Source organism: Rhea pennata, chromosome 3, assembly GCF_028389875.1.
Source record: "Rhea pennata isolate bPtePen1 chromosome 3, bPtePen1.pri, whole genome shotgun sequence".
NCBI classification, from domain to species: Eukaryota; Metazoa; Chordata; class Aves; order Rheiformes; family Rheidae; genus Rhea; species Rhea pennata.
In genome coordinates this window covers 81,725,681-81,797,769 of record NC_084665.1, presented here as the reverse complement: position 1 = coordinate 81,797,769, position 72,089 = coordinate 81,725,681, and positions in this window count along the sequence as shown.

Below are 72,089 nucleotides of genomic sequence, written 5' to 3'. Positions count from 1 at the left end.
ACAGGCTGTTAAAACACAAAATATAATAAGACTCTGCAGCTGAATCACAGAACTCAAACTACTGAAGTTGTTTTTGCGGACATCACTTGTACACTCTCTTTAATCGAGACAACTGATCTTGTGTCTTATGAACTTTCTTTTAAAAATATTTCAGTACCAAGAAGTGAAAAAATCCTCTAATCCTAAAAATATGACTTGGTTTGTTTGGTTAGAAGTCATAACAATTCTCAAGAAAAGCAAGTTAAATTTGATTTTAGAAAAATACACTATTTGCTTATCAGTTATAAGCATTGTTTTGACTCATGAATCACAAGAGAAGAGTCATTTTATTTCCACTAGGAAACTGCAGACTTTCAGGATATGTTATTATCCCTCCTGTTTTCTTAAATGGAAAGAAAAGGTGGTTCCTTCTTGGAATCACCAGCCATACAAAGAAAAATCAGTTGCTGTACCTGCAATAGAATGCAGTGACAAATGACAACAATCATACTGGTATTCAGTATCAACAACAAATAACTAAACATGAATGAATGAATCTGACAGAAGACCTTTAAGAAGTTGCCAAACTCTATTTGGATAAACTGAATGTTTGCAACACACCGAATGATTTCATCAGTCTTAATTGTAACTGGCTGGGTGAAAGGCTCACAAGCTCTAAAAGTAATGAAGAATGTGTCAAATGTTTAAACATGAACAATTAACTTCTGCCCAAATATTTATTGTTTGTAAATAATAAGAAACTGGAGAAAATGATGGTAACTGCAAGATAAAGTCTATTGTTAATACATACCAAAGTGATTTTCCTACACAGCAAGTTTGAGTAATTCTATTCTTATAAATTCTACCATTATATTTATTATTGAGTTTCCCCTAGTGTAGAAACATAAGATAGACTTTTTATTTTAAATAGAAAAAGAATTGTTCAAAAATGACAAGCTCATATAAGATATACTGTATTTACTGACATATAAACAATGTATTTGATGAAATCTTGATTCCTCAGTGTAAAATAGGAGTCTTCCTTGTGATCTTTAATGTAGTAATACAGAGCTGAATAATGCAACTATTGCGCTGAAGAAATAATTTAATAGAAGACAAATATGTTCAAAACTGCATGAGCAAAATGTAAATTCATCAGTATTTCCGCACTGTCCTTCAGGAAGCCAGAGTAAACCTAAAGTATGCAAATGACAGACATACAGCTATTAGCTATAGAAGCAACCCCAGGAAGGAACACATATACACGTAAAGGTGAAGATGCCTAAAAATGTATTATGATTTGATGTGGCACCACCATTAAGTTTCTATCAAGTTGAATTTCTGGGTTTCAATGGCCATATTATTCACATTCACTAATTTTAATTTTAATGTTTAAGACAAGACAGCTGAATAGAATGAAATCAGTAAGGTTTAGTTCATGATGAATACTGAAGAACAAACTGAAATTCCTTAAAGGGAGAGAACCAACTGTAAGTTGTTTCATAGAAGAAAAAATGCTTCAGGAATGAAAAGGAGTCTCTGTTAGCTAACTATTAGAAAACTGAGTGGTCAAAACTTAGGTCATAAACCCAAGCTGGAGGCCAGGATAACAGGGCGCACTTTGAATTTCAGGGAAAACAATAGTCTTTATGAGGAGTATTCCCAGAAATATTGTGGATTATTCTTTATAATTGTGAGGAGAGCTCTTCCAATGAAATTAGAAGATCATCCTCTGTACTGGATGGTAGAGTTCATTACTCTATAGATCGGAAAATCAAGGACTGAAGCAAGCTCTAATTTTATTATTGTCTTTATTTAAAGATGGATACTTTTTCATCATCTAAAATAAATGTATTTTACATAAGAAAAATTCCATCTTGCTAAATAGACTTGGTTATAAGCAATACTTTTGAATAGAAAAAAATGTCAGTCTTCAATGACATTTGTGATTGTTAAATTCAAGGCACAGTCACACTAATCTTGAGACTGATACTCCAGAGGAAAACAGTAATCCAGGAAGAGTCTGATGATGATATTTATATCTTACAAGTATTAAATCCACTCCTGTGAAGATGGTCAACATGAGTTCCATGAAACACCAGGAGAGGGGCATGATAGCCCCCAGTCAAGTGAGAAAATGGTGGCCTGGGTTGGGAAGCAAAAGATGCAGAGCGATGAGGACAGAACAGACCAAACGGTTTGGTAATCAGCCAAATCGGGCTTCAAGGCCTGAGTGCACCTTGAGCATATGCACACAAACAAGGATGTTGCAAGAGGAAAGCATAATGAGGGAAGCTCTTACACCTTTTCTGGGAGATCAGCAAAACTGGGTGCCTTTCTGAAGTGCCTGTACACAAACATAAACAGCATAGGGAACAAATATACGGAGTTAGAGGTATGTGTGTAGTTGCAGGGCTAGCCTCGTGCATCTCATTGTGATCACAGAGATATGGTGGGAGAGCTCACACAACAGGAGTGCTGTGATGGATAGATAAAGCTCTTTGGGAAGGACAGGCTCAGTCAGCAAGGAAGGTGGAGTTGCCCTGTATGTGAGAAAAGCAGCAAGGATGCACAGAGCTCTGCCTAGAAATGAGTCATGAGCCAGCTGACAGCTTATAGGTCAGGATTAGTAGGCAAACTAACATAGGGGACATTCTCATGGGTATCTGCTACAAACCACTTGATCAGCAAGAAATAGATGATGTCTTCTTCAGACAACAGGAAGAAACCTGAAATTCACAGTACTTGGTCCTCCTGGGGGACTTTAACAGCCCCAGTGCTTGCTGGAGGACAACACAGTAGGGCACAAGCAATCCAAGAGATCTCTGGAGTGCAGTGATTGAGGAGCTCATGAGGGGAGGTGCTCTGCCAGACCTCATATTTACAAACAAAGAACTAGTTGGGAATATGAAGCTCAGGATTAGCCCTGGCCACAATGACAATGAGATGGCAGAGTTCAGGATCCAAACAAACACCAGGACCACACCCTTCAACTTCAGGAAAGCTGACTTTGGCCTCTCCAGGGATCTACTTGGAAAAATCCCATGGGATAGGGTCCTAGAGATAAGAAGGGTCTAGGAAAGTTGTTTGAATTTCAAGGATCACCTCCTCCAAGCTCAAGAATGATCCATCCTGACAAGCAGGCAACCAGCATGGTTGGAGGCCTGAATAGGTGAATAAGGAGCTCCTAACAAAATTCAGTCATTAAAAGCAAGTGTCCAAGAGGTGGAAGCAGGTACAGTCGATGCAGGAAGACTATAAAGACACTATCTGAAAATGCAGGGATGAGATTAGGAAAATCAAAGTCCATCTGGACTGAATTTGGCCAGGGATGTGAAAGGCAACATGAAGAGCTTCTATAGATATATCAGCAACAAAGAAAGATTAGGAAAAATGCAGACTTGCTGACGAATGGGGCAGGGTACTTGAGTGGCAAAGAACATGGAAAAGGCCAATGAACTCAATGACTTCTTTGCCTCAATCTTTACAGGTAAGAGTTGCCTTTAAGAATCCCAAGTCTCTGAGACCAGTGGGAATGTCTGGAGCAAGCAAGACTGAGCTTTAGCGTAGGAGGATCATGTTAGGGAACACTGAAATGATATGGACATACACCAGTTCATGGAACCTGATGGGATTCACCCATGAGTGTTGAGGAGAGCTAGTTGTCATTGGCAGCCAGCTCTCGATAATCTTTGAAAGGTCATGAAAATCAGGAGAGGAGGGCTGGAGTTCCTGAGGACTGGAAAGGGGCAAATGCCACTCCTATCTTTAAGAAGGACAAGAAGCGAGATCTGTGGAACTACAGATCTGTCAACCTCATCTCAATCCCTGGGAAGGTGATGGAACAAATCCTCCTTGAAACAGGCAGAAACATTTCCAAACATATGAAGATTAAGAAGGTGACTGGGAGTAGTCAGCACAGTTACGAAGAGCCAACCTGATAGCCTCCTACAATAAAACAGCTAGCGTGGTGGATGAGAGAACAGTGGATGCTGTTTACCTTGACTCTAGCAAGCCTTTCAACGGTGTATCCCATAATATCTTCATAGACAAGCTAATGAACTATGGGCTAGATAAGCAGACAGTGAGGTGAACTGAAAATTGGCCAAACAGCTGATCTAAAAGGGTTGTGATCAGCACCATGACATCCAGCTGGAGGCCAGTCACCAGTGGTGTGCTCCAAAAGTTGATACTGGGGTCAGTACTGTTTAATCTCACAGTACTTTTTAACCTCTTAATTAAGGACCTGAATGATGGGACCAAGTGCACCCTCAGCAACTTACAGATGCTACAGAATTGGGAGCAGTGACTGACAGACCAGATATCTGTGCTGCCATTCAGAAGGACCTCAGTAGGTGGGAGAAATGGGCTGACAGGAACCTCATGAAGTTCCAGAAAGGAGAGTGCCAAATCCCGCACCTATGGAAGAATAACTCCAAGCAGCAGTACAGGTTTGGAGCTGTTTATAAATATATGGGAGAATGTAAAGAAGATGGAGCCAGATCCTTCTCAGGAGTACAGGACATGAGGCAATGGCACAAAGTGAAATTTAGAAAATTCCCTTTTAACCTTATTTATTGTGAGATTTATTGTGAGTGTGGTTAAACACTGGAACAGGTTGCCCAGAGAAGTTGCAGAGAATATCTCCCTGGAGATACTGAAAACCCAGCTGGACATGGCCCTGAGGACCATGCTGTAGCTGATTCTGCTTTGAACAGGAGGTTGGATAAAATGATTACAGGGGTCCCTTCCAATCTCAGCTATCCTGTGATTCTGTGAAACATTAAGCTTTCTGAAGTCGAGTTTAAGCACAACTCATGTTGTACAGGATAACACTGGCTCCCTGTAGAAAAGTAAATTTCACTCTTCAGTGTTCACACATGCACATGAACCTGCAGGTTAATGCTATTATTGTTATATCTTTATATGCCAATTAGGGATTCAAAAATCCTTCATATTTGAGGATGGTGTGCTGTAGATATTTATACAGCCACACACTAATATGTATTTATTTCACTGCAATACAGAAAATACAGTTAAAATCTTGCAAAAAAGTGTCTTATGCTTTCAATATTCAGCCATTTTTATTAAGTTCAACATCATGTCTTAATTTTATTTATTTATTTTTAAATAGAGAATATTAGTCTTAGCCCTGAAAATATTACGTGAAAGAACAAAATATTTCTACTGGCAGATATGGTGAAAATTAAACTTTAGTTTAAGTATTCAAAGACAGGAAATAGTAATGCATTAAAATAACCAAAGCATATGGTAATGATCAATATAAAGAGCAAATTATAAAATAATACTAATAACTGCATAGAATAAATGCACACAGTGAGCATATATCTCTAGAGTACTCTTAAATGTCTGATCACAATGAATTATGAATATTTCCCAGTTTTGTTCTTTTACCTGTGGAAGACTGATCACCGACCTGCTTAGCCCATACTGAATGCATTTGTCCAAGGACAATCTAATCACAGAAAATACAGAGGCAGCAAGTGTTATATCCCAACCCTAATCAAGGCTAAAGGGGAAAGGCCACAATTTCTACCATATTTGAGAAAATTAAAGTACTTATCAGCCCTCTGCAGGAGAGGGCTCTGATGGCCCTGCATTTGAAAGAGAATAATCATGTGGTTCTCAGTTCTTCTGGTTTAGACTATGATCATTTTTAAATACGAAAGTAAAAGGCTACAAGCAAACATAAGAGTGCATACTAGAAGTAAGGCATATTAAGTAAACTATTCAAGATGTACTTAGGAGTAAAGATTTGTAGACTATATTCATCTACTGCACAGAATAGCAAACCAAACACAGGCATTGCAGATTAAGCTGTGATTTGCTATTATGAGTTATTTGCTAAAAACAGATAGACAGACATGCAAGATTAAAATGATGCTGAGAAGCCTTTTACTGCTGATCATAACGGCTAAGACTTTCCCATGTGTGTCCTGTGAAATACTTGAAGCTCCCCAATTAAAAAGGGGCTGTAATCACCCGATTGCAAACTCTAAAAAAAAAAAAAAAAAAAAAAAAAAAAAAAAAAAAAAAGAAGAAGAAGAAAGAAAAAGGCAGCAAGGACAGCTTTAAAACAACCTTTTCTTCTTCAGATTCTTACATGATTGGGAACTACATTACTCTCTCAGGATGCCAAAAGTCATGTACTGAGATATCCCAATATATCAGTTTTGCTCCCCTGTTATGTCTTACTGAAATACGCATCTGGTGCATGAATGCACATCATCATAGCTGTTTAAAATCAAATGTGCACAAACTCTTTTCAGTTGTCCCATGTGACAGGACAAGAGGCAATGGGCAGAAATTGAAGCACAAGAAGTTCTGCCTGAACGTGAGGGGGAATTTCTTCACTGTGAGAGTGACGGAGCACTGGCACAGGTTGCCCAGAGAGGTTGTGGAGTCTCCTCTGGAGATCTTCAAGGCCTGCCTGGATGCAACCCTGTCTAACATGCTCTAGGTGGCCCTGCTGAGCAGGGATGTTGGACTAGATGATCTCCAGAGGTCCCTTCCAACCTTTCTGATTCCATGATTCTATGATCCTAACTATACCTTGTCGTTCCTTTAATTGGCATATTGTTACCAACATTATTAATACTACCAATTCAAAATATTCCAGTGCTATGACAGAAGCCCTATAAAATGCTGCAATACTGTAAAAACTTATTTTGGTGTTACTATAATTTGCCTTCTGCATTCAGATAATAAGAGAGTGAAGTATGTGAAACTGTCTGCTTTATTGAATACTACTTTAGCTTCCTTTCTAAAGTTATAGGCTATTCTGAATTAGGAATGGTATCTTTACCAAATGAAGTAAAACTGCATGGCAATGAATTCAGGATTTCTTGAACCTGAAAGTGAAAAAGCAAGAAGAAGCATATATGGCTCAGTGACTTGGGCATTTGCCTAGGAATTAAGAGACCTGCATTCCAGTCCATCTCCAAAGTCTACTTATTTTATTTGTATTAGGCTGTCATCAGAATGATATGTAATTGCCTTCGGAAGGGGAATTGGAGCTAATTTTCCCCACTTAAGTCAGTATCCTGAACATTGTGCTCAAGGAAAAATAACATTTGTGTCTATTGAGGAGCTCCCAGGTATAACCATGGGCTATGTGCTCTCTATAGGAGACTGAAGTGGAAAATGATGAAAATCCAGTCAGGATTAGCATAAAATGAGTGCTAAACCACTTAGTTCTGTCAAGAATGAGGCGGTTTGGACATCCATAGGAGGAACGTTGCATACTCCTGAGGTGTTTTACCAGAGACATGTCCAGTGTGTCTGGGCCTTGCACTCTTTTGAAGTGAAAGAAGAAATTTTTTAAACTCAACCTGTCCCACACTAATCTGAATCTCAGAATAAGACATGTAAATAATCAGTTCGTACTGTGAGATCGAGAGCCTCTAACCCCTGTTCATAAAATCCAAAAGATATTTCAGCACATTGGAGACTGAAATGGCTTCAGGATCTCTTTAAGAGTGTATCCGTACTACCTGATACTTGATGGGAATGGTCCGTGTTGCAACTTTTGTATCTGTACCGCCTGCTATTTGGTGAGAATAGTCGAGTGCTGTAACTTTTTAGTGCCTAGAACAATACCGCTGTGTTAAGCGGGATACAAACAAGTGACTAACAAGGTCATGGAAATCTGTGAGAAAGAACAGCGGTTGGTCACATATAGATTCTGTGGCTGGAAGCCACAGAATCACCACGAGAAGCAGTCAACATGAAGATCAGAAGCTGAAGAGTAGTGAAATAGCGACCCCCAAAGTCAATGTGGCCCCCGAAATAAGTCTGCATGCATGCGCAGTATCATAGCCCGGTTATGCAGCTGGGGCGGAGTTGGGCTAGACTCCCCGCACTTGCTGGCCCTATGTGCCGGGACTCCCGCCTACCTCAAGAAATCATAAATGCCGGAGTTTTCCGAAGGAGGAGGAGGCTGCTGCACAACAGAGGACCACGTTGCCTCCTCAGGGACGCCCAAAAAGATTGTGCCTGCCAACTCTCCCTCTCGCCATGCAGATGATCGGGACAAGCATTGGAGTGGTCCTTCTCGAGATTACCATCGGGTCGGTCTGTTTGTAAGTATCTGCTAATAAACTGCTTGCTACTGAAGAGTGTTTGTGCGTGGGTGTGTGAGTTTGTGCTGGCTGCCCAAACTGGATGTTTGTCCCCCGGGAATCTAACTAGAACAAAGAGGACCTCACTAATAGCATTTAAGCAATAGCATTCACATTACTTAAAAAAACAAAAACAACAAAAAAAAAAACCACTTATAGGAATTCAAAGGAGTGTCAGAAGAAAAAGAGGTCTTTTTTTCTCCTAATAAGATTGCTTTTTCCAATATTTGTTTTTTAAGAAGTTTGAATGTTAGTTCTTAATATTTCTCAGAAATCTTAGATATTTTAAGGGACAGAGAAAATACATTCTGAAAACCATTCTGAAGTAGAATCTAGTTCAATAAATATTTTCTTCTAGTTTCTTAGTACTATATCTGCAGTTACAGATAACCTTGGAGTTGTCCATCCTCCTTCCCCAGATTATGCCAGTTTTAAGATATATCGTAAAGCTTAACTTCCTAACTGTTTCAAAATATAGATATTTTACAAAGAAGTAGGCTTTAAAATAGAAAACGATTTTTCAATCTGATTTTAAACACCAATTATTCTGAAATTTTTAATAAACACTAATGAAAATTGAACAATTTAATAAAGCACTGCAGTAATTTAAAGTGGTAGTTAAACCTATACTGACAGCAACAAGAAAAGGAAAGACATTTTCTCTGTTGTCATGATTACAGTTATAATGGAAGATATAATGGTTAATTTAATATAATGTTTAAAAACACAGCAGTTGTTCAGATCCTACTAATCTTTGCTTCTATTTAAATAAAAACATATACCGATGTATAAAACAGCTTGGCTAGTTTAACAAAAAGATGACTGAAGAGGACATGATTACTCCGCATCAGTATGTTAAAGAGAATCACAGGGAAAGTGAAGACCTATCTAAGCTAAAGAATAGTATTAGCACGTCAACAAATGCGTATCAACTGACCATAAATACATCCAGTCTATAAATTGAGGGAAGAAAACTTTCAGAGCAGAAATATTCTGGAAGAGGAACAGAAATCATTCAGGAAAAATAAAATCCCAGCTATAGTACTTGTAAGACGACATACTGATTTATGAAATGAATTTGGTGTCATATGTCTATCCTAAAAAGTAGCCTAGTAGTAAGTAGGAATAGATGCAGATATACTGAACACAGTTCATGCTGAGTAGTCAAATCCACAATATTGGAACTTCAAGGAGATATTACTTTTTTCTCTCTCTACTCTTGGCCCAAGAACTGAATGCAGTAACTGTAGTTCATAAAGTGTGCTCGTGACATACATTTTCTAGCTTAATTTCATCTGAAAGTTATCAAATTCATGATCTCTGATACCCATTCATGATGAAAAACAAATGTGTAAATAGAAACATTTGGAAAATCTGATTAAAAAAAATACTCCATGATCTAAACTAAAAAGCTAATGTAGATGCATCCACCTAGTAGCAAAAATTGAATCTTATGGGTAGAATTCATGTTTTAAATTCTGAAATGTAAGTTACATATAGCTATAATATTTTTTTAATACTGCCATAGCACTGAAAAAAGTTTTAGAATATGTGTTCACATGTAAAAAGGAAGAATCTAAACATCAGTCTATCAACTCATTTGGCAGTGAGAATTAATACAAGAAATACAAGGTCTTGTCGGACTTGAAACAGATACAGAATGTGATTGATGTCAGAGTCTTTCACTCTGCAATATTGACCAATGATAATTTTTATTCCTGTTTTATTAAAGATATAATCTTAATAAACATATGTACAGATAAATTGCTATCATTAAAATATTCTTGAATATTATATGTACAACTGTAGCAACAAGTTAAAACTAAGTAGAGACACAGAAAATCAATTTATGGTGGATTTCCAGATTTTGAAATACAGTTTTCTTTAAAGAAATGACCTCACTCTCTACAAAATGATTATCTACAAAAAATAGTTTTACATCTACATATTTTTTCTCTATTTTGATTATACTGTATATAACAATAGATAAAGCAAAAGAAAAAAGAAACAACAGGCAATTTCAAAAGGAACTATTAAAGCATTTAATTTATGAAGTATCAAAATGGCATATTTCAACCTTTTCAGGACTCTCTTCTTCCCCTCATCTCCCCCCTCCCCAGCCTCCATGCCCAAAAGGACATATTGACAACATCAAAATCAATTTTATGAAGTGTTTTGATCTTGACAGAAATGTGTCATTCTGTGGAAAATGGTCTGACTCAATTTTTGTCTAAGCTGTCCTAGTTACAATGTTGACCTTGCATCAGCAGCTACAAATTATAAACTGTTACTGATGAGTTTTTAGAAAAGGTACTGTACATTAAAGCAGAACAAACACCTTCTCTCATGCTGCAGACCCATATGAACTGCTTTTTAACCATACTTACTAAATCTCTGTAAGCCTTTTTTTTCCCTACAATGATTGCAGTTTAAATTAGCATAAATCCTAACATGGACAAAGCTAATGAAATACAGATGTGCCCTGTACTGGAAAAGTTTGTGAGAACAGACACTTGTAGGTAGATTTGGTTAAAATGCTAGGAGATTTTAGAATTTTATTGGCATTGTTAAGGTAGGACAATTTTATGCCCATTATTGCCTCAATTTATTTCACTTACTGTTCAGAGAATTGTTGAACTGCTCAAAATTTGAGGTAGGGAAAAGGGAAGAAAAAAACAAGAGTTGATAATCCTTCCAGGAGAACAAACAAATAGGGTCTTTTGAAATGTATCCTTAGCAGGTTCACCTTATTTTAAATTTCTGCAGCAAAACAAATCATAATCAAGGACATAGACATATACATGAGATTCTCCAAGAAGGCTTCAAAAACTGGGTAGAAAAGCCATAATTGTTTTACTTTCCTAAATCAGATCTGCATCCAGTATGTCTTTGCAATACATCATGTTAGTTCTGTTTCGTAACTTCTTCCCCTTCCTAGGACTTCTGCCTCGCTGTGGTGTACACCTCTGTTTTCAGTGATAACCCAAGCCAAGGAGATTTGCACATTAATTATGCATTAACACACACACACACACACACACACACACACACACACCAAAAAAAAAAAAAAAAAAAAAAAAAAAAAGAGAGAGAGAGAGAGAGAGAAAATCTCCCTTGGATATGATTATTTATTTGAATGCTGCATTACTTATTTGTTTATCTTACTATAGTTTCACAGTTATACCAAGCAGAGATTTCACAGAGCTGGGCACGGCATCATTATCTGAAGAAAAAGCATCCTTACCTAAAGTGATTTTTACAAATTTAGTAACAGCTAAGTGTAGCCAGAACATTAAATGAAGCCTCTCAAAACTGACCTCCTTTGTTCCACTCATTATTCTGCATCTCTAAAGCATATCTACTCCTGTTCAAAAGCTACATGCAGGGGAACTGAAAGGAGGAAAGTAAATCTATGCATCAAGCTCAGCTTTGTAATTCAGCTGATCCAGAGGACAGATTCAGCTAAAGTGCTTTTTTCAGGCATGCTATTCTACTTTAAACTCTAGTTAATGGCCCAAAGAAAGCAACAAGGCAACCAGACCTATGTCCATAAGAATAACATAAAGCCTGTCATTCTGGGTTACACCAAAAAACTCTGTTTATCCCAGTAAATTCTCTCTGACAGAAACCCTCTTCTCTGACACATCCCCTCTTTCTCTTTTTTCTCTTTTTTGACAGAAGCAGATAAAAGGATAATACAGAAGTCTGTGGCTTCATACCACATTAATACCTCTCCACTGTTTCCTCTCTACCACATAACACTGATCTAACCTGTGAAGTACAGCAGAGCATCTATATCACATGAAAGCTTGTGGATCAGCTTGTGTTTTGTTCCCTGTGGTATCTCCTGTGTGTGAAATTGCAGGGGAGTCAGGGACTTTCGCTGATTCTGTGACAAAATGTATGCGCTCGTAGTCTAGGTGGGTCATTTCAAACAGTTTCAATTATTTTATTTTCAATTAGCAAGAAAATGTAGGTATAGGCTAAGATGTGGATACATTAAAGTTAGTTCCATTGTTGACACTTTGTTTTGGAAAGACTTTCCCAGAATTAATCTCCAAAACACTTTAAACTACAGAAATGTCCCTTTCATATTGCTAAAGCTTCCTTTTCCATCTCTTACTTTAAAACTTAAATGGATAAGGATATTTTGGGCACACCAACAGACCTGCCTATGTTAGCACCAACCCTATGATCTGAACCTTGCAAAAATTCCGTTTTCAACTTGCTTTGAATTCAGTGAGGGCTAGGAGCACTCAGATTTCTGCTTCTGCCCAAAATGTTAGCCAATGCATTGACTATGATCACAGCTAATTAGCAATCTTCACTTTCATAGGTGTGTATCCCAGGCATTGCACACTTATTTCATATTATGAGTTGTACAGATGTAAAATGTGTAGGTTTTGTCTTGCTGTTTTTGTTCTCTACTCTGTTGTTCTGGCAGCCTAGAGTTTTATTTTAACTGCTTCATAATTTATCAATGCCACTTTTCTCTAATCCTCCTTCAGCAAACATAGCAGTGTAGCCTTCATTCAAGCAAAAGTCACAGTAGTCCAGGATTTCTGTTAAATTCTGCACCTACAGAAAAATAAGCTTTTCAAAACTCAAGGTAAAATTAGATTTAGACTTGGTTTGGGGCTTATTATTCATTACTTGTTAAGAGATAGGTATGATTTTAAACCAAAATGAAATGGAAATCTAGTAATTACCTTACTTCTAGTAAGTCTGTGGAAAGTCATTACGCACCAGCCTATTATACTTTCTTTGTTACTCCACTCTACATTTACTGAAAGTCATGTACTTTTTGTACACAGAAAAATTCTTAAGCAGATGCATTGAAAAAGAACAGATGTGTCACAGAACAAATTTTGCATGCTCCATTTTCCGCTATGTATGTATGTTTGTTTACGGAAGAAGGAGGCATAATTCAGGCAACGGATGGTAAGGAACCTGACTATCCATACAAATCATATCTGCTTAAACATTGACTGGAAAGGACAATTCATTTTAAGGGATTTTCTTGGATCTGTTCCTCCGTCTAGAATTTCTATAACCTTCTTCAAATATTAACAGGCTTGACACCCTCTAGTCATCTTTATGGGGGGAAACTTGCAATTGGTCTCTGGAAGCTCACTCCTGCACTCCTGCTACTACCAAAGGGCAGGAGAAAAGCTGTGTAGGGAAGGTTTTCACATAAAGAGATGGGCAAGGGGAACCTATCCTACCATTAGTTAAGTCTTTTGTTTCCCTAAAAATGTATTATTGTTTTTTTTCAACATGTACAAGAAGTCAGTAGCTAAACTTTTAAGGCTTTTCAGTGAAACTTCCAAATATTAGCTTTCATAAAAACTGTTACACCAAAGCCTGGTATTTGTTTGCAGGAAAAGAAAAGATGTATTCTTTTCTTTTCTTCTTTTAGTGGTTATGTCTTTCACAGAGAAAGAGTGCAACACAAATATCTACCAGAAACTCCAATGCAAGGCTTCCACCCTGCCATTTATTGTGAAATTCTATCTTCTGCATTCATTTTAGAATATCATTAGTTAGAAAGATTAAGTTTAGTTTAATATCCCTTATGGTTTCCCACAATCACATAGTAATTCATTACCTTGTAGAATGTTTTGTGATTGATGCTATAAGGCACAATAGGCTGGATTAATCAAAGTGATAACAAGTAGATTTTCACCTCCTGAATATTAATGTATAATTGGAACTCCCATTCATTGACATTCCAAAAAAAGATAAAGAACAAGCAGGAAATCTGTGGTAATGGTCAAATGGCACCCAAATTCTGCATTTAAATTAAAACTCTCAAAACATTTCTAGATAACAGCAGAGCTTAATATTTATGAAGTGCCATTCGTTTAATAATCTATATAATTAAAACAGCAATTATGAACACAATTATGTACCTGTTTTCATATTTTAATAACTGGAAACATCATTTATACAACAGTGGCCAGTTTGCAATTGATAAGCACTGCCCCAACACAATCTTTCCCTACAACCTCCATGCTGGCAGAGAAGCAGGCATAACTTTATTTCCTTTTTAAAGCAATAACTCATAAAGTATTCAAAGAGCCTCTCAGCTTGAGGAAATGCAGAAACAGAGAAGTAAAATACAAATAAATTAAATGTATCCAATTTGCTAATTTGGTCACATACATCTTGAAACCCAGAACAAGATCTAAAAGTATCTTCAGGAACCTCCTTCCACTTGCTATTACTGACAGCAGCTTGGCCTCTCTGTAATCCTGTAAATGTTTGCATTTCTCCTGGCAGATATATCCAAGGCCCTCACTCCACCACAGACAGTCTCTTAGATTATTCCCCTTATCTGCTGTATCCATTCAGACTCACTCTCAGTCTGCGCAACATATTGCTGCAGAAAGGAATCTTCTGGAGTGACTGAGCACACGTGTCCTACCAGTTAGAAGACAATCTAGCTGCATCTGTACTTGTAAATGAGTTTCAGGGACCATCCCTGGGCACCAAAACTTATTTGTTTACACTTGCACTTTTAGAACGGCCCTTAGTAAAATTTTCCCCTAAGCCAGCACAGGTCAGGCACTAATCCTAACAGGTGAAAACTAGTCTCAGAGACAGAGAAGAGTCATGAGCACATTTAATTTCTTAGTATGAATATAGTCATTTCGACCAAACACTTGCACCTCATTGCAATTAATTCTAGGAGAGATCCTTAAGAACCTGGATGTTACAGATTCCAGGCAGAGTGTAGATGAAGTTTTCTTTTGACTTTCTCTTCATCTGATTAATATTTAATTATGCAAATAGGATTTAAGTTCAACTGGAGAAAAACGCAATGTGAGATCCCACTAGTCTAATGGTTCAGACAGGTGGGAAAAAATGGGACTGCATCGTTCCTGAAGTCCAGGAAGGTTAGGGTTTTGAAAATACACTTCCAGTACCTTTGGTAAATGTCTTAAGTTTTAGGCATTGGGAATTTAAATATGAGGCTTTCTTGATGCTTTTTCTTGAGAAAAAGTTGACCCATCTTACAGAGAACATACATAAATGAGAAAGCTAATCAAGAAGAAATATTTTGGAGGTCAGGACTTCAGCCTTTTTCTGAGGTACTTCATACTAGGATATTCTGACTATGTAGAGGAGCAGAAACACATGTTACCTCACTTTTTATGCACCAGGCTGATTGGGCATGATCCCAGCATTCAGAGTGTTCATCTACGCTTGCATCAAGTACCATAGATCAACCATATCTCCCTGGTTATGTTGTCACCTTCTGTGAATCCCCACTCTTAGGTAATGACCTCTGCTATGAACCACAAAGGGATCCATGCATTTGATTCTAGGAAATAGTTTATATCAAACAGTAGGGAGTCTACAAGTCAGATACTGCAACAAGTTTTCAAACAAGCTCTCTGCAGATGTTTAAACTGTATCAGTCACTGATTTGACTTCAAAGAGGCTGAGCATAGACAAATCCCAATGTAAGCAGACTAAATGAAAATAAGAGCAGCAGTTTCTCAGTCCTCCTTTAAATCAGCAAATATGATTCATACAGTTGAAATACATAGTTGCTAATATGAAGCACTAAGCACCTTTTGTCCACAATTCTAGTCAAGAAATGAGTCTTACATGAAAACACACATGCATGAAAAATAAATATTTGTGCATAATGATAGAAAAGTAGCCATATGACAGTAAAAAAAAAAATACTTGTATTTTGCAAGCATGGTTATCATAATTGGCTTGGAAAATTAACCATTTTTAAGATGATTGCATTTTGACTTAAGCAATTTACATATTTTACAATTTTAATTTAACAACAGAACAGTAACACCACAAAAACAAGTTTTATAACTAAAGGTTTTTAACAATAAAAAGTCATGTCAGAATAGAAGTTGTTATTCTCAGTTTGCTTTCTATTTTTGCTTAATAATCATATATTAGTGTGCATTAGGAAAAGTAAGTGCTTGCCAATAAACGGATATTTTTGTGCTGCAAATAAACCTCCCTGTGATAGAAATGAGTGGCTCTTGACAGCCACTTAATATGCTCTTTATTGAAAATTATTATTGTATTTTATCCAGTTCTGTTTAAGTTGCCTGTCTGTTGTTTTGCAGCCTAGAATCAGTTTTACAAATATTCCACATCAGATACATTTGGCAGTTCTCTTCACATTTGCATTTCAAAACATTAGAATTAAGCCCTAGTTAGACTGTTAAAACCAGTTCTACAATAAAGTTATAAAACTTGTGGGAGACTATAGCTTAAAATACATTTTTTTTAGGCTGGAATAATGACTGGAATATTTTGGAATAGACTGTGTTTGGTTGGCATTTTCATCTAAGTTGTATTTTCAATGAAAAAATACAAGAAGTGTGCTCTGAGATTTTTAGTACGGAATGGTAGGTTGAAAGGACTAAAAAGTCAGTAGGATTAGGATCTGAGAAACTGAAAGTCTGTTACTGGGGAAAGAGCAATGGATTATTAAATACTATTGGGAGTTACAGATAAAAGGTAAATAATGGGTGAAGAAATTCTAAACAAATTTTCCAAAGTTCACAGATACTATGTGTACTTTCTTTCACTCTTCAATGAAATTCACTCTGAATTCTAACTATTCCAAGGTATTGTCTCACATTCTACTTGTATTTGTCTACTGTTAGCAGCTTTAATATTTTGAAGCAATCATACATTATGAAAATTGCAATTAAATCTTTGACTTAAATAAAAACAGTTCACTTCAGAGAGAAAGCATTTGCCGCTATTTCTGTATCATAGAATTATAGAATCATAGAAGCAGTAAGGTTGGAAGGGTGGTTGGGTGATCCTGCCCCTCTCTCCCGTAGCTCCATGTCTCTCTTGTCCTGGGGAGCCCAGAAGTGGATGCAGTCCTCCAGATGAAGCCCCCCAGGGCTGAGGAGAGGGGCAGCATCACCTCCCTCCACCTGCTGGCGACACTCTTCCTAATGCACCCCAGGAGACCATTGGCCTTCCTGGCCACAAGGGCACATTGCTGGCTCATGGTCAACTTGTCATCCACCAGCACTCCCAGGTCCTTCTCTGCAGAGCTGCTCTCCAGAAGGTCAGCCTCCTGCCTGTACTGGTGCCTGGGGTTATTTTTCCCTAGGTGCAGGACCTTGCACTTGCCCTTGTTGAACTTTATGAGGTTCCTCTCCACCCAGCTCTCCAGTCTGTCCAGGTCTTTCTGAATGGCAGCACAGCCCTCAGGTGTATCAGCCACTCCTCCCAGCTTGGTATCATCAGCAAACTTGCTGAGGAGGCACTCTGTCCCCTCATCCAGGTCATTGATGAAGAAGTTGAACAGGACGGGACCCAGTACTGAGCCCTGAGGGACACCACTAGGACAGGCCTCCAACTAGACTCCACGCCACTGATGACGACCCTCTGAGCTCTGCCTTTCAGCTAGTTCTGAGTCCACCTCACTGTATCTTTCTTTTGTTGTTGTAATATTGTTATTATTCTTCCACAAAGAATTTTTGAGGAAAATTATATTTCATAGACATACTATGACTACATTCCAGACCATATAGTGCCCTAAAATTCTAAGTATAATAAATCAACAACGCATCTTGGGAGATACAGCTTAGTCTGTGGTAAGATACATGAGGGATTCAGAATTAAAATCCCCATGAGGTACATCAATAGTACCAGCACTGGCAAATGTAGACAGTTTCCAAATTACACCTCTTGAACATTTTTGTTCCACGCACTGTTTCTTTCAACTTTTGTCTTAAATCTGAGTAAAACCATACATGGAAATACTAGAATTCCACACCACATACAAATCTACCTTGTTTAAATGCCTCCAATACTTAAGTTTTCCCTTCTTCTGTACACTGATTTGGCCATATCAGTTTACTAATCTGAAGCTGATATGCATTATCTGTTCCACCTTTATTCAATTCTCTTTTTCTGTACATTTTCTTTCCTTGTTTATACATTCCCCTCATATATTTATATTTCTTTCCTTTTTCTTTCCTCTGTCTTTCCAATATTTCCCTTCCTTTATCTTTTTTCTCATTGCTATGTACACATTTCCTCTTGTCCCATGTCTCTTATCCCATGTCTCTTTTTCTGCTATATCACTCCCTATAGTTTTGTTACCTTTTCGTAGCTCCAAGTCCAGAGGTCATTCTTCCACTAGGTTCAAGTGAAAAGGTTGTTTGCCATCCAGAGATTGAGATAAAGGTACTAGAATATGCCTTGATTGTTTCAGGGAGAACAGTAACAATGAGAATGTAAGTATCTGGAAATCAAGGAAAGCTTTGTTTTTCTAAGAAGAGATGGTTTGATTCTTTGAACAGAGTTTCAGTAATCTGCAGATTCAGTTAGTGATGAATACAATATGCTTTTGCATCCTTCAAATTTAGTCTCTGGTGTTTCTCATTTTTCCTTTTTCTCATTGAAATTGGATTGCTGCTTCCTGCCAAAATAGCATGGTTATTTTTAATATTGGTGGATAGCAGTTAGGGGAAGAAAACACCATCTGCCTCCAGAGATGTCACTGTCTCTGAGAAGGAATGATTATTTCCTTGTTCACTGCTGGCAGTTCAGAAGATCTCTATTTGACTAGCTGCTTTGTCCTTGGAAGTCTCTGCATGCCTCCTATCAACAAGTTCTTCATAAACATGGACACATGTCACTTTGGTTCACTCCTCCTGCTGGTCTCCCACCTACTTTATAAGAAATGCTAGCAACAGGCTATCTCACCTTGAGTAACTTTCCCTTCTGATCTTTCTTTTATAGAGAAATGTATGTAATAGTCCCTGAAAACCATCTCTGAACTTGGGTTGAATTATTCATGGTTGTGATTTCCATGTAGAGAGTTGTAAAAGGTTGAATACCAGAAACTCCCAATGCAATTTCTAGATGTTTAACTATTCTGATTTAAAATGAATATATACACGTATGTCTTTCTGAATATCTATTTGATATTTTAAAAAGAAATAATGAGTCTTTTGGTTTTTACAAACAACTGGCAAACTATGAAGAGTTTATATAACTGAATTCTTCATCCTGCAGATATTTTGGAAATTGAATGTGATCATCCTAAGAATGTTCATAAATCTTAGTTAATATAATAATAATAAAATAATAATTAACTAAATTTTAAAATGTTATTGTCAGTAGAACTCAATGATTCATGCCTTAATAGGATTTCTTAAATTTGCAATGTTTATGTTAATGATCTTTTACAGTTTTTTAAAAATTGAGATTGCTTCAATTTATAAATTGTTTAACCTCAAGTATATATACCTATTGTTTTAACAAATCTGAAACTTTGTGTAGTGTTACACTACAAAATAAAATAAATGTCTGTCACTTAAAGCATCCAAATAGTAAAATCATGGCACATTCTTACTAAATGACAACTTCTCAAGGATACTAAGCTTCCCATCATATTTCCCAAGGGCAGTGAATGAAAAATGTGCTGCTTCATAAACGAATATCTCAAGCTCTTTCACTTCTTTAATTTTAAAAAGTGCTGGTAACATAATCCATAAATCTATAGGTAGATCTGGGGCAGCAACCATAAACAGTCTTGGAGTAAATGGGCATGTCTCTATTGGCATATAAGGAACATTCATTCTCAGAAGTGTAGAACTTTATGTCATGTGTTTGTAATACCAAAAGCCACCCTTAAGGAATGACAGATTGATTTTTCACATGTCATGAATTTTAACTGATTTCTTGAAAGTCTCAGTGACAAGATATGATTCCATAAATCATTATTTCTATTGGGTCCATTTTCGGTCATACCATTAACAAACTAATATAGAAGAAAGAAGTCAGTGGAAGGGACTGAAATAGCTTTTTTATAGCAAATCTATTTACTTAAACCCAGTCTAAGATCTCAGAGGTCTTAAAATTTATGAAGTCTGAACTGCATTCAAATATTGTCCCAATGCTTGATCCCTCATGCACATTCTCAGGATAACACTCAGTAAGCAACCCATTATGGCTAATGACTTAATTACACTCTGTAACTGAAATTCTTGATTTCAAAAGAGAAAAGAAGGGCTTTTAGGAATAGGAGATCTCAATTTTCTCCAAGTCTAATGACCCAGAAATATTAGAAGAAAAATAGTGTAGGGAAGAAAAATCTTGTGGAGGAGAGCTCCATAGAGAAATGAATAAATAATTTTTTAAAGAAAGATATTAGGAAAATATAGGACTTCTACAAGAAAAGAGAACAGAATCCAAACTTGTCAGCAAAGAAATTCCTACACTTCTTGTGTTCAACAACTGTAGGAGTAAACTGAGAATGTGCAAAATAAGACTGAGGTAAAACTAACAAAGCAAAGCAAAACAAAGCAAAGCAAACAGTAAAAGTTTTTTTTGTCTTGCATTAAGACATGGAGAGCAAAGAAAGAAATAAAATGAAAAGGACAAAGGAAAAAAAAACAAATATAGCTCAAAATATATTTTTTGTTTTTCTTCTGGTCCACTTACGTCTACTGTGCTTTTTATCTTGGACCAAAGTTGCCTTCTCAGGAAGGGTCCATTTTTCTTGAAGCATAAGATTATTCAGTTGCTGCTGATCCGTATCATGACAAATGATCTGTTCAAAACCCCCATTCAGAAATAACAGGGATGTTGTAAGGATGCAATGAAATATGCTAAATGGCTTGACATCAAGCAGTATATGGATGCATTTGAAACACTCATGCTCATAATTGGAACAGGAAGAGTTGGAAGCAGCAGTTCATTTCTCTATGAGGAAGGAAAATAGGGACAAGAAATCATTTTTTGTCTGCTCTTTAGGAAGGCAAGATAGCTCATCATTTTTCTGACAGCTACAGTGTTGGATTATTTTCTTAATGGTTTACAGAGATTTAGTTTTATTTTTGAAGCAAGGAAATATAGATAAAAAAAATTTTTCCTAGGACAAGAATTTTTACTAAAGAATGTTTTCATGACCAAACTCAGAGGAGCATACGCAGAAATACTATCTCTAACAGATAATTATACAATTTCTTCACACAAATGACAATAAAATTAAATACTAATTGATGATCAAGGACTCTGCTTACTACAGCATTATTTTGGTTCTATATTTTTATCTCGCACCACTATAGACTTCTCCCAACTTCAGTAACACCACCAATAGGAGCAGCTCTATCTCTGTAAGGGGCTTTAGGGGCCCCTGTGGCTACAGTAACCTCTGACCTGATTAAGCCACTATTAGTATTGGTTGAATAAAAGTTGAACAAAACTCAAACCAGACCATGGTGAATCAGTTTGAAAGATTTCAAAAATAATAAAATTTTTAAAAGAATGAATTGTTTCAAAACATGGGACAAGCATATGTCTAAATAACAGCAAAATAACCTTTGGTATGCTCTTTTTTAGCACAACATTTTGGGATATGCTGCTGAAAGTAATTTAACTAACAAGGGCTGACAGCTGTCAAAGTACTAGTGCATCCTTTAGGCCAGAAATGAGGCCTCATGCCTTGTATCACATGCTGGGGGACATGGCTAGTATATGAGGTGGCAGAGAAACATTGGTGGGCAACGAGGGTGTTCGACATTTCATAGCATAGAAGTGCAAATGACCCCTAAACATGAGAGTCATTGTTTTTGCGTCTCCTGCTGAAAACCACCCCTGTTTATACACTCTAGGTAACAGGAATATTATCCAGAGAATAGATTATTTTAGTGCAAAATTTGTGAGTGAATATATTTGTCCTGACTGGTTTGTAAGTTAGAAGTAACAGTCATTCTCTTTTCATGTATTCTATCATGTATTCTACCTGTCGCCTGAGCAATGCTATGAAGGCTCTCTCTTTAGTAAAACGCAGTCGTGTGTGCGTGCGTGCGTGTGTGCGTGTGTGCAGCACAGCGGGGGGCAGGAGGATCCTGCCTGTTTGGACTTAGAGATGTCAGCTTTGTGTGTGGTGTTGTCCTAGACAAGTTGCTGCTATTCAAGGAAAGGCCCGTAGCAAATGAACTTGGAACAGCAGATCCTGTAAATGAACTTTAATTTTTAGTAAAATAACTGAAATTATTTTAAAAGATCAGAAGAGATTGCAATAAAGCAAATGCATTCATGGCTGCCTTTGTCTGTAGTAGCACCAGTCTTGAGCCAGACTGCTGTGTCAGTGTCTCTGCCAACTGGTAATGGCCTTTCAGGAGTCAGAATCATGGCCTGACTCAGACGAGTTTCCTTCCTAAATAGGATAACAATTCAGAAATGAAATGCATGTCTGTACCTCTCCTTTTTATATCTCTCTCATTTATCTCCATTTTAAGAGCCAATAATGAGATGAATTAAGTGGTGATGCCCTTTCATTTTTCCTCATTAGGATTTCTGGCTATTTCAGCCTTACTCTTGCTGAAGAATTACTTCAGGGATACAGCCATTTTGCAATTTCTCTTCATTAAACTGGAGGAAGTAGAAGTATGTAAAAATCACATCGTCCCTGTTGTGTCAGCAGTCAGGATGAGGAATTTAATGGTTATAAATGGGCTGTCTCTTATAAAAATATCTCATATGTGCAAAGGTAAATGTAAATTTAAAATACTGTATATGCTTTGCTGTTGTTTGTCTCTTAGTATGCTGCTTGTCTACAATTTCCATGTTTTAAAAAAACTTGCCTTCTCATTTTTAAAATGTGAAAAGAGATTCTATTTACTCAGAACAAGGAAGAATGAAAGGGTCAAACATATCTTTAGACTCTTCTCACAGTAGAATTTCATATCTGTCTCCAACACTTCTTTCACAAACAGCTCAGGAACAGTCCATACATTTTACCAAGTATTTTTGCCTAGCTCTGCTATGTTCCTGCTGACATTATAGTTGGTAACAGGTACTGGAGATGGAATATTTTCCTATTTTAAAAAATTGGAGTTTCATCAAAGTATTTTGGAAATAATGTCTGTTTGAAGAACATTTTGCCAAAATAAAATTGAATATTTTGTTACAAGAGAGTTGAAAAATAACAATTTCACAACAGTGATTTGTATCAGTATTTCTTGCGTTATTTTGAACAGTTTATAGTTTAAAAGTTTTAAACTATTAAAAATTAAAATATGGTAAATACTATAAACAAGTAGAACCAATGAAAGCATTTCCATCAGCCTCAGTATCTTTTGAATAGTCAGTTTTGAAATTCCTGAGTTTCCTATGAAAATTCCAGCCTACATTAATAAAAATAATTTAAAATAGCCAGAACAAAGGATTTTCTGAACAAATTGAAAATTTCAGTACATTTGTATCATAGCCAAAAGTAACATAATCATGTATTAAAACCTCTACTGAGAAAAATATACATCTTACTGTTGATATGGGCTTTAAACTACAGCATACTATCAGGCTGTAACCTGAAAACAAAATTTATATTTGATACTCTTGCTGATACAAAATGATTTTGTTGCTGTTGTTCTAACACTGAATGAGAAGATAATAATTTCTGTAACTCCACTTATTAATTCTTAAATCTTTAAATAGAATACAACAAAGAAAAATATGATCGAATGTATCACCTAGTGTAATCAGTTGAATGAGATTACATTATTTTTCTTGAAAGTATCTTTGTTCCTTCTGCATTTTTGCAAACGAACAAATAAAAGAAAGAAAGGAGGAAAAAATAAAAATAATAAAAGGTCTTTTTTTTTTCTCCCAAGTTGATCCCATGATTTTATTCACTATACATTCACAATACAGCTGTAACAGCTACTAAGTAGCAAAGTGGGAAGCTGGAACTGCTTTGGGCGTCTGCTCACAGCTCAAATGGGATAGTGGCTCTGTAGTTTCAGGCTAGCTTAAAGAGGAGAGATTTTCTTATCACAAGTCTCCCTATACCCTTTTTACCTCAAAAATATTATCCATAATAATAATAAGCAGAGACAACCATTCATAGCCTAATAGGTGATGGTGTAAGTCTTTTAATGTCTGATTTGAAATCCTCAGACCCGTGCAATGAAAGGTTAGACTTTTCTGTTCATGAGTGTCACTCTGGGAGAAGACCACAAAACATTCTCTCTCTCATTACCATGTAAGAACTGAGCATCACTGCAGTCCCTCATGCAAACAGATATAGAAATTACATGAAACTTGTACCACTAAACACCATTTTGATCCATTCACTGCACTTGAACATGAGTCAGTGAAGCTGGCTAAAAAATAGCTAAAAAAAAAAAAAGTTTTTCCTGAGAAGCAGTTCTGTGGCTACACACTCTGGCATTTTTAAGAGTTATTGCTGCCCCCCTCTCTTTACCCTGCAATAATGCCCAGTGGAAGTCCCTCAAAGGCACTTTATTTTAAAATAAAGTGTTTGTGAAATACTGCTTATTTCTATTATCTTAAATTTTCACAAAGCCTATCCTATCTTCCTGTATCTTACTAATGGGAGCAAAGAAAGATTGGAAATGCAATGTGAATAGTAACATTGCAAAGGAAGAAAAATAAATGCAGCCATTTTCTTTTTCATTAATCTATACAGTTATTATAAATTATGTGACTGTTAAATATAACATGTCACTATAATCTATTATTTCATACCAAACATTATTTGCATATTTTTTTCTCCCATTTATAATCATTATGCTCTTTCTTCTTTTTTATTTGAAGTGTGGATGAGAATCTAATTTGAAATGTAGGTATACTTAAACTTTATACATCAGGACAAAAGCGATCAAAAAATAATCCAACACTTCCTTCTTTTCTGCAGATGAACCCAGAAAACATCCAAAGAATCCACATATCTTATAGCCGTAAGTATAATTATTTTTTCTGAAACTACAGTTCAGGAAATGGCATGGCAATGCAGGCAACTTTGACAGCCATTTCACAAATGGTTGGCCTGTTTTGTTCGCTTTTTTTTCCATGGAGCTAAATCTAGACAGCAATGTTAGTAAGTAGAATTGGCCACAATCACAAAGAAACATAGAACCACAAATTCCTAAATGTAAATTAAGATAACTAAATGCAAACTCTCTCTCTTCAGAGCTGAAACTCTACAACTGCTAAACCGGAGAGGCTCAAAGATTCCCTAGGCATCAGTGTTTCTACCAGTTAAAAAATAAATAAATAAAAAAACCCATACAAATGTCAATAGCTACAATCAGACAACTACTTGAGGCTTAGCAGTGCTGAGCTCATTTTCTAAACCCAGCTAAACATATGAAGCACTCTTTCCATATCTTGCCTGCAAAACCTCTTTCAACTCACACATACCAAAATGAGAGCTGCTCAGTCACACACTGTGTTACAGGCAATAGGACTTCCTTATTTCCTTCTTCAGATAGACTTACAGCAAAAATAGAACCCAGATGTCTGGTGTGTTTTGTTAGTGAAGTTCTTATCAAGTCAGAGTTTCTAGACACATTTTAGCAAAGAGATCCTTTAATGCTTCCGTTCTCAACTCACTCTCATGGACTCCACATCTGTCCTCTCCCGCATAAAGTCCATTTCTAAATGGGATAATCACTCTTACATTACAGTGTCCATTCATCATTTGAAGTTAACTTAATTTCAGTAAACTTAAGTGAGTCCGTAGTAAATTTTATAGGTCTCTTACAATTTTGCAGTTAGCCTCAAATAAACAAGAAGAAATAGAACCAATAGAACCAAAGAACTTTCCACCAAAGAGCCTTCATCTGATCCAAAGATCCAAAGACGGAGTAAAAAGTAAGAAAAAATACCTTGTGGAGGTACCTATTCTCTTTGATTGTAAAGGAAAGCTGGCTGACTAGCTTAGATTTACTCAATTTTAGATCACCTAAATCAGGTGAAAAAGACCCACTGATAGTTTGATCTCAGACTTTGCATATTCTCACAGTTGCCTTTTGCTATCAAGAACACCTCTCAACACCTTTGTAGTAGAAATGAAGTTGTACAGCAGCAAAATATACTTGAAGAAGATTTCATATACATCTCAAGTTCTCAATTAGATAGTCAGCTGTTTCTGAGTTGTTAAACTTCCTTTCTGAAAGAGCTGCACTGCACTGGAATAAATTTACAACCGTAAATAAATAAACAATTTCCCCTTACAATAAAGAATTTAGGTCCACCGTCCAAAAAATGTAGCCATCAGTGTTTCACTCCATCCTGCCAGAAAACATAATGACAGAAGAGCATTCAGCTAAGGCCATAAAAACTTTTAAAAGGATTTTTATGTATGATAAAAAGATATCCAACATCCAGTTTAACGTCATTACAATTTAATATTGGATATAACATTTTGAGTGCAGTTCTTTCCAGGATGAGCAATCCATTAAAAGAACGAGCTTTGCAAATTCAAAGTACATTTTAAGGGCTGCAGGTTGCTGATGGAAGTCAAAAGTTAGTAAAAGAGCCTGACACACAGATCTAGATGACTATACCATTTTTATTCAATTTCTTGACCAGGTGCCGTGCTTATGTTTTCACCAGGCAGCTTGCTTTCTTTCCCAAGCCCCTGCTTGGGAAATGAAATAGATACTGAGTATAAACAGCATGGAAAATGCTTAAAAGAAAACTTCAGGGATCTTTACTAATTTCCACGTTTTTACAAACCACAGTTAAGTTCTCCCCACAGGCCTCTGTGACAATTTAGAGATCACATGTTGGAGGCTCCTCAGAATAGGCTGTGACAAATACAGGGTTACACTGCCGATGTGTAAGGGGAGGAAACAACCATTTCCTGTGAAGGAAGCTGCAGTTTTCTGGGGCCAGGTCATGACGAGCAGGGCTGTGTGACATCCGGGGGGTTAACCGGGGTACAGCCCGGCTGCTAAGCGTTTCTTACAGTAAACACGGCCAGCTTGCCTTATGCAGCAGGTCTCAAGGGGGGACTCCCCAGTAAACCCATTGCTGGTTTCGCTTGGGATAACGCTGACATGTAGATCCTCCCTCCTCCTTCTCCACCAAGGCCTCGCTGTGGCACAGCGGGAGCGTCCGCTCCAAAGAGCAGCCTGAGTAAGCTCCGCTCCACCTGCTAGAGACGTGTCCTGCCCGGTGTTGCGCAGGAACACCCACAGCCGTCTAAAGCAGATTTTAGGCTGCCCCAAGCCACGCGTGAAGCTTTTACAGCAGGATTTTCCAGAGATCAAAGGCAGGCAGCCACCCTGTCGGGCACAGCGGGTGGGCTGGGGCGGTGGGTGCTGTGCGGGAGGCGGCGGGCGCTGCCCTGGGCCGGTCGCCGCCGGTTCCAGCCGGCTCCCACACCACCGCCCGCAGTGCCAAAATGGAGGTTGAGGGGGAGCAGCTGCTGCTGGGTGGGGGGAATGGTGGAGACCTGCGGGTGGAGGTGGTGTTGGGGACACGGGCAGCCCTGGGGACGTGGCCTGAGACACATGCTGGGAAGAAGGCGCTCCCAGCACAGCCGGGACACCCCTGCAGGACAGCGGCCACCGGTGACCCGTGCTGCCGCAGAGCAAGGAAACGAGTGAGAAGCGCGAGGTGGCTGAGACAAACCACTCACTAGCACCTACCCCCAGCCCCGTGCACCTCGCCTTGACCGGGGGGCTGGCTGAGTGTAGTCCACAGCAAAAACATGAGACATGGAGGCTAGGACAAGGAGGAGGAGAGGTGTTAGGCTTATGTAGCCAGATGAAGGAGGGGAGAGGCTTTTCCCTAAGTGTTTAGTTGTCTGTGGCTTTTTTTCCCCCTCAATACCAAGAGCAGTAATCAAAAGTTTGTATGAATAGGCAGTAAATTAAGTGAAATTCCCCAGGTCAAAACTGTTTTGCTCATGGCAGTAAATTAGAGGAGGATGCAGGCAGCACCTGGCCCCAGCAGGGCCAGGGATTGCTGTAATTGTAGTGACTTTGGCACTGGAAGGAGCATGGGTTTTGCCTATTGTGTGTGTGAAGGGAGGGAGCAGGGAGCAATGTGTAAATAGATATAACTGGAGAGTCCAAGGAGACCTGAGAGAGCTCTTGCTGAGTGGCAAAGCAGGGATTTCTCCAGGGGGCATCTAAACCTGGGGTGGGGAAACTGAGATTGACTGGACTGACAAGCTAAAAACGGAGCCATGTAGACAACCCTGATTACAGTGATTAAACAGGACTACGGAAATGAATGTGCTGCCCCCCAGGGGGTAACCACTCATTGGTCTTTTGCCAAGGAAGAAATTAGAGAAATATGGGACATCGACAACCACCAGCCCAGAGAGATGCTGCTGCAGTGACTGTGGCAGTGCTAGGAAACTGGAGCTGCTGGGATACAGCTAATGGCTCAATAGAGGGTTGCTTTGAGGAGCTTGGGGCTTATGCCGTTTGTGGACATTTGTAGAGTTGCGCAATAGAGAACAGTTTTGGGATGTTTTCCAAAGCAGTGGCCCAGCCTTTCTGATCTCATAGATGAGATAGCCCTGTGGAGGGACTATACAGGAGGTAATCACTTGCGTGGACCACGAAAAGTGTTTACAGGCAAAGAAGAAGATACCCCCAAAAGGCAGTGATCGCTAACACTGCAGACCAAAAGTCCAGTAATATGGTTGATCCTGGAAAAAAAAGTGTCAAGAAGGACTTAAAATTTTCTGTACTCCTGCTTTACATGCCAGGATTTACACATGTTCCTGAAGAAAAAGGGAGAGGATACAATGAAGTAAGGCAGAAAGCCTGTCAGAGATTTAGAGTTGCCAGTGCATGAGAAAAGTCAGTGCTCAATTAATGCTGTTAAGGGATGTGGAAAAAACTCTGGGAGAGCAAAGCCATTTAGTGCATCATTTGATTCCCTAAATAAGGAAATGCCCATGTTGCATCAAGTGAACATTGTTCACTACTCATTTCTGGTCTGTTTGAAGCCCTACAGTTTACTGAAGGTGCCAGTAGGTTCATGACTCCAATAGTGGTGTTGAGCATTGCTTTTACTATCTTAATCATTTGCTTGCATGCTAAAGTATACCAGATAACTTAAACTACTATTATGTTCTTAGTTTTATGTTTTGCAGGGACAAGGCCAGAAGATTGTTTTATGTGTTTAGGTTGTTTATTAACTCTTGTAGTCTGGTATGCAGGGACAAAAGGTGGAGTTTATATTGATGCTGTAGTAATGTTAACCCTGATATTCTAGTTTGCAGAGGTAGAAGGTGGAGTATGTAATAAATTCAGGCTGCAGTAGTGTTAATCCTTGTAATCTGATTCCCAGAGGCTAAAGGGTGGTATTTCAATGAGCCTATGTACAAATTGTTACAATGTTAATCCCCAGTGTTTGATCTGCTAGGAGGTAGGGTGGAATTTGTAAAGGATGTGTACTAAGGTGTGAAGGTAGTTTCCAATGAATGTATGTTCACTAATTCTTGAATATGTGTTCTGCAGACGGTGAGGGGTGGAATCTATTGGGCCAAAATGGCAGGCTTTTGGAGCAAGGGACTGCAGGGATGCCATATGCAGTGTGAAGCCATGGACTGCCCTGTGTTCATCACAGCTTATTATAGCAAGCTCTGACCCTAGTGAAAATACCCAATCAGACAATAAAACTTCAAGCAGTCAGAGAAGCACACAGTGCTTCTGTTCAGACATTTTTAAGAAAGAATGGCAGCCATGAAGTGGAGAAGAAAATGAGCAGATGCATGGAAGGAGAAAGTGTTGGAGGCATGGCTGGAGACATGTTTAGAAAGAGGTGCTCTGTGCCAGAGACACACCTGGGGGATGTATAGTCCATGGGCAACCCATGCTCGGGCAGGGACACCCCCAAAAGGGACTATAGCTCATGAAGGAACACACTCTGGAGGACAGGTAAAAAAGCCAGGAGCAGCAGAGAAAAACAAGCAAGAAACAGCAGAAAGAAACCATTACACATTGATCCGAACTCTCTGCACCACTAGTTTTCTTTCTTAGTTTTTTCTTCTCAATACCCAAATCAGAAAACAAAAGTCTGTCTGAATTGGCAATAAATTAAGTAAAATTCCCCAAATCAAGACTGTTTTGCTTGTGACAGTCACCCAGAGTGGAATTATTTTTGTTTACAAGGTGCATATAATCAGTGGCGACACTTCTGAAGAGCACAGTCAGTTTAACATCTTTAAAGGGCTTGCTTATTTCTCTCAGACTATTAAAGAGAATTACAAAAGTTGAGTTACTTACCAACAAAAGTTTTCCCTAAGGGAATCCACACCTAAGGTATAAACAGTTTCTTTGATTTTTGTTGCTACTAATATTCCTCTTTTACAGACTTAAGTTAGATTCAGAAACACATAAGTTTTTTTTAGAAAGTGGCATGTTATAGTTCATAATTTCGAGGTTGAATTAGAATATCAAATTTTGTTGATATAAACAGTTTGTAGAGTAACAAAAAGAATTATGATACAGTATCCCATGCAAAATATGTTTTAAAAATACTTCAAATACAAAATTATCATAGTGTTTATGCAACTGAGTTCACTAGTCAAATAGATGAGAGTTGTAAATTATCCATTAATCTAGTTGGTCTTACACATGACATAGGAATTAAAGCCATTTTGTAATGACCTCTTCTGTCTGGATTTGATACAGTTAAGTTAAAAGAATGCAGTGAACAGCTGGTGTAATACCAACTGTTCTTCCTATTAAACAATATGAAGCAAGAAAGCAACTTTTCAGATTGTTTTCTAAACCATACTTGTTCAACTCCTGTTGACAAATTAAGTAGCAAACAAAGCCTAATTACATTCAAATAATACATTTCTAAGATGCAAATGTCAAGCACTTCCTTATGAAGTATACTTCAGCTAGCAACTGCATATGTCAATTCACATATGTTTTGACTAGAATGTAATGGGAGGACATTCAGCAGTGCTCTATTCAATTTTTCTGCATTAGAAGAACTATTCAAAAATACATTAATTTTCTTATGTCATTTGGTGTACAGTCATTCAGTCTTTGATATTCTGCGTTCAGTGTAAGTGCTATTAAAAGTAAACTATATTAATTATGTAAATGCAATTATCAGTGGTCCTCGAAATGACAGGAATTAAGCATTGTGCCATGATTCTGAAGAGGCAGGGCCCATTTACTTAAATTCATTGTTATATCATTAACATAAATAAGATCAGACCTTAACTGAAGTCTCTGGGTACTGACTTAGAACAACCATTAATACTAATTTAACAAAATATTTGAGCATATGAACTTAATAAAACATCCTAACAGTTTTATGATTATCTTTGTCAGGACAGGAGATGAAAATACAAACCAAGGTAGATGAGTGGATTACATGCATATAATTTCCCCCTTTTGATTTATTTTCATCAAGCTTCCTATCATCTCTAGAGAGTAGAACCTATTTATATGTAACACTTAAAATCAAAGCACTGAAGGAAAAGTTTCCTTGTTTTCCATAACACGTCAAACTCCTTAGTTTAGAGTGCTTCAAACAATAACTCTTAATTGCAGGATGAAATTCCCTGTGCCTTTTTTTTTTTTTTAAGAGCAAGACCTGGAGTTCTTCTCATGTACATTACTACTAACAGCATAATTCAAATTAAGAAACAGGTACCCTTCAGAAAAATCCTACAGGGAAAAACTGTGGTTTCAGAAGGTGGCTGTGACTTCCTATCCATTAAAGAAGTCTGTACGGCCTCTGATGGAAGTGGTACAGCCTGAGTGACCTGACAGCACACCTCACTGAGGCTCCCTTGCTGCAGCCTACAGAGTGCAAAAGAAGGCAGGGGGTTTCAATGATGCAGAATAGATCACACTCATTTCCTTATGTTACAGGAAAGGAATGCTTCCTTGCCTAATAAGCCCCAAATGTTGATTATTTTTCTCTCTCAAGATAGTAAACATTTTAAGAAAATTTACAATGATCAGATGAATTTTATTCTTAAATACACCAGGATCCATAAGCAATGGGAATATAAATTCGATTGCCTTTAATAACCCTGTAGTCCCAGTAGCTAAGGGAAATTAATCTAGCCCTGCTCATCTCCTAACATGTTCATAACCTTAAATACTCCTCATTTTTTTAGTAAAAAACTTTTCATTGGTGAATTGCCTATTTCCTAGTATTAACTCGTTACAGCAGGGGCCAAGAACCCATAGTATGTGACATAATCACGAGTCAATACAGCAGTTTTCCTCCTTCCATGATTGCCAAGACATACCAGTAAGCATAATGATTCAATCAGAAGTGTTATCAGTGTCAGAACACATATGAAATTAGTGAATATCAATACAAAACAGTTTGTAGTGATTACAGCAGCAACAAATGTAACTAATGCAAAGGAAATTTTCCAAGTGTGGAACAATGTTTCATGAGAGTTACATAATTCCTTTTTTTTTTTTTCATTAATGTAGAATTTAGAGGACAATGTAAATGTGATTCCTGTTAGCTATTTGCCCTCTTCATATGAGATAGTGGAGAACATATACACGTTTCCTAATTGAAATTTTACATCTGTGAGCAGGGAGTTAGTACTTGAGATGCATTGTCTGTTCCCACAAATCAAAAAGATCTAAGTCCAGAGTCGGTTAATGCTCATTGATATAGTACAGTATCATCAAAAAGAATTCCAGATCAAGATGTCCTTTTGTCCACTGGTTATCAAAGAACTAAAAAACTGTTCTGGTAGCTGTGAGTATATCATTTTGACAGCTTACTGATTATGAACAAAATTTAAAAAATATTCTACCATCTGTTTACATTTTGGATCAACTACTGCAAACACATCAATACATACACGTTTTCAAAGTACGTATGTATGGACTGTGTCATACACCTACTAATAATACCCTCACCCTGCTAGCCTGTTATCTTCTGTAACTGAATACTATTTTGCTTTCCTGAAAAAGAGCTATGACCAGCAGCCACATACAGCTTCTCAAGATACTCTGCTATTTTCAAGCTTTCTGGACTACTTTAGCACTTCAAAGATTTTTGTGAATTATCATATACCATTATGATCAAATATTTCAAGTAATGTTTATAAAAATCACACAGATCTGTAACAGTTATAAACTGCTTCCATGGCTTTGTGAACAATTAGTGAGACCTACAACCTTGGTCTCTGTAACAACATGTCCTCAAATATCAAATGGGGTTCATTTCTCACTCACAGTGGTAAGAATACAGAGACTGTAAAAAAGATGCAAGGTGATCTCTTTACATGTTAATTATAAATGCTTGAAACAACTGCAGCAATTCACTTTGGAACTCAGCCTCCATATCTAAGTGCATATAATATTTAGCAAAGTTTAGAATTTAGCAGAATTCTGTTTGAATTCAATAGTTACAGTGCTGTTATTGGATATTTGAGCACTGAGGTGCAGGCAAACTAGAAATAGAGATATATGATTAAAATTGTTACAGTTTGCGTTATATTCATTTAAGGAAATCCAAAACATTCCATATGTTTTCGCTTGCCAAAAAAATGCTATGAGGAGTAAATATTTGTGATATGAGGTCAGCAGCAATCCAAACATTTAGCAACATTCAAATAGGTCAATGTCGTTAAAGATGTTAAAACTATTCATCTTATTTACTGAGTTGAGAATCAGCAACTTAGGTATGCATTCTGAGTTCTTAAATCTATCTGAAAACCACCACCACAACAGCAGTGATGGGCACAGTACTTAAGATATATGTACATGTAATATGAATATTTACTTGTAATTTCTCTAGGAGTGGGATAACGATCACGGGTTTTAGATCTTGCACAATCTTCCATTATAAACTATTCACAGAATTCTTCTGTCTTCGTAGTAGTACCATTTATGAAGTGAAGCACAGGGGAAAAGGAGCTTTTCGTACTTGATTCAAAATGAATAAAAAAAAAAAGTGGATAGAGAGATACTGGTTTCCTGACTGCACTAGGGTGAATTACAGGGTGTTACCACTCTCAACACACTCCTGCTGTAGGGGAACAGTAACGTTACCTTTGCAGTTGGCAAGAAAAGCAGCTGAGAACTCAGATTTTTAGATGGCTAATGAATGTGCCACCAGACAGAAATCAGCTGCACAAATACAAGATGGAGAACAACTGGCTGGACTGCAATACCACAGACTTATTTAGGGTCATAGTAAATGACAATCTGATCACGAGCAAACAATATCGTACTGCTGCAACATTGTTTGCAAGACCTGACAGTACTGCTTTCAACACCTGTAATTCCTGAATTAGAAAATTGGACAAGTTTGCTCTGTATATAAAGGGGAATAGGGAAAGCAGCTGGAGAGACTCCAGTGAGTAGAAACAAGAATGATTTTGAAAATTTTACGTATTATAAATGGCTGAAAGAGATCATAGAATCAGTAAGGTTGGAAGGGACCTCTGGAGGTCATCAAGTCCAACCCCCCCCTGCTCAGCAGGGAAACAACTGGCCCATATGGGGACTGAACCCACAGCCTTGGCATTATTACCACCATGCTCTAACCAGCTGAGCTAAACACACAACACCGCATAGTGTTCTTCAATTTAGAGATATTATAGATATCTATCTATCTATAATAGATAGATAATGAAATTAAATTGCAGCAAGGGAGATTCACTTTAGATAGTAAGAGAAAGTTTGTAAGAGTTAGGATCAAAAAATACTAGAATGCCTTGCTAGGAGAGGTTGTAGAGTCATTAGAAAGCTTTAACAATAGGTTAGATAGATATCTGGAAGGAAAGATATAGCTCATCCTGCCTAAAGCAGATAACCTCTTGAAGCTCCTTTACAGCCTCGTTTCTATGATTTTTTGATAATACCTCATGCAAGTGTAACACTGTTTCACAAACTGGATTCTTGGCAATATTTTTCTTTCAGGGAAAATATTCTATAAAAATGATAATATTTGTAAAGTGTAAATCACCTGATTTATGACAACCTTCCAGCTATCTCTATCCCAGTAAATGAAATTACTTTTTTCTTGCTTTGAGGGCAAATGGTGGATTCAGCAAGTATTCATACAGCTGAACTTACTCCCTGAGATAGTATCTGTGAACTCAAAGGCCACTGGCCCATAAGATCGGGCTAATCAGGTGCTGCTGGAGAAAGCTCTAGTTGGTGCTGGTATCAAGGGACATGCTAATGACAACTATATGGCATAAAAGGACAGTGCTCATGCCACAATATAGCTCTAGTATGTATTTTGGGAAAATTAATTTAAACTAGCAATTGATTCTAAAATTTGGCAAATTCAGATTACTGGAGTTACACACCTGTCAGGAGGAAATCTCAAATGCTGTACCTGGTATATCAGATGCAGAAACAGACATGACGATATCTCTCTCCTGACCATGAAACATCTCTGTAAGACTACTGCTATATAATACAGCTTTGACTGTATTCCATTACATATTGTAATGAGAAATAAGCTAATCTTCAGCAGTCTAAAAGACAAAATAGATTATTTAAAGCTACTTTTAATCCATCCATTACCCAGTCTTTCCCAGTTGCAGTGGGACACTTCAAAAGGAATAGAAGACAAACTCATTTAGTGTGTTAGACTAGTTAGAAGTTACCTTAGTGACATCTCAAACACTTTATTTCGGTGCCAATTGTACAATTCATTCAGGCACTGTAGCGCAGACTGCATCGTACATTACAGTCTTACCTGTGTATGGACAGGAGTCGTTTGTTTGGAACTTCCAAATACGTGGCTACTGTTCCAAACATTGTTTGGCATGTGAAAATTACATGGAAGTAGCAAAAATCCTCAAGTTCTGTCTTGATAAAATCTGGATATATGAAAAAGGGAACTAAAAGAATTTCTATCTAAATTGCAAACTGCAACAGTAGTTGCTTCTGCAAAGATCAAGAGGAAATGTGTTATCCTATGACCTCAACTATGATCAAATTTTGACAGAACTTTCAGGTCATAAGGGGCTGAATTGAAATACAGATTTTCTTCTTTTCATTATTCTACTTGTGTATCAAGCATACAGCATATGGAGTTAGAGACTAAAGGATGCAATGGTTTGGAAATCTGTACTGTTAAAAGCATTCTGCTCCAGTTTCTCCTAAGCTCATGAAAAACTTTTTAAAAAAAACAAGGCACTTCATTTTTTTTTTTTAATTCAAAGCTAAAGCCTTGTACAACGAATGCCATAGAGACTGCTTCTTCGTACACTCAAATTACTCAGTTGGATCTTCGTTATTCATTCTTTTTTTTGTCTTTAAAAAAACTCCAAGGTTTCAGCAGCTGTCAACACTTCTACGAATTTTAAAGTCATTTTCTTTATTGTGTGAAAGAAGCACCAAAATGCTTAAAGCTTAGTAATAATAATGTCAAAATTGTATGCTTTAAAGTGAATACAAATCTGTTTTAAGAAGATAGAAATTAAAACCCATCTGTTAGTTTAAATGGTCAAATCAAGTATATTTTTGCAAAGAGAAAGCAAAATTTTAAGGATTACAAACTTATTCCTCTGTTAACATTCTCTCTTCCATTTTCATCATTGAAAGTTTTAGGTTTATTATTTGTTGCTGAAGTGTCTTTTCAGATAGGCTATAATAAGAATTTAAACTATATTGAACTCTGCATTAGTATTTTGAAAAAAATTATGACTAAGAAACATTGGAAGTATTTGTTAATGTGAAATCTAGAATTATCAGAAAGTAGGTTCAGTTTATCATTCACAGTACTATTCTCATAATCATGGTTTAGGATAATTCATTCCATTACATATTTTTAAATTGAAGTGTCATTCATTAGTGGTTGAAACAGCATGCTGACCTGATTAAAAAAAAATAGAAAATGTAATTATTCCAGTTCTGCTGTTCTGCTTAAGTAAAATCCTTTCATTTCCAAACAACCTTGCGCGTTGGTCTCCAGATTCTTTCATTTTTGCTACAGAATACATTTTCAATTAAGGTCTGCTAAATCCATTAATTTACCCTTTATGATGAAACTAGGCCAGCACATACAACTGTAGCAGAAGATATTTTTTCTTTTATAAGTAGATCAGAGGTAAGACAGCAAGTTCCAGGTTTCATCAAATTGTTATTTGCTTCCCTGAGCAGACATACATGCCCTAAAAAATAGTATTGACAGAAAAACTGTAAATATTTTGCTACAAATCTCAGAAACAATTTTGCATTTAGATTTTGCTTGATAATCAAAATAAGGCAATTATTTCAGGCAAACATTGACAGAATTATAGTTGTTTTGCAAACTCATAGTTTGATGAGATATCAGGGCTAACCTAGACTGAGATTCTCAAAAATATTTGGAGATGTCCCATTGATTCTCCAGAAAGTAGATGCCTGATAACATTGGAAAAACTAGGCTGTCATTGAAAGGAAGATCTACTTGTGCCTGGAGTTCCTTCAAACATAGCAAATTATTGAGAGATAATACTAAAAAATCACATTCTACAAAGAGCAGATGATAAAGTTTGGTACCTTGCTAGCAGAAAATGCAGGACATTAGACCACTCTTTTCAGGAGGATGTATTTGGCATTTAGAAGCTGCAAGCTCTTTCAAAGTAAATTAATTCATCCAGTAACATAAATCTGTTGAAAGCGAATTGTTTTCAAGTAGCTGCTAACTGTATTGATGTCAGTGTCTGCTTCTGACAAATAGACAATAAATACTTTGCTGTATATTCACAAAAATATATAGTAAATTAAGTGTTAAAAATTTATATTATTCAAGGAATAAACAAAGGAAATCATATTATTTAAAACCTATGAACATGAAAAACAGATGAATGCAAACTCTTCAATTGATTAAAGATTAGATAAATTATAAAATGAAAGATTTCATATGTACGACTTGAAAAGGAAAATAAATTTACTGATGTCATTTTGGCTTAAAAAACAACGGTTTGGGAAAAATCTTCTAATGCAGGACATCTGCTTCTGATGAGTTCTAAACAAATGGAGATATCCACGTATCTAAGGAAAAATATTGATTTTATGTGCTGGAGATAGGTGATGAGCATCTTCCTGAAGCTAATGGATGTTCTTCACTCTTCCAAACAGTGAACGTATTTTCCTTTTCTATTTGGCAGTTGCTTAGTAAAGTGTACGTGAAAATTTCAGCAAAGGAAAGTCAGCAGGAGCAGAACTCAGTGCTTTGTAGAAACAAACCTTAGGGCTTTTCACCATTAAACTGTTTTGGGGACCACGCTAAGTGTTTGTTTTAGTTTTCAGCAGGGAACTTTAAAAATAAACAAATAAAAGTAGAAAAAAGTTCTTTAAATCATTATAATATTGTGATTGGGGATTTGAATGTTAATTTCTATGCTGGAAGATAAATGCTTAATAATTCAGAGAAAAAACTCGGTGAAAAAATGAGCATATATAGTAACTGATAGTAACATTTGCATGTGCAAATAGGAAACAATTTATTGGTTCAAGGAGAGTAGTAAATTAGTGTTCCAATTATTATGTTTGCAGAATTCCTGTGTGAGTAGTTCTTCTCATTATTAGGCAACCAAAATAATTTACTTTTGCTGAGTAAGTTTTCCAAGTAGCTTTTGTGAATTTAACTATAAGATTTTTAATAAGGCTGATGGGAGCTGTATGACTGATCTCTGTTCACCACTATTCAGAAGATATTTGCCTCTAAGACAGTTTTTAAAGGTGGTCAGACCTTCTCTTCAAGTGATCCAGACTCCAGTATAAAGAGAACAACCTACCCTTGCAATACCAAACGTCAGCACCTGACAGAAAATGTTGATTTATTTCTCCAAGTGCTGTTTCTTAGTCGAAAGGAAAGTCCACATTACTTTCTTCAGTTAATAAATTACTCATTTTATATTTCATTTCCAGTTTTACCGAAAACATGATAAAGTGACCTATCTTTTTTCTAAACAGATTTTGTATTACTTAGATAAAGAAGTTTAGAAGTATGGAATTTCTAAAAGAATCTTCAGCATGTTTGCAGTGATAACAAAACTGCTAGAGTAAATATTTTTAATGGGGTGGGGGGGACAAAAACAGAATATTCCTCCTACAGACACACAGCTCCTAGATTCATTTATCCTTCAGTATGAAACCACTTAAATTTTAAAATGTTTTGTTCTCTTTTAAAATATTCCTTTTCCTTTTAGGAAAGATTATATCAACCATGCTAAAAAAGCACAGGAGAATTCAAAATCCTGTTAGAGAAAACAAAAGCATGCTAAAACTCAAGCTTAGAAGTAATAGGATTATATGTTTCCAATACATTTTCAGTATTTAAGGCACAAAGATATAAAGCAAGATACTTCACAAAGTCTCCATTCTTCAGCAATATATGCAGCCCCGAAAATAAAAGGGATTTCATCACTTCCTATTGTAGCACATTAAGGTCATCCTTCTTATCCTCTTTCATTAAAGTGACTATAAGCCTGTCTCCCAGGTCACATCAACAACGTTGTTCAGATAGAGAGAGGAAGGCAGCATATTACTAGGACAGTTAAGAAGTAAACAGTCTAAAATCATTCACTAAAGAATAAATATTGCAACAGTAAAGGCAACAAGCAAAAGACAAGTATTCACATCTCTGACTGTCCCATTTTTCACAATATTTTGCTTATAAACTACTTATATGCCTGTCTCAGAACAAGCTGCACTTTAGGCTCTTTATGTCCATCCTGAATGCATCCTTCAATAACAGACCTCACTGGCTTTCTTTACTTTCTTACAAGTGAGTTCCTGTAGTTCAGCCTCTTTGGCACATCTATAAATCTTCTTTCTCCATGTTAACATGTTGAAACCAGCCCTTTCCAAACAGTCTTGTCAAAGAAAATATGTCATGCAGAGCTAAAGGAATATGCAGTAAAGGCCTAATAGGCCTTTCTCCTACTTACACCTTACTCTCTGACAGTTTTTAGCAGTTACATCCAACTCAGTTGAGCCTGTTTCTGACTGGAAGAGACAGACTGTGCTTTATTGCCTTCTGTAAGTTGATCTCTCCTTCTAATGGAGATCTCATGGAAACCTCGTAATCCATTCTCCCTTAACCATCCTTGAACAGCTGGCATTTCTAAGCATATATATATATATATATATATATACACTATACCTACCTATGAGATATATATATATCTTTAAAAAGATATTTATAGAACTTTTAAATCTTGGTCTAGCTTCAGAGGAAGAAATCCTGCTAGAGTATTGAGACCATGTAAGGGTTATATCTCCATGCAAGAGTTTTTCTATTATTCCTATAAAACGCTTGATATTTCTTCAACCAACATTGTTCCTCATTCATCCCTTCTCCCTGTGTTCTCTCTTGCTCGCTCACCAATACACACACACACAATCTGTTTTGGATTAACAGTACATTGAGGAAGGACAATGCTAAATGGAGGAGCAAGCTCAAGATCTATACTTAAACACAACACATATAACCTTCCCATTCTCCTCAGTAACAGATGCTTACAGCAAATGAAGGGTGATTGCCCTACCAACAACAATATAAAATGCTCTGACTGCAAGCTAATACTATATCTTTTAATTGATGTGTTTTCAGTGTTGATTTCAGTGTTGATTCAGTGTTTACAGTGATGATTTTGAGAGGGGCTGAGATGCATGCTGATACTAGCAATGTTACAGGAGACTCCTTACTAAATACAATAAGTAGACAGTATATGTCTTGTACTCACTGTTTCTCTTTCGCTATATTTGTACTTTTCTAGCTACAAAGCAATAGACTCAGAAAGAGGTGTAATTATTCCTATCATAGGAAAAAACAGAAAAGATGAGAGGTAGAGTTGTTTCAAATCAATACTCCCACAGGCAAACAATTGCTGTAGAGATGCACATTGTATTAATGAAGAGTGAATATTGATTTAGTTAATAGCAGTGTTCCAGTAAAGTTTCATAAGCATCAGTGACCCTGGTTTTGTGAACTCTTCCATGAAGACAGATCCCATTATCTATATGGATTCTTGTTCATTTAAAGAGGGCTCCTTCAAGTGGCAATGGGCAGAAATTGAACCACAGGAAGTTCTGCCTGAATGTGAAGGGGAACTGTGAGAGTGACAGAGCACTGGACCAGGTTGCCAGGAGAGGTTGTGGAGTCTCCTTCTCTGGAGATCTTCAAGGCCCGCCTGGATGCAACCCTGTCTAACATGCTGTAGGTGACCCTGCTGAGCAGGGAGGTTGGACTAGATGATCTCCAGAGGTCCCTTCCAGCCTTACTGATTCTATGATTCTGTGATTCTATGCAAAATATTTTAAAGGGCTAGGGATGACTAACAGCAGAGAAGTTTTAAATAGTTATAGTGTAAATTTTTATCAGACCATTAAGTTTTACTTATTCTCACAGTTCCTAGGAATCAGCAAATCTCAGTTCATTTAAAGTCCCATCCTCATCCTGGAAAATGTACAAGTAAACAGACTCATATTTCAAATATTTCTTTGAAATTTCTTTGGAGGCTGATTGCTTCTTCCATTTGCAAGTCTGGAATTCCTAATTTTGGGTGCAACCTCACTGTTTCAAAACAGTGGTTTATACTTAATTATTTCAGCTTTTATCTACTAAAAAGGATTGTAAGAGTTATTCAGCTAGAGATATAGGTGCCTACAGGTGGAAAGGTATCTAAGCTCCTATTACAGTTCAGCATGATCTAGTCAATATAGTCAGTGGGGAGTGATTCAGTTGACCGGCCACATGAAGCAGAACCGTATTACTTAAATATAAGCAATGGCATGTCATGACATCTGAGATGCCTTAAGGTATCCAAGACCTTAATGGGGGTTGGGACAGGAATTAACATGTAAAACACAGGAACTAAGGAAGACACAGGACCTAAGGGAGACACAGACCTTTCTGGACCGGCAACAACTAGGGTACTGCAAGGTGTCTATCTATCTCCACTATCACTAATCAGCAAAGCAATCCTGCCCTCTGATCCAGTGAGCTAAATCTCTCTCCAGGCACTACTGAATAGGTTGGTATACCTCAAACTAACTGAAAAAATTCAGAATTATAACTCCCCCCAATATCTGTCAAATGCACATGATCTAGTTGCTTCATGAAGAGTCACTGCTGGATGACTGAAAGGCCAGGCCACAGTTAGGATTCCCCCTGGTTCAACTGAGGATAGCAAAGGGACTGATTGGGTTCATGTCCTGGGACGCAAAGTAATTCTCATAAAGGAGAGCGTTGTCAGCAGGGCCACAGCATTTTTCGTCCCTGTGTAGAGGCAGAAATCTCCCTCCTTTACACTACAAATCAATAGGCATGCTGAAGGGAAACATGGAGGTGAAATGGTGCTCCCTTGAAAGAACTGCTGGAGATGTAAGGAGAAAGAATCACGCTACATCTCGTTCTGCTTTTAAAGCCAGATAAATCTTGGGTCCTTCTGTAATTCATCTGAAAGACACAGATATCTCTAGAAAAATATTCAGCATACTTAAGATTTGACACAGTCTCTAGAAGATGACTGTGTTTCACTGTCACAGAGGGAGTTTAGGTAGTCAGGTGTTCATCTATTGCTTTAGCAATAGATGGACAGGTAGAACAAATTTAGCCTTTCTGGCTAGACAACAGTCAAAGACAGTAAAAAGAAATAATATTTCCTTATTTCTCTCACACCAGGTCTGCTACCATTTGGTTTTGGAGATGTCAGTTGGAAACAATATATTTTGATGGAAACTAAGTTTTTGACAGATGCTGTCTGGTTTTGAGACAGTCTTGTCTTCACAGTTCAGTGCAAGCCTAAGTAGGCTGCCGCAGAAAAGGCAGCCAGTCTCTTCACAAAATATATTTTGGCCATAAGTCTCAAAAAACTTTCCTGGAGATTCTTCTTAGAGAATTTCAGTTCTGCAGTAAATACAGTAAATAAATATTTTTCCTCACAGGAATAAAGATTATCTATTTTTTATGTCTTGTCCCAGAAAAAAAAAACCCTCATCAAACATCATCAAACATATCATTTTTTTAAGGCATTTTCTTAAGATTTCCTTATAATACCACTCAGTCAAGAAATATATCTAGTCTGGCTTCAGAAATGGAAGTTTCTACAAATCTTTTGAAATTACCTAGATGATAGTCCATATACAAACACAGGAAAGCAGACATTAAACTGTCCTCTATTTAGAACTCCAAAGCTATTTTTAAAAAATAATATTTTGGAACATATTCTGATACAATGAAATGTTGGAAAGTTTGGGAGGCTTTTTGCTTACAGAAGTTCCAAAGTCAAACAGTTATGAAGACAGGAAGAAAAAATACTTAAAGATTTTTAGAGAAGCTCACAAGATACATTTTCAGATTTTAACATTGGGAAAGAATGCATTGTACTTTTAATGTAGCATGAAGCTGGATTTTTTTTTCTCTTCATCGAAGATATTCAAGGTGAGTTATTATTATGAGCTATTAATATATGACCAAATTCATTCTTGCTGTTATACTGGGAATTTAGTGCAATTGTACTAGCAACAAGTTAGTCTACTTTGTCTATTTTTTGAGGGGAAGCAAAAGAGAGAAATGCATAGAGAAATTAAATGGTTGGGATTTTTCTTTACATTTGGAGTATTCTGAAATTAACAGATCAGTGGTTGTGCACATCCTTAACTTTTCCATTTTCATGAAATGATGCATTTATCTTTTCACACTTCACTTTCATAATCTTCTTATAGCTGAGATAAATATTATAGGATTCCACTGGTTTTACAAATTTTAAGGACATATTTTCTTGATTAATTTCATGTTATTTAGATTGTATGATTTTATATCAAGCAACTACAAATGTGCTACTTTAAAATGACTTTGAATAATATCTTTCTGGAAATCTAAGTACAATCATCATAAAAAGATTACATTTTCTAACCAAAACATGGGTTAGTATAGAAGTATCTTGGCTTACTGTCACTTACAGAAAAGTGTGCATTTATGCAAGTAACACTCTGAAACCGATTCTAGTATATTTCTATTAATGCTTAGATTTTATTAAAGAAAAAGGGAAATGGCTAGTTTTATAGAGAAGATTAACTGCACCATCCTCTTTTTGGATGAAAATAAATCCAAAGGGAATTATCTATTGATATGATGATTAATTAAATGCATTCCAAGTCAATGGGATATACTATTTAAGATATTATTTTTTTTTAACTTATCAGACCTGAGAAGGCACAAATCTGTCTAGCTGCTCATACTATAGGCTTTATTTCACAACATTAAAAAAGCAAAAATATGGTTCAGGTTTGGAAAACTACTCGAGTCAGCCCTGAAGTTTTTTCTCTCTCTGAATATCAGTGTTTTGGTCCATTGTTTTCCATCAGGAAAAGGAATGGACCAGGCAGATGGCACAAGGGAGATACTCTGCAAGAACAGAACTAAGCTGTAATCTATATTACATTTTCCTCCGTCACCCATACATAATGAAGAACACCTGGAAGATTCTGCACCCATTAAAGTGTGTTTCCATCTCTGAATATGTTACTTTTGAGCTTCCCATCTATACCTTGCTACAATACTAGTAGCATGCAAAATAGAATTCCAGCACAACATATGAAATTCTTGTCTCAGGAGGACAGGAAGGCCCGTCAAGACCTGTAGACAGGAAGGCCCCTCAAGACATGTACTGACGTGTGTGGGGAGCCCAAGAATTTGGATTGTATATTTGATGCCCAATAACCAAACTGCCATAGTCTTTTAGAGTACAGTTTTTAGGGAATATTCCAGAATCCTCATGTACATCTTTAATAATCCATTATGCTCACTGTAGGTCAGACAGCAGTGAGGGCATACCATACTGAACACCATTCAGAGATAGCAGCAGGCAACTTCAAAGAGTTGCTAATCCAAAAAAGACATACCAGGGAGGTGGAAGAGGTACAGTACACAAGCACTGAAACATCAACAACTAAGTTAACTCTTTGGGAAAAAAATTCAGGGTCCACAAAGGAGGAGGGAGTTGGAGGGTTGGAGCAAATAGACAGTAATAATTGAAGAAAAAAAAGTCCATAATGTAGAAGACCCATGCTATTTCTTTTCTTTTGTTCCTCCAAGCTGGAGTTTCTCCCAAAGTTGCATGAGTGTGCCCCCAGCATGTGGCAGTCCTCTATCAACTCCTCTGGGAATGCTAGAGGAATGACTCCAAGTTATCATCTTCAATCTTTTGTGAACCAGACCCCACTGATATGTGAATTGGAGCTGAATGCATGATAACTCATGATTACATCTATCAAAGGAAGCATAACTGGACACTTACTGCCAAGTAGACTTGCCTAGTCTTGCAAATTCTTTTTACAATGAGTATATTTATGGGGAAGGAAAAACTGACTCCCATCAACAGAAAAACTTAAATGTAGCAAGCAGCATCTTCTCAGACTTAGTCTGGCTTGGAATGTCCCATTCGGTTTTGGAGAGTAACTCCAGTTTTTTTTGTCATGGCTGAATATAAGAACTTAAAAGATGCTCTATCAAGTCAAATCAATAGATTGTCTAACACTATATGCAGTGATGACAAAGGGAGATGCTATTTAGGGACTACATGATGTTTGTGCACTTTCTGTAATCCTTGTACTTCCAACAGTGTTGGTGGCAGGGATTTTGGAGGATACACTTCCCTTTAGCTTTTGTTTAATTAACCTTTGTCTATGAATTCATATCCCTTTTTGAATAAATACCTGCTCGTACAATGTCCACAAACTTTTAAGTCAGCAGATTGCAGAAGTTCACTACCTACTGTGCAAAAAGCACTTCCTTTTTATCTAGCCTAAACTGATCTCCTATTGTTTAAGCAAGTGACCTTGACCGCCAACTGATCTTATATTGAGGAATGTGGTGAATAACAGTTCTTCATTCTCTTTATGTACTCTCTTCCTGATTTTCATGAAAATCCAAATGTATTATTCCTACTGGATCCGCTTTCTCCACATGCCTATAGACATCCTCACAGAAGGCCAGCAGAGCGGTGCGGTGGGATTTCCATTGTTGGAAGCCATGCTGACCAGCTGTTTCCAAATGACTGTCTTTATTCTATTTGTAATATCAACACTACCATGTTACCAGTGGAGGTACTTGAATTTGCAAATAGTTTCATTTGGGGAAAAAGAATTGATGAAAGTTAACTGGGATCACTTCTCTGCTCTTTTATTCTATTGACAATAATGTAATAAAGCCCATTTTAGTTAACATTTGTAGGCATTATAAATCGTAGCTCCATCACCATGTTTAAGTACCTTATTAGCAACAAGGAAGCTGTAGGTGGAATTCAAAAAAAAAAAAAAAAAAAAAAAAAGCAATTAACAGCTGGGAAAAATTAATTCACCTTCAGCAACCATTTTGAAAACCCCACTTCAAATTCATCTTATCTATAGTTGCCTAACCAGTCTATAAATATTGCTTATTCTTGGCTGGCTTCTGAGGAACATCATTGTCTATGATTTTACAACCTTACCTCCTCTTCGAGTTCAGATGTAGTGCCATGTCTAATGTATGTTATCTCTGGAACAGCTTTATCCACATAGCACATTTTCATCAGTTTCTTTCAGATAAGCCCCATACAGTTCAAATTTACACTCATCAATTGTTGTAGACCATTAAGATCTTTGGTCATTAACTTGTTGCCTCCAGAGCTCCCACTGAACTGTTTTTCAAGTGCTGACACTTCGTCCAGGCTTGTAAAACTAGAAACCCCTATTGAAGATACAATACTGTCAAACAGTGAAGGTTTCAACTGTTTAACTTACTGCTTCAGTAGATAGTGTTTGCCACTAGGCATTTTGATTAGGTCAGGTAAGCAAGAAATCACAGGAAAATAATTTAACTTTCAAGAATGAAGGTTTTCTGCAGGGCAGCTGTATCCAGACATTCAATCTGAGCCCTGTGGTAATAGTCCCGCTTAGTTATTTTTGTCTGGTACTTGCTCATTTCATTAGTGAACACTTATTCTTGATCATGAAAGGATTTGTAGGAAGAATGAATGTCTTGTATTAGAACAATGAACACAGAAGGAAAAAGAAAAGACAAGCTTCTGGACTCAAGAATGTCTCAATATTCATCAGACCTGATAAGAAGTGACAAAACCCAGGGAGAACTAGCTAGAAGATGGACTCAATTGCTCTTAGTAAAATGCAGTTATGCTATCCATTAGATGACTTGAGGGAAATGTTAGTTAGCATCCACTGCGCAAAAACAAAAAGGTGAGAAGCTGTTAGGTCATGTGGAACAGAGAAAGAAATGGCATCTGTTTTAGCATCTGTATAAGAGGAATGAGTTAGCTGGAAAATTATAGGGGCCATTAAACCAATGTCTTTATTGAGCCTTTTATTTTTTGTAGCAAGTAGAGTTATGAATTTTAGTTTTCAGGTTCATGTTTTGAGGGTACACTGTAGGATTCTTTTGAGGATCAGGAGTAAGCAGTCAGGGTGAAAAATGTTCTCCTACTGTTAAGTGAATGTTTTTGTCCTTTACAAACTGTCAGAGATAGTTCATTCTTGCACACAGTACTCATTTAACTGCACACATGCAGTGTTAACAAGGGCATTTGGTCCATTGGATATAATATATGATAGTTTGGGATGAACACTCATAGGCCCCATAGATTTTGAAGGTTTTGTTTGCAGCCGTATTAATTATGGATCTTATGGAGAGAGTTGACATTTGTTGCTTTGGAACAATCTAGTTCCATTTTGCATTTGTTGATATGTGTGGGTTTCTGAGTATAAGACTGGTAAAAGAGATGAGGGTTTAAAAATCACAAAAGGGGTGATTGTCAGAATCTATATGTAAGATAGAATCTGCAAACAGCATTTGCAGATTTTAAACGAATTGCTATATAGAAATTAGTTTAGGGGGCAATATTGGTCTCAAGGATACATAGTTAACATTCTTGCGCTCATAAAGGTAAAACTCACTTTGGCAAACAAATGCCTTGGACTTAATTAATACATTAAAGTCAAATTAAAAGGTGAAACCTATTTTCTCAATGATAGAAAATAAAATTCATACCAGTACAGAGTTTCTATAGAAAATACTATTTATCAGCCTAGTTTCTAGCATATATTCTTAACAGTTTTAAGCTTCTTTCTCTTATTATGAACTTTACCTTCCATCTACAAGAAATGACTAATTTGTATGTGTTGTCCTTATAGTTCTTCAGAGGCACTTCTGGGTGCTACTCACTTATGAAAGTTTGGTCACAAAGACTCAATGTCACACAAGTGTTTAAGCAGGATTTCTCCAGTGGAATGAATTGTATCTTTACTGAGCAAACACTGAAATAGCTGATTTTGATCACTGTGATCCTAATTGCAGGAAAAATGAATTAAATTGACAAAGTGCAGTTATTAGCTAGTTAATGAAAGACTATAACTGAGTCTGTACTCCTTACCAGATAATAATAGCTTTCCAAATCTTCTCTGTGCATTAACATTTGATAGGAAGAAACAATTTGATATTAAAGGAAAGTAGACCTGATAATCATGGTGTGCAGATTCTCCAGTAACAATGAGACACATTCTATTTGATGAATTTGCTTGAAGAAATGCCTTTTCTGTTTCATGGAAGGATGCAGGTGACTGAGATGGTTTGAATAGGGAGTGTGAGAAAGACAGTAGATTTCTGGTTAGACCAACAGGAGGCAAGGGAGAAACAGTGTAGTTAAGTATGTGAGAGGAAAGGAAAACATTCACAACTCATGCTCAGATAATTCATATAAGACTTGTACCTCTACCTCTATATCCCATCAATAATAAAGCATAACCCAGGCTTCTAGAAACCATCTTGCTACCTCATTCTCTATTTCTGTAGTGTTAGTATACTAAATAGCATGTCCAATGTTATCTAGAGTATGTTCTCACTACTTATAAGGATCAGAAAGGAGCCTCTCAAAGGATCTTGGCAAACTGGGAGTAGCGGAGAGAAGCAGTTCCTCGTATGGTCCACACAAGAAAAAGCCGAGAAAAAGAGATTGTTCCTATGGTCTGTCAGCAGGAAATTCTGTCCTACCGCAGGGGCACTAATTATACTAACCAAGACATAGGAGGAAAAAGAATTTCCCTCTTAAGAGCTAAGCAAGCACACTGAGATAAGATTTCAATCTCAAACTGAGTGTTTATACTCTATACACAATATGACAGACAGACATACCTCAGAAAGGGAGCCACAAACAGCATTCAGAGAGAAAGCTGTCTAAGGGTAAATTTACAAGGGCATTTCCAAACAGATCTGAGCTCTTCTCTGTGCTAGCTTGTGTCCTGTTACTTAGAGCATGGGGTGTTTGTATGTGTCTGTACACCTCTTCTAAAAGAAAATTACAATGGGCAAAGTCAACACATGTATTTCTTGCAGTCAAAATTGCAGTATTTTTATCATCCAGGAAACTAGTTTAGTTCCTTGAATTCAAGAGGTTCATCTTCCAGCAGAGGACCTGAACATCTGCAGTGCAGGCTATTATGCTAAGACTAGATATTATTACTGAGAACTGAAGGGAATTTCTGGGGACCTATGAAACACAGCTGGCCCAATCCTGATGGAATTTTTGTTTATTTTTTTAATTACCAAAAAAAAAAGATAAATTTTGAAAAGATTGAGGCTTAAATAAATCTAGAGTATATCATTATTTCCTGAGTAGCTTTGGGAGCAAGGCTTTATTGGATGTGTCTACTATGCTAAAAAAAAGCATGTGAGGAACTCTACTGTCCTGGACCTTATATTGCCCACATTGAAGAATTGTTAGTTCACTATCTAATTCTGTTTTTGAGCATTCCAATTACCTTTCTAATTACAAAATATAGCAGAAGGGTTGGTTCATGCCAGAGGCTCCTCCCAAAAGGCAGACTGCTGGCCTCTGCCTTGTACCATCTCTGTTCCCTACACAGTCTTCCTTCCAGCACTATCCCAGAAGGTCTCATATTCTCAAATATTCCCCGTGATATTATGATGTACACAGATACACATACACATGATGTACATACATTCACATATGTTCAGTTTAATTCCATAAAATACTACCATGGTGAGCACTTACACTACTTCAGGCATTTAGAGATGAAAAATAACACGTAAAGTAACCATATCTTTGGACATGAGAGACTTGACATGGGACCCAGAGGCCCCATGTGGCCATGTGGCCTCAAAGGCAATGTAGTGTGAGTACTCTACCTGGTGCGAGTACAGGTAATCTGCTCCAGGGAGTGTGTGTATGCACTAAGCAGTGTGAACACAAACCTATGGATACCATGCGGACTTGGAGCTTCTCTAGAGCCAATGCCTTTAGGAACACAGATGCAGCTGATAAGACCCAAATGTGAACAAAGTCAAATGTTTAAGTTTATTTTAAGTCATTTAGCCCCCGATCTCTTATGTTAGCACTATATATTTATCAAGGGTATAACAAGGCTTCTAAAATGTACCAAAAAGGTTAAAGCTTTGATATATGAGAAACTAATAGGATACTCTGTCTTTTTAAAGTGTTGAAAATTAAGATTTTCTTATTTTATAAGTCCTATAGTACAACTGATTATGTTAGAAGTAAAGAAGTTTGCCTTTCCCAAAAGCACATTCTTTTCATACCTTCTAAGCTAATAAGTAGAGCACAATTTTGGTAAGGGTCCTGCAGACCTGTCTGTGCACTTGGCGGATTCTGCAACATGCAGCATGCTGCCTTCACAAGGCCAATAGAAATGATTATGAGGCTGTGGAATGAATGAGAATGTAAGTGTGTTTTCAACATTTTGGAGCAATATTTTCAAGACAAAGATTATCAAATGTCTCAGATTACTGAATTCCAGATCTGAGGCTTAGGCACTGTCTTAAGCAATGATATTCAAGTATAAATTTGCAATTTACCAGAAAATGGAGAAACAGAAATACACTAATACAAATACACTGATAATATCAACTGATAAATACTTACCATGCCTATTTGTTCTGAGTATAAGGGGATTATCATCATAGAAGAAACTTTCTTATAACATACTGGTGGTTCCTTAAAAATGTTAAATTGAACCAATGACAATTTTTTATTAATTTACCTAAATAGTAAAGAAAACATAACATGAAAAATGTGTTGTATTCAAAATTAGAAGCTTTAGGACACTCAGGCAGTATAAAGTGATTACCTATACAGTGCCGCTCAAGTCAATAGCATGTAGGTACTGTTCCTTTAAAAGGCAGCCATAACTCAGGCACTGTGATTATGCTTTTCAAAGACTGCCCATGACATACAACAAACCTGAAGTTCTTCTTTCCAAATTCACATAGGAGTCGGTGTTGCCTGTGACATTTCCAGGATGATAGTCTTGTTTCAGGATGGAAAAATGTCTTAAAAGATATTGCTTTGAATATATAGTTTTCAGTTCCTTGTGTAATCAATCTGAAGTGAATGGAAACTTCTATGACCACTTACACAAAAAGGACATTGACAGTTTCATGTTAGATTAGGCCCTTGCAGCATTTGTATTTTCTTATTACTCCATCATGACAGGAAACAAAACTTTCAGTGTCTTAGTCCCTTCCAATCACCTGCTTCTAGCTTGGTCTGGTAACAACTTCTTGCTTTCTGAAAATACCTACAAGGCATAAAGGCTAGAAGGAAACCAGGGTTCTGGCAGTAGCCCCCGGGGCAAGTGGCATGGCATAGCTAGCATACACACAGAGAAACGTTTCCCTACCAAAACAGGTGGTTAAATACTGCCCACTAGTTATCCCAAGCTGCCTGTTGAGATGGTTCATGGCTCATGTGAATTCCTGAAATATATTTACATATCATATTTGATGCTACTAGTTGGCAACAGTTACATATTATGGATGTGGATTACACAGCAGTCAAGACCTGGTAGATAGTTTAATTTACTAGTAGAACTATAGTCAGGGATATCAGATGACTCAGGTCTACAGCACATATGAAAGAGCACGTTCTTTGTACGTTCTTTGTCATCTCAGAATCCATTTTGAACAAAAGAAGGTTTTGGTGGGATGGATTTTTTTTTTTTTTTTTTTTTTTTTTTTGCTTATTTTTGTTCAAACATGAATTTAAAGGGAATAAGATACTTTCCATTAATGTTTTTGTTAATGATCTCAGTGATAGAATAGATGGTATGTTTATTAACTTGGAAGAGAACCTCCAGCTGCAAAAAGTTACTTCAACCAGCAAGCACATCAGAGGATGGGATTAAAATTAAAAATTATGATTACAAATTGGAGAAGTAGTCTAAAAACATAAGATATTATGCAATAAAGATAAGTACTAGGTTTTACGATTAGAAAGAAATGAATGGCTACACAAATGCTATGTTGAGAATGACTGAAAAAGGCAATAACAGTTCTTCAGAAAATGGTGAAGGCCTTATAATAGATCACATGCTGAGCATGAATCAACAGTGTCATACTGTAGTAAAAAAGGCAAATGCCAGAGATACAAATAGAAGCATCATTTAAAAAACATGAGCTTAATTTGTCTGCTGTACTAAGTGCATTGCTAAGGTCTAAGCTGAATACTGTGTCCTGTTGTGGACATCAAACTTCAAAACTGAAATCAACTAAGAAAAGAACGTGCTCTGACAAGCAACGAAAATGATCAGAGATCTAAAAATATGATCTGTGAGGATGCATTGAAAGCATCAACTGTTGTTAATTTAGTTGAGAGAAGAAAGCACTGAAGCATGGTAAGTCTGAAAAGCTTGATCTTAGCAAAAAAGTAAGGTTTTCCACGTCAGCTGCAGTCACGATAGTAAAGAACAAGCTTAAGTTACTTAAAGAGGAATTTCTGCAAGACATAAAGAAAAACTTTCTGAAGTGAGATTTTTCAGCGCAATAGTAGGTTTTCATCTTGGTTGGATTTGGAACCTCTATTCTCAGAGGTTTGACAGACAGCACTCAGGAGGATTCAGGTCTTGTAGGCTCTGCTTTGGGGCATCAATATTAGTGGGACATAGCATGATGGACTAAGTGAATTTGTGATGAGCCTTCCAGTCACTTTTCTGTGTGTCTATGATTAGACCAACAGTGTCTTGGAAGAGTACTCCACTGATATTTTTACAATGCATTTTTATAGTTTACCATAAAGAAAGAGACTGGAGTATAGGAGTATAGGAAAGTGAAGTGAGAAAGAGATCAGAAAAGGGAAGGGAAAAGCAACCAGAAATGGAAGAGAAAGAAAGATGGAGTAAAAGAAGGAACATTTCATTGGGCCTTAGCTTACTAATGACAGATCTTGGGTCTGTATCTTTATACATGCAAATTACATATTAATTTGTTCTGATAAATATTAATTCAAGTTCAAGACCTGACAAGATAAAACCCTGAGCAACCTGATCTGAACTTTGAGCAGGAGATTGAACTAGATCAGCTCCTGAGGTATCTTCCAACCTGAATTATCCTATGTTCCTAAAAATTGCTAGCCCATTTTAAGTCTGCACTTTTGATGACTTTTCCAAGCACATATCTCAGTGTTTTAGATACATAAATGTAACAGCATTCTTCCTCCACCATTTCTGATGATTAGAAAAATACAGAGTGAAGATCAATAATATTAAAAAAAAAAAAAAAAAAAACTTGCAGCTCTTAAAGCCCTTTATTTAAACAGGAAATACATTTGAAATTCCTGATTTTTTCTTTCTAAAACTGAAACTTGTGCCATTAATTATTGGTGGGTGACAAGCTACTGTAGCACTAGATAAAGTGTAATTTTTGCCAGTGTTCCGTATTTATAAGCAGCATTAGAGCTCCCTGACTTAAACATTTAACCTGATTTATAGGTTGTACTTTGAGAGTACTAAAGCTAAGTCTCACTAAGATCACTTTAAATGACTTTTAAAATTAAGTAAAGAATGAAATGTAACTACTAATCTGAACATACTGTGAAATATTAATTATGCATTTTAAGTGAAAGGAATAAACAAGAAATAATTTAATCTGTGACATATAATAAATCCCCAAATATATCCTTGCTGAGGGCATTTTCTAAATAAACACTTGTTTTTAAGCCATAAAGGAACTGAAATCGAAACCATTAGTTACTGAGTCAGAAGCTGTTTATTAAAACATTTTTTCTGGTTGACTCCTAAAAATACATAAATGTTTCTAAAGAGTGAATACGTTGAGAGAAAAGTAAAGCTGCCTAGCCTGAAAGTGAAGGAAAGATCTTTATGTTACGCCTGACAATGTTCATTAAAAAGCTAAAACTACTTAAAGTTTCAACTGCAACTGCTGAGCTAGTGTAAAATATATATTTATGTTCACACACAGTTCTAATATTTTTGTCAACACATTACTCAACTGCAGAAAAGATGAGCAAATCAAAAACTTATATTTCCATAGACAAAGTGTTCGTGATGTCTCAGGTATACATTCCTTCATGTTTTGTCAACATGTAGAAGGTCCTCTGTGTTACAGAACATAAATATCACATATATGTTCTACATGATCTAAACAAAGAAAAAGCCTAATGATGCTGACTCCTTTTTCATTGAATAGTCTCATCAATACTAGAATATATATAATATATTACTTCTTTAAATGTAAGTATGACTACTTCTCTTCCAGGAAGTATTTAACCCTTCCGGTCCTTCTTCTGATACAATTTAAGCACTACAGGAGTATGTACCATTTGACTACTGAAAATGCAAGAGCTTCAAAGGTTTTTTCATGGTGAGCTGTACAGATACCAGATGTACAGACTTCACAGAAAGACTATTAAAGTTGGAAGCAGTATAAGTGAAATGCTACTTCCCTCCAAAATATATAAAGAGAAGAGAAGAGAAGAGAAGAGAAGAGAAGAGAAGAGAAGAGAAGAGAAGAGAAGAGAAGAGAAGAGACGAGACGAGACGAGACGAGACGAGACGAGAAGAAAAGGAGGAGAGGAGAGGAGAGGAGAGGAGAGGAGAGGAGAGGAGAGGAGAGGAGAGGAGAGGAGAGGAGAGGAGAGGAGAGGAGAGGAGAGGGGAGGAGAGGAGAGGAGAGGAGAGGAGAGAAGAAAATGAGAACAAAATAATTGAGCTATGCATTTTTTACCTCATGACAATTCTTTAATCTTAATAATGTCGCTGGCTCACAGAATGCTCACCTGGGGGATCTGGAGATATGTATGTACAGATGTGAATATTTAATAAAAGAGACGTTGGTTACAGTCAGAATGAGAACAGTTCAAACACTCTGTCTAGTATTGTTCACATTCAGGCTTTTTCCTTGTCAGAGTAGCTTTAGGCAAGGGCAAGAAGACAATTGTACTGACATCTGGACTCGGAGGACCTTCCTTTCCACCCAGAGTTACTACTTTCCATCTTTCCCATTGAGTTACTACTTTTCTGTTTTGATCCAGACAGTCCAATAATTACAGGTGTGTGTCAGGACTGCTGCATGACTTACATTGCAAGTGCTTCTGTTGCTGCCATTGGCTCTTTTTCCAGGGCCATGGATTCATGATTCTTCAGAAAGTCCCATCAGTAGAGGCTCTGTAACCAAGCAGCAGTCCAACATCTTTTGCTGAGTGCTTCTGTATCTCCCTGGCAGCCCTACATTTCCTCTTCTGTCTTACCGTGTCAATAAATATTCACGTATACACCTCTCTTCATGCAAGTCTTCTCTGTTCCTAGTATGACTTTCTGCTCTTTTCTTTTCTGAATATGTTAATGGTGTATCATCTCTTTCCATTTTCATTAATCGTGCCATATAAAAATGATCCTCATGTGTATGTGTTTGTTCTAAGCATCTTTACAAATTAAACTTTTCTTAGTTTTAGAACTTTTAAAAATATTATTAACGTAGTAATGCCCCAAAGGCTCAGTAATTACGCTAGTGGGAGAGTAATTACACTCTGATTTCAAACATGACAAGTGAACATTTTCAGAAAATTCCCTCTTTGTTTGGATGTTGGAAGAATTTTGTCAGCTTACATTTTCACTCTCCCTAGTCTAGTATTCTAGTTTTTCTGACACTATGCCAATGTGGCAACGTATGCTTACACAAAGCTTGTGTGGTTAGTGGTCCTGGTTGTTTTCTCTTGCTTCTTAAACCACTAGCCACCAGAATCACTGGAATTCTCAACTATAAAACACCATGACCTCAAATACAAATTGACTCAATCTCAACAGTGCTTTAACATAAGAAGCATCTGGCCAGCAAGGAACATGCATATATCTGTGCATGCATATATTCATATATATATATGTATATCACACTGTGTACTGTGCTGGAGTGCTCTAGAAGCAGAGTGCACCAGGTAATAGAGTCCCCTAAAAATAGGCATGCCATAAAAGTGCACTGCAGCCCCTTTACAATATGATGTGTTTCCTGTCCTTTACAGGCAACCACTGCTGCAGGTTTGATAAGCAGGTTATTTGCTCTTATTACTATCTGTCTTCACTCAGAGAAGCACAGCAGCTTAAGAACTAGAAGGGGATCCTTCTCCCTATGGAGCATTAGATAGCAATCTGGTTAAATATTCACATACCCACACACCACAGTTATAAGTTCTGAAATCAATAAACCAAAACAAGACATTTCATGGGAAGCAATGACAAGACTGTGTTCTTAAGAAATAGATGCAATTTGAAATATTGTACCCAAACATCACCATCTGTTCAGTTCCATTAGTACAGAAATTCAGATAGGAGTAAAGAATTTTACAGAACTAATACAGCAGTCCTACTGGTAGCGAAGAGAGGAAACTGATGAGCCCCTAATCTTGCCATATCAACTGGACTTTGCTACATTTACAGTGCCAGAGCAAATATATGTTGGAAGATATAGGGGGGATATCCACCGAACTGGAGACTGTGCCTCTCTCAAACAGTTGCATCTTTTACACCTAAGAATTCCTCGTTGATTCCAGCCTTCCCAGATAATACCATTTAGCCACCAATCAAAAGACAGTAGAAAGGGATAGATCACCCCATATTCAACAGTCTTCAGCTGAAACATATACTTACCTCTTAATACTCCCCAAACTACGCTAATGTAGGACAAGGCTTAGACCTACATCAAAGCATGAACAGTAATTAGCCCCACAGCAACCAGACATCCAATGGGTAAAATCTGTTCAGCAGAGTCTGAGCCTTGATATTGAATAACAGGGACACATGCATGCGCATACACACACACACACACATGCACACAGACACACACACACACACACACATATAAATAAAATTACATATGTATATCACAATGATAATAAAAAACCTTTTTCCAATGTCCATTATTGAAATTTATTGGACAGTATCATGCTTAAGACTCTTTCTACATCCTATGCTGTAATCTAAACCATTTTATCCAGCTCATAAACATACACTGTGTCAATTTAATTTGTTCTTCTTAAAAGCCAACAGAAACTCAGATAAGGGGTTTTAAGCTGTTCAGATTTTTATATAACCCTTTGTCCACTGAGTTACTTACATACTCCATACGTAATACATTTTCTGAAAAAAAAAAGACAAAATCTTGTCAATTAAAAGAAAAGACTTGGGTCAGTTTACAATAAGCACCCTCAAATCTGAACTCTGAAGGATGGAAAATCCCTATAGACATGCATCTGCCTTTGAAAGTGTTCTGAATTTATATTTAAGTGGTGACAAGTGATGCAAGGATGAAAGAGCAAAACATCCCTTTCATGCTCAGTGATACATAGGAAGATCATATACACATTTCACAAAAGGTATTGCACATCTGTGCTCTTAAAGCCTGGCTTTCAAACCCTCTCAGGACACAAACTTGTCTTCTGAAAAGAAGAGGGGGGATGCAGGAGAGCACTTGCATTGTTTTATTTTTCTCTTGTGCCTATGAAGCATTTCTCTCAGCATAACTGCAGCTGGCCACTGTTACAAAGATTAAGTATACAATCTCCAAGAAATAAAAGCATTAAACTGAATGCTTCTGAAATTTAATCCATGCACAGTTTGCGACACTCAAGTCTCCTGTCACACACAATGCACACACCTACAGTCACTCACACCCATCAGAAATGGATAATCCTTTCAAACAACCCATGCTACAGCACAATCACTGAAAAAAAAATATTTCATGTATTCAGGAGCATGGTAGAATTCCCACTCAGAGCTATTTGACTGTTGCCCAGGTTCCAGTGATATACTTTTAATCTTATGATTTTTAAAGGCTAATTTCTCATCATAAGAAAGATCACACTGCTGACATTAAATTTAGGAGCTTGGAAGCACTGTTCTGTTTATGCTCAAGTCCTTAACAAGCAGCTTGTATGAAGCATTTTAGCTTCTTACTATCGTATGTTAGTTTGGATTGGTATTATATTTCAGAAGAACATGCTACCAGCAAAATTAAACTGCTGCTTAAAGAGAAAAACAGCTCAGGATCTATGTAATATGCTGCTTCCATCTGACTCCTTTTACTCCTTGCTTTCACAAGCAGGCTGATCTTTTTACATCACAGGAGATTCAAAATCATGTTTTATGACTTTAGTGACTTAGAATCTCATGCATAAGGTTGCATTGAAATGAGGCATTTTGAGTTTGTTTGTTTGTTTGATATCACAACCCCAGGACAATTCAATGTGTAACATAGTCAAAGCAGCTGCATTATTGTGTACAGAATGTTTACATATATTCTATTGCTTGTTTTAAAGAAATGGCAAATTGTGGTGTTCAGAGGATTGCCTTACTGTACTAACTCATCCTGAGAAAAAATGAGTTGTTATTAATATGGCACCTGTCAGCTGGCCTGAGATCATGCAGCGATATTTTGCATATGCCTGCATAAAACTGTGGTGCAACCTTTTATAAGGATATGTAAAAACGGGCGCAGGAATGCATGGAAAAGGCAGCCAAAAACTTAATGAACAGTCTGCTTGAAACGATGCTAACTGGCAATATCATCACTTATCAACTCCATAGTGAATCCAACTCTGTGCAGATGGGTAACTCACTGGATATTTGATTTTCACAGCTACAGATGAGATTGAGCTGTTTCTCAGAGACTTTTGCTCCTTCCCTCTGGAAGAGCTTGGTGCATCTCTTTATAGATATTTCTTCAAGATATCTCTTTATAGATATAGATATGGTTTTCCTAGGTACTGAGAAGAGACAGATTTCACTGGACACTGAGCTGTCAGCAGAAGGAAAACAAATTGTCAGGGGAAGGTGCATATGGAAATGGTGGGATGAAGCCAAAGCTGAGGAGAGCTGTTTTATTTTCTGATCAGCAAGATGACCAGTAATTGCAGTAGCCTGGGGAGAAAGCTGTCGGGCTATTCAACCTGCTGAAGGAGGATGTGGCTGACTTCCACCTCACTTGGTGCCCGTCTCCAGCAGTATGTGAGAGTGAGCCAGATGGGGAGCAAAAAGGGACCACTCAGCACTGGCAGCATGGCTGGACCTGGAGCAGTGGCCAGGAGGCAGTCAGTATGGATGGGAGGCTGCAGCTGGGTGACCTGAGCTGGAGCGTGTATGAACACTAGCCTTGTGCAGCAGATTCGCAGTCTGTCCAGGAGCAGCCTGAGGCGGCTTTGCCAGCTGCTTCACAGACATCTGCTCCTCACTCCTACCAATGCAAAGAATGCCCTGGTCCATATGAAAAGCCAGGTTATGGGACCAAAGCCCACAGTTCATTTTGGAGCTGTGTCAGGGCATGCCGGGGGTGGGGGGGGGAAGCAGATCCCCAGCCAGCAGTGCCCAGGGCCAATCTGGCTCTGATCACTTGATCTGCTCTTGTCTTGCTGTGGACACTCAGCACTCAGAAAGCTGCTCCCGTACTGGATATACACATCAGCTTCATGCTGGTTTTAAGCTCCCAGCCATAATGGATGATATCAATATTTTCTTCAGGGTGGGAGATAGCAGCACAAGGGTAGAGCATGAGTACCACCATATGAACTGAGATAGGGCTGCATACCTTACCTTTGCTTCAGTTAAGTGGCCTCATGAACAGACATTTCAGGGACAGATGGATTTTTTTTTTTTTTTTTTTTTTTTTTTTTTTTTTGATATTCCAGGCAGTTTTTAAAGATCTCATGAATTAACAAAATATGGCAACAGTAAAATCAGACTTTGCTGGCCACAGTCATAACTGCTATATCTGCTGAGTCTACTAACAAGATCCTAGGGCTTTGTCCCTAGTCCCTGGTACTACTGACTTAGGCTAGGCAGCTTTGTTGGCATGCTTTCTGATAGTATTTCCAATTAAAAGCACCAAAAAACAGTCTTGGATGTTTCTCTCCCTCCCCACAGCATTCCCCAACTAGAAATACTCAACATATTCTGGTTGAGTGTGTATTAGGAAGCCAATACAGAAAAACACCAATCAAATGCACTGAGAAATAGCAGCAGGCTATAGTATTAACTTTAAAAGCTATTAGAAATCAATCAGGACTTCAGCAGGGCCTGAGGGGCAGGCTGGTGTAATGGAAGGTAGTCTATTAAATACAAAAGTCAATTATGCAACAGGTTTAGAGCTCTTGTCCTCCACCACAGAAAACAAAGGCAAAAGAGATGGTGCCAGCTTTGACCCCCATCTTGTCATAAGCTCACAGCCTGAGAGCTTGTCACTGACAACAGCGATCTCACGTATAGATCTAAAAACAAGGAAGATCAGGCAGGCATTTGGAGGAAAGGAAGTTCAGAAATAGTCAAAGTAGTAACCACTAGATCAGATACCCCAGTCTGGTGTATGGGGATGGGACTTTAGTATTTTTGGAGAACATTTATAAACTCTCTTATTTCCACAGAATTGCCCAAGGATGAAACTGGAAGCAGAGTTACTCCGTGATGGTTTATAGCATCTGTTACCATCATTGTATCATTGTATCCACTCAAGTCATGGGCTGGATACTGTAGAAACACAGAAGAAAACAATTAACCTTGTGTGTTGAAATGATAGCATTTAGTAAATCCTTTTCTATGAAGATAAAGACCTAAGATGAGCGAAGATTATAAACTTAAAGCACCTTTGAAATGCATTATTGCATGTTACCGATCTGCAAAAAACATTCATCAATGCCAAAGGAAAATTTTGGGAAAAGCACATGTCAGACATTTCTTAAATATTGCCTATATATTCCCCACTCAGTGAGGTCATATCTCAATGGCACTTAAAAATGTATTCCACATATATAAGGTCATAATGATTTGTTCACTAGATCCCTGCACCCATCCAAACAGAACAGGCAGCTGATAGGAAAAAATTGTTCCTCCTTCCTAAGTCTGTTAGAAAAGCTTAATTCCAGAAGCAAGCCTAAGCAGAGGCAAATCCGTAAGACAACAAGAGGCAGAGGTTGAAGTAGTAAAGAAGTTGTTCCTACTTGCAGTTCCCTGACAGTAGCACAATACTTTTAGAAAGCTGGGGTAGGTGAACTTCCTGTTTTTGGAAATGTCATTCAGTTCAAGCCATAGAGCAATTAAAAAAGATAGGAAATGCTGCTTAGAGTTCTCAGAGATGATTCTAGGGCAAAATTCCTTTATTTAGGAAACTAAATCACAATTTTAAGCAAGAAGCATAAACTGCCCTCTTATATTTTCCCAAAATATTTGCAGTATCACTTCCTTTCACCTTTTCTGCCCCTTTTATTTCATTCATATATTCAGAAACAAGGTATAATGTTTTCATATATTAGCTCTCATTCCCAGAAGAGGAGGGTTTGAACTAGCTTAAAACAAAATGCCTAAGGGCAATACGTATACCCACATGCTTGCCCACCCTTGTTTGGTATTACCAGCGCTACTGAGTGCCATTATTCAGAAGAGCAGACAAAGTGCAGAATGGGGGTGTTTCAGCCCTGTAACAAAGCCTGGCCATGCCAGGATAGTTCAGACTGCCCAGTGAGCAATTTTCTGGGGTAATGAAAGTCACTGTTTTCATCTATTTGCTATAAATATACCAAATCATTAGAACAGTGCGAAAAGCACATTGTTACATTTGGCCCCCATCTTTCAAAAGATTTGATACTGCAAGAACAGCCCATAGTTAGGGGAGAACAGGAATCTAAAAAGCCTGAGAGACACTGAAATGGAAATGCCAGTGGTAAACTAGAAAATATCAATAGCTCGCTAGTGCCCTCTAGTGTGCTCTGTGCAATCATTTGTGATAGTTCTAAGTGCTAACTGGAAAAAAAAATATATATATATATGTCCAGCTGTTTATTTTAAAGGAAAAATTCACTGTCCCTTCCAGAGAACTGGAGTTTTTGTATATTTTCATATTAACATCGACTGATTTTAGAAGGAGAGAAGGAGGAGTTAGGAAGGTAACAATCAAGCTGTCATTTCTTCTCTCCCCTGATTTTGGGGAGAATAGACATTTTACTTGGAAAACATTTACTTCACAGACCCTATGCTTTCTAATTTAGTTGCATCGTGTGATAACAGATATATTGTATCCTGGTTGACATAAAGCCAGACAAGGCAGTAGAAGATACTAAGTCTGAACTCACTTAGCATGTGATGGAGAATGCTTTCATTTTAAATACAAAATTGTCCATGCTTATTTGCTATGTGTGTATGTTTTTTCCCACTTAAGAATATCTAGCAGGATTTACAGCAAGTTTTGTGGATATCAGGACATCTAAAATGCTGGAATGATAAATCTGATCAAATCTTTCTCAGAACAATGTTCCCAGAATACTTGTGTATGGGAAGCAATATTGCCATAAGTTAAATAAAAGGAATTTTTAGCATAGAAAAATATTTCTAAATGGAGAAGAAAATGACTAATGCAATTTCCTGCACAAAGTCTTATGATTACTACAGTTTAAAATGAGAGAATGAGAGAGAGGGGGAAAGAGAATGGAAATAATTAGTACATTTAGGACAGGATGTAAAAATGTATGCAGAAGAGAGACATTTTCCTTGTGAAGCACTTGACCACTTTCCATCTGATCTTTAATCTAATCTGTCATGTGATTATGCCAATAAAGAGATTTCTAGGTCCATTTCTATGAATTACCACTTGTTGTACTATTAGGGGCAGAAATCTTAAAGCTGCAGCAAAGCTCTCCACTTCCCCTGCTAATGTTTATCCTTTTCCTTTCCTGACCGCTCTCTATCTAGACCTCCAGAGCAGAGAATGGGATTCAGCTGTACAATCATAGGCATACACAACACAGATATATACTTGTTTGTTTACTCTCTACACTCCATGTTGTCAGTGAAAATATTAAGTACTAAAAAGTGTGATTCACCTTACCTGCTCAGAAGCGAAATCTTAGAAGAATCATGCCCTGGAAAGGCCAGTACCTGAACCTAAGGTGATGAGCACAACAGAACCTCCATGCATGGAAGACCTTTAAAGTTACATGAGACGAGTCTCTGAGCCTGCTCTCCAAATACCAAGCATACACTGAAGATCCACTTCATCTTCAGAGGAAAGATATACAGCAAATAAGATGCTCCCTTCTTCCCCTTGCTCGCCTGCACCGGTTCATAGTTCAAAGTTCAAGCTTTGTTTCACTTCCAATTTTTCTCATTCAAACTATTTACTTCGGTCCAGCTGTCCACAGCAAATTTCTGGAATCTATTTAATCAGAGTCACTTAACCTGCTGCAACGATACTAAGTCTTTATTCTTTCAAGTATTCTATTGTTAGCATAAATCAAGAGTAACAGAACATCTGAAACCCTGAGGACTGCAGACCTCTGTGATTTGATGAACTGGGATGAAAAAAATACCTCAAATGCTAGAGTTTATCATGGGGCAACTGACAAACTCTTAGCTTAAGCACTGCTGGCACGGCATTATTATACTGACATCAATTGCCACAGCAGATAAAGTATATGAGTTTGACAAGTTCATTCTTTCAGAGGATCTGATTTGATAATTATTATTTTAGAAGGACTAGCCCGTAGATGAGATTAAGAATTAAGCAGCCACATTTTTCTCTCTCATGCCCACTTGAGAGTATCCCAATGTGCATTCAAGGATCATAGTGAACAACATATAGTGGCATTCATTTATTCATTTTTTAAAAAACTGAAAAGGGAGCTTTTTTCTGGCTTTTAATCATTTGACAGTTTTCAGAAAGTGCAAGTTTTTATTTGCAAAGCAACTATACTGATTTCATACCATTGCTCCTCCTCTGAAATCATTGTCTGTGGAAATAAATTTATGATGCTGTGTAATGTCGTAACAGTGGAAAATCAGATCCACCAGCTGTATAACCACAGTTGAGGTACATCTAGATTGAATGAGTTGCCAGAACAACGATGTCACTATGTGTGAACTAGACTGTGTAAAAAATCATGAGAAATATAAAAATCCTATATTTGAAAGCCTACCTAAATAACAAGTAGGGAACTCTTTACCTCTCCTAGACAATTAGTTACTCTATATCTGGATTAGAGTCTAGTTTTCATTGCTACTATTTGTGATGCAATAGAAAAACTCAAGGCCTCAGCTGAGATGAGGGATGCACTAAGTTATATTCATAAAAAGAGGCTTTGTTTGAAGAGCTGTAACCTAAATAGAATGGGTGAAAAAAAAACATTTTTCAAAATACTATGTTTATATTTGGAATTCAAGCCAAAAAGTCTGTTCTTTTCCCTCTTTATACTTAATGACATAACACATTCATAGTGAATTCTATATCCCTCCTTGCTAACATCTTATTAAATGAAAGTTGCCAGAGAACATTCATCAGGCCAAATGACATGGAGTAGCCTGCTTCTCACTAGTAAGTTGTCTGACTCCAAAACATGATGACTGTATACAAATTGCCTAGCAAGAATCTGCCCTAGGTCATTCTAACTCTTGAATCTTGTCCAGGGATTGTCTGCAAAATCCTCATTGGCACATGCCAAGGTCACACACACCAAGGAACCTTCTGACAGCTTACAGGCATGGAGGAGAGTGTTCCAGCACTGAAAAAAAAATCCTACATATGCACCCTTAAGACAAAGTGTTGTTAGAAACTTCCTGGCAAACTAATTTTTATTGGACTACACTGGGACTGGTGAGCTCCAAGGGAAATGAGGTTCCTCATCTAAAGAATTCAGACTCAGACTGAATAGGGAACTGACCTGTGAATTGTTAATTTTACAATGTCCCCAACAGCAAAAAAAAAAAAAAAATGAATACTACACATTTTATTTGATTTACTGGGGCTGTGTGAGGGGGGGGTTGCTTTCTGCAGTAGAACTGATTTTAGAATTCCTGAATATATCACAATTGGAAATTCAGGCTTTCAATTGATTCTATGACAACTCATGAAAAATGTTGAACAGTGAAATCGCTGCAGCAGGATGATCGTTCAAAGGCAAACAAGAGGTTTCTGTGCAACCCGAGAATGGAATAGTGCTCTGATTCATGACCAATATAAGAAACTAACAGAAAGAAGGAAATTTCAAGGAGGTTCAGAGTCAAACATGGTTTATATTCAATTTAATTTCAAACCTAAAATCTCAGCCAATTTGTTTTCCATCTCCTGCATGTTTTATGCCATGGTGCCATATGCTACAGTTTGGAGTACTATCTCCCTCAGTTATCCTTTAATTGGCTTGACCTATGGGAAAGATGGCAGGAAACCAAGCTAATTATATCAATTCACCTCATGCTCTATAAAATCTGCTATTGAATAACATGTCGGGTGAAAGAATAAAAATAAAGCAATAATAGAAACACAGTTATAGTTTCTTAACGTCTTTCAACATGCTGTACCTTGTATATTTTATCATCAGCCTATATATTTCTATAAATTTTATTGGCAAAGGGAATGGACTGAGATCTCAAACTACAAAGTAAATGTGGAGAAAAAAAATAACATTTATCCTCTGTGGAATTCTTTTTAAAGCTATTAACAATACTGAAATGAGCAGGCCCCAATCCAGAATAATTGGCTCATTTCCAGTTAAAACTAGATTCAGTATTTTTTGTCTTCTATTCAGCATATATCCAGCTACAGTGCTTTAAATAGAAATAACATTTCTAAACTTCTGTGAAACTAGGAGTTGATGTCAAGAAAACTGCTATGAGCAGTAGGTGACATGAGTTACAGAGTAAGTAGATATCATACCTGTGAGAAGGTCATATTCAAAGCCACAATTGCATGTCCCCTATGTCAGTAAAAAAGCATCTTATCCCAAGTAATGTTATATCCATTTTACAGACCAATATATGAAATGATAAACAATGGAAAAAGCCTGTAAAATGCTATCCCTAGTACACTTTGTAGCTACTGAGGAGTGCATTAGGCACAAATGGGTACTATTATATTGGCTACCTACACTGCAGGGGTGAAGTCTGTCTTACCTAATTCTGGCCATCTAAAAGTTAGGGGTCTAATCTAGCTCCCTAGCCATTGTCAGACCAGTATGTCTTTTGCTCGTCATTCACACTGGAAGATATCTAGATGACCGATTTAACTGTTGGTGGCTTCAGATTGGTGAAATGAGCACCACTTTGAATCCTAAAGACCAGAATCCTTGGAATAGCTCCTGAGAGATTTAATCAATACTTTTAATAAATCACATACATACGTACATAATTGCTGTTTGTCAGATCCCTTCCATGTATTGGTTTATATGTCTGAACCACCAGTATACATTCAAATAGCACACCTGCAATTTCAAAGTGTTTTAGAATACATTCCTTTGTAAACAAACTCACTTAAACAAACTAATTCACAGAATAGCCTTCATTAGAGGCCTAATGAAACTAGTGGGAAAGAATTAACTGTCTCCACCAAATAAATTATAATAGTCAACTTAAATGGAGCCAAGTACCTGAATAACTGTTTAGCTTTGACTTCCACAAAGTAGGCACATGCTTAAGCAGTTGAAGAAAAGCCAGAAGAAGAAAAGCCAGAAGAGTCCCGGCTATATAGAGAATGTATCAATGATAATGTTCTGCAGAAATACCATTGTTGTCCTCTGTGTTGTTTTGCTGAAGACCAAATCTTTTCATTTTCATTGCATCTTAGAAATATGGAATATTACCATATTTCAGCATTTTACAGGGTCGAGTACATAGTTTGGTCTCAAACTGAGATGATTAGCTTGTTTGGCTAGTTTAGTTTTAAGTCAGCATTGAGTTTCTAGTCTTACACTGCTTGCCAATGTCAATATGAACCTTTTTGCAGATTACAGTGGCACTGGATTGGTCCAATTCTTATTTTAGGCTTTTATCTTAAGTTTTTGGCAGGAATGTTCTCTAATAATTGGACAGAGATGATTCCTGCAGATCAGAGATCAGTTATAAAATGGCCCTGCTACTTTCACAGTGGAAAGAGCTGAGCAAAAATTGGCAGTACCAATGAAACATAATAGTTTTTCTTTTCCATTTAGACAGCATTTTACTCCAGAAGCAATTACAGAAAATGGGCTGATATTAGGAATTAAAAAATAAAAAAGATAGATTAAACAGATATGTTTTGTGGAAATGTTCCTCATCTTTTACATTGCAAGAATATCAAATAGAGTGCTCTGTAGAGACAGTCCATCCTCGCTGCAGACAGTAGTCTTTACAGCACTCACTCAAACCATGGCATTCACCTGAAAAAAAATCAGAATATGTCCTTTGAGAGCTCTTTACTCATGCAGAGCTTTCTCACAGGTGAATCTTTTCTACCAATCTCTCCTTCCCCCACCCCGAAAAAAAAAAAAAAAAAAAAAAAAAAAAGATAATAAGAGCTTTATTTGACCTTATAAACTATTTTCATTTGAAAATATAAAAATGCATTCTTTGGTCCAAGAAGCTTCTTTGGAAGAAAAATAAATCTTTTAAAATTTCTGGCTCAACCATGACTATCTGGGGCTTAAATCAATGCCTGTTTGCTTTCTTACAGCTCACATACTGCTGTCATAATCATCTTATGGCAAGATCACATCTAACTGCTGCTAAAGGCCAATATGGTATTACAAATCTAACTGTTGGTAGTGCAACAGAGAGTGAACTTCAAAAGAACACTTGTTTTCATGTAAGGACTCTGAGCAATTCAGCATGCTCTAGTAATTCAATCACAAGTTGCTATGTTATGTGTAAGAATCCCTGGGTGAAATTGTGCAGTTTGGGTTATGCAAGAGTTCAGCAAGGATGACTGTAATTGTTCCTTGTAACTTTTAGATGTATTAAAAACACAAGTGAAAAATAGCTGAAACTGTCATATATAGAAGAGGTAGAACTGTTCCTAAATCATGGGTTTTGCTTTTGTCTTCAAGTGTTGTTCTTAACCTGAGATTGTGACCTTTGCCAGAGCTGATATCACTTGGCCAATCATACTGATCTCTTCCTTAGAAAAACAAAACAAAACAAAACAAAAAACCTCAGTGATCCCATATTTTAAAGGTGAATTTCAGGAAAATAAGAAGAAACATTAACAGTGTAAGCTTGGGCTTGAACTAAGAATTTTTACTTTTCTTCACTTAACAAAACTTCTGCTTTGTTAAATAATACATAACATAACAAATAATGCATAATAAATAGAACATAAATAATAAGTATCTTTAAATAATCAATAAATTAGATCATAAAGGGATAAGAAATTAAAAAATGCTGCACTAGCCTGGCAAAGTTTTAAAGTCTTTAAGATCTCTGTACCTGCAAGAATGTGGAGACAATTTATTTTAGTATATCAACATGCCGGTCACAGTAACTACTGTTCTTCAATAAAAAAGTAGAAAGGAAGAGCATAATGGTTTGGGAAAGTGTTCACAATATTATAATTGCCAAATTCTGACTTTTGATGTGAATTTATTCTCTTCTTTTAGTCTTTAAAATAAGGCACGGGGCCTTTCTTCAGCTACAAGGTGATGCTTAGTGCAAAACTTAGCATCATCATAATAAAATTAATATCTCAGAAAAAAAGATGTAAATAGACATTAAGTAAACTACATCTGATGCTTCCAGTAATATATTACAATATTCAGCTGCTTAGCTATGATTCTGAGAGAGAAAAGTGAAGAATATGGAAAAGCCATCTAGGGTTGGTTCAATTTGGAAAAGGACATTTACTTATAGAAATAGGTCAGTCCCTGATTTCAACTGGACAAGCCTCTGGGAAAGTTTGTCTAACATTGAAATTATTCCTGATTTCACTGGGATTTCTACTAGTCCACTAGTTTCTTTCAATCTAAATTTTCTACAGTTCTCAACATGTGGAAATCCACACTGGCCAGGATCAATCCTAAAATCAGCCTTCTATATATATATATATATATATACATATATGTGTATATATATATATATATATATTCCATACCTTCCATCCAGCCTATGTGTGGTTCTGAGCGTAGTCTGAGCCCCTCACCATCGAAGTCTGCCCTACCAATTCTGTCTTCGAGGTATGTGTACACCGTCTCAGGATTCAGAGATAGAAACAGTTCCCTACAAGTGCTTGCCTAATCTAATCTAATCTTGCCTCAGAACAAACCAAGGGACCACTCCTAAAATGCACAGGTAGGGCGAGGTGTCCCAGTTGAGTTTACTGTATGATGGCCCAGTTTCCACATTTACACACACCCTGCTTCCTCCTGGAGAGGGAAGACCACTCTCCAGCTTCTCTCAAAGTTGCAGAGACTTCAAACTGAGATACATGGCAAACTCATTCTCCCATTCGTGGACAAAGTAGTCTCACTTCTGAGCAGTCATACAAAAGGAGATGACTGCAAAATACCTCTCCTGGATGAGGTTTGAATCTAAGTGGATGACCGTATGCTGCGAAGTAGTCCTTCATGTAGGTCTTTTTAGGCATGGCCATATTTACGGTCTTTTCAGGCCTTCTGGGGAAGTTAGAGTAGGCCGTTTATATGGACATTTCTGATCAGGCTAAAGCATGAAACAGATGCCAAGCTTCTTGGTTACTTGACTGAATGAGCACAGAAGCATTTGCATTTTTTTTCTGTGAAGAAGTACTAAGCTAACTGACTTACTCAAGGTCACTAATGACATTAGTGGATGAGCAGAAAACAGAATTCAAATCTCCCAAATGCTAGTTCACAACTACACAATCTCTTGTGAGTCTGCTTTTGCTCTCCTACTTGCTAATTCAAGGTAATGGGGATACAAGTGTTTTTATGCATGTTTTGTTCATGTCAAAGACATCTATAGCACAAGGCAGGTCTTTGCTTCCCTAGTACTATTCCAAATGGAAATAAAACTATATTTAACTGAACACTGTAAATTTGAATATCTCCCTAACCTTCTAGTACGATTTAAAAGAAAGAGAAGTCTTTTCTTGTTCTTACCAGAAAGGCTTCTAGCCTGTACCATCAAGCTGCCTTTTACAAAACACCCCTTTAATTAATAAACATACAGTATTAGAGATCTCTAGTACACTTGCAAAAAAGAGTGAAAAATAGCTTTATATCAGAGGAAAAGATACTTTCTAGAAAAAAGAAAGTGCCAGCATGTGTGTGTACTCATGCATCATTTATAAATGCAGACACCACAAAGCTGAAATAATGCTTGAAAGAAATATCTTATCCAAATGGATAGTATCAGTTGTTCACAGTGAGAGCATAAAGACAAAATACTGGATAAGTAAGGAGATAATCTATGCAAAAAGATGCACTATATTTGCACTGAACTGTTTTCTGTTTCTGCTTTTGTCCAACGGTGTGTATAATAGGAGATAGTTGCCACTGAAATTTGATGTTTGAGTGAGTGTAAGCAAACAAAGAATGTGATCTGGAGTACCATTTTTATTGGCAAAATTCTCAGCTAGAATCCCACAAAACTACAGGTTATTAAATAGATTTATTGCCTATCAGTTTTATACCAGAGGGAGAATGTCTGCTTTTCACAGTGAAGAGATGCATTATAAAAAAAGTAACTGTGATACTAAGAAACTGTCGTTCAACCAAGCTGAAATAAATGATAAATTCCCTTTGTGGCTGATTTTTATCTGGCTGCACCTGACTGCAAATGTTTTCACAGGCAGATACCCACTGATTCTGAAAGAGTAACCCTAAATAACATTACCTAGTATCAGTTTAACCCTCTCCCTCCTCCTCTTCCTCCTTTTCCCAAGTTGTTGACTATAACAGCACAAACCCTTTGTCAATATTTCCTGACTCTACAGGGAACGCAGAAAAGTCAGGCAAAATGGAGAGAATAAATTTTCATTCTTATTTTACACCTTAGGTGGGTAAATGAAATGGTGGGCTAGAAATGTATGCCATTTCTGGACCTGCGCAGTCTTCATCAAAGTGTAAAGAACTAAAAGGATCTGATGTCCTACAGAATGTGGAGGATTCTGCTTCATTCTGCAAGTAGGGGAAACTAGGGGAGAGACTCACATACTCTCCATGTAGTATGTACTAGCAGAAAACCCAGGAACAAAAACAGATTGCTGGATTTTACTAAAGGACATCTAGTAAAACAACATTTACTACATAATAAGTGTAAATAATAAAGTTATTACATCACGTTACAATAAGGCATAATTCATCCCACCTCTGTTTTGCCAGGGGCTATAAATCAGGAATTACAGGAAGGAAACCAATAGGCAGCTATAAATGTCTTAAAAGTCTCATTGATTCAGACATGAAAATCACAGATTAACAATAGATCTGACACAGTAGCATCTTCCTCTTAACATAACAGTTGTGTAAACAGCTTCTTCTGATTTAAAATTTTATATTTTTTTGTATCAGAACAAGTGACCAAAGAACATCATAGAAGCAGGTATTATTACTTGCCTATTCACAGCTTCTTGGGATTATTAACTTTTTAATTCTATATTCATAATGTGCATTTTGGTTTTGATGTATGCCTTTTGACTGCACATCTCTCTCTCTTCCTAATATTTTATCTATATATTTTTTTCTTTTTTTATAGAAATTTGCCAGTTCCTAATAGATTTTTTAGTGGGACATGGAGTAGGCTTCTCCGTACAAATTCATTTGCCAATATTGAAATTCACATCCTTTGCCTTCCCTGCAATGTGTTTCTTCTGAGAGCTGAAATTCATTTTCACTGTGAGCACGAGGCTGTTGTTTGTAAGGGATTGCTGAGACCCCACAGGAGCTATCATCTGTGACAGTGAGCATTTGCTTTGAGCAATTGTACTATAGGTTCCAATGAAACTGCGCTCCAACTCTTACTGGTGCAGCAAAATGTAGGGGCACTTAGATCTTCTCCTGCTAGGTACAGTATCTTGTAAATAATAACAGGAATCTGTACCTTTCTGGTACAGGTGTGTAGCTAAAGATTAAATCCAAATTAAAGTACAACTGATTTCACATGAGGAAAAGCAGGTAAGAGCTACCTTTGACATGGATTGATTCCCTGTGAATATCCACAAGGCATCATCCAAAAGCTGAGGGCAAATCTAGTACTTCCTGTG